Here is a 72,089-nt window from a genome sequence, read left to right as displayed (position 1 = left end):
ATAAATTTAGAAATTGTTATGGCCTCATAGATGCAAACTGTGTTATCAAGGCATATAGGATATGTTGAATACCTTAAAGGGACCATTAGTTTAGGAAAGACATCTTTTGTAGAGGATATATCTTGTGAGAGATCATTGGTTATTAATTATGAATAATCTTGACTATGGTCTTATTTAGTTTAAATGGTCAAGATTAATGAGTTCTTAAAATAAAATTGAAAAAGTCAAATGACTTTGTCTGTTAATTTTGACCATTTATGTGAGACTCAATAATCCTGTTCTCGTATTACGATAATAATGTGACATTACATGGCTTAATAAAACATGATATTTTTCAATAGGTCACTAAATTTTGGCACAATTAACAGATATCTTAGAGTTTTCCAATATTTACTGCGGCTCAAACGAACACAAATGGAGTTAGAGAAATTGTGGGCATCTGTAATGCATCAATATCACCGTGATTTTGCCAAACGCAAAAAGGATCAAGCTAAGAGCCCAACGGCACAACAGAAATCTCAGCGATCTCGATCAATGTGACGCGTTAGAGAACATATGGCATTCTTGATAAAAAAAATCTCCAATTTTATATTCAGGTTGTTCTACATGACTTGATATTTATGCTAAAATTTTTAGATGACTGCGATAATCATTGTTAGAAGTTGTTGTGTGATCTATTACACTAGTTCAGTGCTGTTGTGCTAATTATACACTCGTGCACTTAATAACTTAAAATGCTTTATATGAGCAGAAATGGAACAAATGGTGATCAACAAATCTTGTACAATTTATGTTCTTTTCATCTCTGCATATTTCATTTTTGTGCATATTTTTTCAATATATTTACAAATTTTGATGTCATTTCAAATTTGTATGGTTTTTCTTCTGCTTGGGTTAGCATGAGTGATTTTTAAATGTAAATGTAAATTATTAGTTGTAGACAGATACTTTTGTTGTATTGACGATTTTGTTTTCATTTGTTGTATTGGCAATGCCAGTCTTCTCAATATTTATTGGTACTTTTTTGTCAAGTCCTTTCTATGTAGTCTATTTCTCATCACTAGATATGTATTGTGTCTTTTTTCTTTCAACAAGTGGCTGCTACAAAGGAAGATTTAAAGTATATTGGGTTAGATGGAGAAATTGGTTGCACAGTGAATGGTGCAGGGTTAGCAATGGTCACAATGGATATAATTAAATTGCATGGTGGGGTGCTCCGGCCAATTTTCTGGATGTAGGTGGCAATGCCTCTGAAGGCCATGTAATGTTGAAAAAAGACAAACATAAATTTGCGGCGGTTTCAAAACGGCTGCAAATTTTTTTACCCATTGACCAAAATAGCGGTGGTTCTGAAAACCGCCGGTAAACATGAAGCAAATCGTGTCAGTCTCATTTGGCGGTGGTTTTCTAATTGTGTGCCGCGAAATTTTGATTTTGTGGTGGTTATACCAGCGATGCTGGAAACCGCCGCCAAACCCAATTCCGGCGCCCATATCCATGGCGGTTCAATTTGCCGCCGGCCTTTGATTTTGCGGCGGTTTAAAACCGCCGCTAATCAAGAAGAAAACCGCCGGTATTCTGTGCCTCCCTTGTAGTGTCCCTCTTCCTTTCTCTGTTTCTCTCATTCCTTCAACCACTCTATCTATTTTATATATCATTATCAATATCAATGACTAATTACTAATTTGACAATCAAAATATGCAACATGACATTCTTTAATTACATTAAAATTAAAATTGAAATATTAAAATTGAAATTAAAATATACTTATATTATATATCATATATTACTATCTAATTTAATAATCAAATGTGTCACATGACACTCTCTTATTAAAATTGAGAGAAAATATTTTTTTTTTTAAATTAATAAACTCCCATCCTAAATTCTCTCAACCTCTCTCCATATATTAGTAATTTGAGAAATCAAAGTATGCCATCCGATATTTTTTTACAATTAAAATAAAATTTTTTCTTCAAAAATTAACAAACTCTCACTCTCACTCTCATTTTTCATCTTTATCTTTCTCTCTCTTTTCTTTTATTCTCTATTTTTTCTATCTTTCTCTTTTACGGAAAACAAAATTAACAAAATAATATAATTTAAATAAAAAATATTATTATTATTGTTATTATATACATAGTTTTTTATTTAATTTTAAATTTTTACCACTTATCTTTTTAATCTATATTTTAATTTTTATTCTTTCAAATATTTATTACATATAAATTGGAGAAAATACTAATATTTTAATTAAAAGTTAGAATCAAGATTCAATTGTGTTAAAAAAATTAATTTTGAGTTAATTTTATAACTATCAGTATAATTTTTTATGCTAATATCTAATTATATTTTTATATACACAGGGAGAAAAAATATTATTTTTAAATAGTAAATATAAAAATTAATTATTTCTATTTGTGCAACAGACTTAACAGTTAACACTTAGTTGAATGTAAAAATATACGCGTTAAATTATTTTAAATTTTAGATAACGAATGTTAAAATTAATTATTAATAAAAAATTAGACTTTTTCATATAAAAATAATAACTAAAAATCTTATTATTTGATTTTTTTTCTATAGATACCTTGGTCTTCTTAGCCAGAAACTTTTGTCAACCTACGACTTTTTTTTTGTAAAAATAATTTGATTTTATAAATCGTTTATGCCATGCATAATCTATACTATCAGAACAAAGTGGACCGTAGTTTTAAAAAAATTTATATTCCCGTAATATTATTATAGATAAAAATACTAGTTTATTTTATAAAGGAGATCATACAAATTATATATTGTTCAATAATTCTATTGGATATTGTAATGTATTATTTTTTAATAGGAATACATATTAATGAGCACTGATATATAAAAAATTGTTTATAAAAGCATCCCCTTAAATATTAACAAAACAGAGTTTAGAAAAAAATCCGTTGCCTTGTGTAATTTTAAAAATAACTAATTCTTTATATATGAGATCGAGTATTTTTTTTTTCGGATTCGGGTGCAAGTCAGGTAAACTCGATCCACACTACAACAACAAATAACACTCATCCAAATACACATTCAAAAGAATTCAAATACTAATCTTAACTATCATTTTTCTCTCTCATATCTATCAGTCTTAATTTCAGAGTTAAATTAATCAAGAGGCTTCAATTGGTCATCGTTGCTGCTTCAAATGGCCTTTAAATTTATTTTCAATTTTAATTTTGTAACAATTCTAATTTTTACATTAACACGAACTTTTTTTAAAATAATATTTTAAAGCAATTAATTTTATTTTGACAAAATGACTTCAAACTTCGAAGTAAAAAATAAATAGAAATATAATTTTATTATTATGTTATTTATTTATTTTACTTGCTCTAATTATAATGGAGTCTAGATAATAATAATAATATGAGCTTGAGTCTATGGAAGAGCATATACCAGAGCATGTACCGGAAGAGGATATTCCTATAGAGCAGATCTCAGTATTTTTGTCTGAGCCGTCATCAGAAGCCACACACTACCTCTATTAATGGACCTTCAAGTATTGGCCAGACCAGTAGTACGAGTGATAGGACCCCTCCTGAGCTTATTGAGATTTCCGATGATGAGGACGAGGATCCTGAGGAGTGCTCAGATGTGATTGTGATTTTCTTTGACGAGGACAACTGATGGCTGGGGGCTAAGGATGTGCCTTTAGGTAGTTTTTGGGGATTAGCCTATCTTTTGTGTTTAGTTTCTCACTTTTGATTAGACTCACTGAGAGAGTAGGATGTAGATAGTTGACTAGGCTAGTTTTGGGAGCCAGCTTAGAGGCTTCCTATATAGACCAGGGCCTAGAGTGTTAATTATGTATATAGTAGCAAGATGTGAATGGTATATATATATAATGTTAGCCTTGTGTATGTTTTACTTAATTCCTTATTATGGCTTGTGTATGTTTAATTACTTGCCCTCGCAAATCTTTTTATAAAGAAAACATTTTTCCAAAAATTCGATAGTGCACTAGTACGATTACAGGCTTAATAATAAATAGTTAAAGTTTTAGGTAAGCAAGTTGGTGACACTCGGTTTTCAGTATGATCGTGACATATTGAGAATTGGGTCGTCACAACTTCTGCATAATCTGGATCAAGCTAATTTAAGAGTGCAGAAATTGACTGATGTTGTTGTTAACTGCACCCCTCCCTCTAACTGGAGTGATTCGGGAGTCTCTCCCCTCCCCCCCAAAACAAGGTGAGGCTTGGAAGAGAGGTCATAACCACCTAAAAAATGCACTCTTCTTCAGGAAATGACAGTTTCCTTTTACCCCAAACACGATCGTGATTCCTCCTTCCACGATGGGTATCTCTGCCTACCACATCGGTTTGGAAAAGGTAGGTGTGATACCCATTGCTAGTAGCTAAGTTGAAAGATGTCTACCACTGGTGGCTGGATCTGAAGTTGGTATTAGTTTCTCGTTGTTTTAAATGTTTTCAAGTTGTGAAGGAAGATTGGTGCACCAGCATATAGGAAGTTAGTTTGTACTTTTGAGGGCTACAATTGTATGGACAAAGATATTTTCATTGCACGGGACCTACACAAAGCTACAGAATAAAAGTTCCATTTGAAGGGTTTTGATATCATGAAGGACAGAGTTTATTTCTCAGAGCCTTCCTTTCAATTTGATGGATTTACCCAAGGTAAGACAATCTGAATCGATTAAGGTTCTCCCCATGTCTAGACTTTTGACAAGAATTAATGCTTTTCTCATTATACCCAAGCATCTGCCACCATTCTTGAATTTGCTAGAAAATTGGATACAGTCCCTCCTCTAATTTCGTCGTTCTAGTCTCTCATTAATGCTACATAAGTCATTTTGTTTGTAATATCGGAGTAGCATGCGCCAATGACTTCTTTGGTAGTGGTCTTCATTTAACAGATAATTTGCAAATTGTTCTTTGATTTTGCATCTAGTGATGATTAATTCATTGACTTTGTTAAAACTTTTTTCTTGGACTTTTGCATAATGGATAGTAGCTAGAGGATTTGGTTTAGAGTGATTAAACACTGCATAATTTTTAGCCCTCTAGAGAGCCCAACTTAGGTGACCCACTTTGCTCTATCTTCCTTCCTTATCATGTGCAACTTTGGCTTTAATCTTTTTGCAAAATTTTTAAAGCCAAATTTCAATTAATGAAACTAATTCCTTTGTGGGTGTGTCCCTGTATTTAAAATCTGAACCACATAGGTCTTGTCCATCTGCATAATAGGATAACATGTTCCATCATTTTAGGCACCTACAAACAGAATGGACAAATTGGATTGCTAACGATTTTCTTTTTGAATAAATTTACCCTTACCAGAATGATGTCATAGACTTCTTTTTAAAGGAACATTTTGATCTTCTAAGGTGCTTTCATATCTCATATCGCTTTTCAAAACTCCCTCAAATCTGTGTTCAAAGTTGTTGTCCTATCCTCTCCTCTTCCATCCTATCCTTTAGCAATGTGATAGCCTATCTTGACCATATATATACCATCTTTCTTTTAGAGCTACAATAATGTATCATCTGTCGTGAATTTTCTCATCTAGGTACATTGTAAAATTCGGTTAAGTAACACATAATTAACCCACAAATTAAAATTTATTCTAGAAAATTAGAAAGGTGATTTTTATGGTTTAATATGATAGAGAAAATTAAAACGAGAATTTTGACACTAATTTTATAGAATTTGGCCCGAGATTGGGCCGAACGGGCCAAACCAGTCAAACCGGACCCGTGGGCACCACCCACTCACCTAATTAAATGAACTCAGCCCATTTCTCTCTCCCATTTCATGCAATTCATGCTGCTGGTGCAGCAGGAGGGGAAGAACCCCAATTCCTAAACTCAAACCCTCACCTAATCTTCAATCCTAGATAACTTTTGATCCGTAGCTCTGATTGCCACACCGTTTGTAGTCATGCAACCGTGTTGCCGAGCTCTACAAAGCTCACAACTTTATTCAAGAGGTAAGCCACAAATCCCTTCCAGTTTTTTCAGCTTTTATTTCGAAATTATTGGGTTAAAGTGTTGAGATTTTGGGGCTCTTTGATGTTATAGGATCCAATTAGCTTGAAGAGAAATCTTAATCTTGCCTTTTTGATCCTTGGGTGTGATAAGATTTCTCAACCTTAAGTCTAACGCTTGAGTTGTGACTGGATATTGAGTTTATATGTGTGGGTGCATATTATGTGTATTAGGCAATGTACATGTAAGTGGGTTGAAGCTTGTTGGTGATTTTGGAAGCTTGGAAGTAGATTTCAAGCTAGAAATTCTATTGGTGAGGTGTTGAGTCCCGAAAGCTTGAGGAAAAAGTGAAACTGGAAGTGTTCCGGGTTGAGCGGGGAATCGGCCAAGGTATGGTTTCAGTTTTTTGTATCTAAAATATAATGTAATGTGAAAACTTAGGCTAGAGGTCCTAGGATAGGCATTGAATTTGAGATGTTGTTGATTGATTATAATGGATTATATGGATTACGTGATTATTAGTTTTGGAGGGTGTAAATGATGTTCTTATTGTTGGTGCATGTGAATTGTATGTGATGATGATGATTGGTATGTTAATTTGAAGTTGAGAATTATGCTTGATTTGGTTAATTGATTTGTATGTTGAACAATGTGGAATTGGAAGTCTTAATTTTGAGGTTTGATGAAAATGAAAGATTGGAAATTGATAAGGTGTATTATGAATTGTGAACTTGGATTATTGAGTTAAAGTTGACGAAATAGAGAATTGGTGTGTTGTGGAATGAATAGGAAATTTGGATTGTGGTTGAGGCTGAATTGGTGTGGTTTTGGTTGAGAATTTTGGTAAGTTGAGGATTTAGTGAACTTTTGTAAAAATAGATTTTTGATGAACTTCAACGGATCATATCTTGAGCTACAGTTTGTGAAATGAAACGAATTTTATCTCAAATCAAAGATAATTTAAAGAGCTTTAAAACGGTATCAATTTTGTAGAAATCCAAATTTTGTATAAAAAGATATGATCGTTGCAATTTAGTGTCTGAAATCTGAATTCTATGAATGCTGCAAAATTTGTGATTTCTGGTTTGTGTGCGCACGCACACCCCGTATATTTTTGAAAATGTGCATACGCACACTCTTGTGCGCAAGCACGCAAGGGGATATGGCTTCTGCTGGGAGCACTAGCACGCTCTATGCGCAGACACAACCAACGAAGTTTTGCAAGCTGTGCACACGCACATGCTAGGAAGTACATTCTGTTGGGGGCGTTTGCAGGTTCTGTGCGTGCACTTAACAACGAAAATTTTGCTTTCTGTGTGTACGCAGTGCGCACACACACTTTCTAAAAATCCTTCTGGGCGTGCGCACGCACAACCCTATGCGTACGCACACTGCCCTATTTTCTTATAAAAACCTTGTTTTTAAATGTTCCACCTTCCCGGCAAGCTTGTAATCTTCCGTGACCCTGTTTTCAGCAAATATGACTTTTGTGTTTTTAAAACCGAATTTCAAACTTCTAAGCCTCCATTTTCATCCTCTTAGTACTAAATCCTTATAGTATGATTAATAATGAGAGGAAGCTAGGAAGGGTGGTATCTTGAGGATGAAGTAAGGGGAGAGTTATTTATGAATTGTGATTAATGAAGATTATATGAGTTACCGAGGGTGATGGTGGAAGTGCAGTGTATGCCGTGAGCCAAAGGGCTGTATTTAATAATGACTGTTGGCTGGTTATGGATTATGTTATGAGCCGGATGGCTATGATAAATATTGATTTATGGCTGAAAATGAAAATATGAATTTGAATGATTGTTTTATCTTGAGCTTTCTTTCTCGAAAGTGCAACCCCAGAGAGATGAAGGAAGGTGATGATCCCCTTCCTTGTTCCTCTTGGTATTGTAAAATTGCCTCCAACAAGATGGTGGGAGGCTTGGATCCCCTCCTTAGTTCCTCTTGGACATATAAGAACGTACCTCCTGGGTGGACGCAAGGGTGTGGTTTTGCCCCCACTTGCTCCAAGTTGGTTAGTATAGAGGCTCCCCGGGTGGACGCAAGGGTTGTGGTTTCGCCCCACTTGCCCCGGGTTATGATGAGTGATGTATGAAAAGTGGAATTGTATGATGTATAATTGATGATATAGTCATAAAGAATGATTATGGAATGTGTATGAATGAATGTGAAATAATTATCTGAGATACGAGTTTCCTTGGATTAAAGCAGTGACTAGCCACCACGTGCTCCAGGTTGAGACTCGATACTCTGCTGATCCTATGTCGTAAGTGTGGCCAGACACTGTGAAAGTTCGGGATGAGCTCGCCCTCGTGGATAAACACCAAAGTGGGTGTTGTATGATTATGATTATGATTATGTTTATGAGTGTGAATACCTCGAGTTTGGGATGCGCGACAGAGGGACAGTCCAATGGTTAGCTACCAGGACTTGTCGGGTTGGCTTTATAACCGACAGATGAGACTCATCAGCCACTAGGACAGGCATGCATCATATGCATCTATATGTTTGTTTGGTGTGATTTATTTGGATTGCTTAAGTGACTGCATAAACTATTTGCTACCTGCTTTATTTGCAATATATGCCTTCTATTTGTGATTTTCCTTGCTTGAAATAATTGTGTTTGTGGTACCTTGGTTTTGTTGGTGGTTGGGAGGTTCGGAGGAGTTGGAAAGGGGAGTTTTAGATAGCTCTGAAGACCCTTAGCTAGTTGCCTGTTTTATCTTTATGGGTTAGTTATGTTTTTAAGCTTTAATTATTTGTTGGAAATTCTAGGATCGCCTTCGGCTTTTTGAGGACATTATATGTTAGATATGTGGGTAATGTTACCATGATGAGAACCTCCGGTTCTCACCCATGTGGATTTTGTGGTTTTCAGATGCAGGACGTGAGGCACCTCGCTGAGGCATGCTGGAAGCTTCTGATGTTGCGAAGACCTTTATCTTTTAGGTTTATTTTGGTTATCTGTATTTGCTTAGATACTTATTATCTTCACTATTAAATATATGCTGTATTAATTCCTCTTAGAGGTCATTTTGGAGAAATAGGTTCTGTAACTCTATATTTTGGGTGTATTTCGGGTCCTCTAATATATATATACACATACACACTTATTCGCTCGGGCTGGTTTATCTTCGCGAGCCGAGTTCTTGAGTTTTGTTATATGTATTTTGGAACTCTTGGTATATTAATTCCTTAGCTTGTTCTATCTTGCTTCGTCTGCTTTATCGCTTCGGGAGCATTACGTCTTTCGATTTAACGATTTTGCTTTATCCCTTTCTTCAAAGGCTCCTAGTTATAAACCTTTTTCACTATATTTAATATATAATTTTTCTTTTAGAGGTCGTAGCACCTCTCCACCTCTGTTTTACATCCTAAGTGTAAAGCTCTGTGTGGTAGGGTGTTACATTATGGTATCAGAGCAGTTCGTTCCTGTAGAGCCTGAGGGACGGACTGTCTATGCTTTTGAGCATACTCTGAGTCATGTTTATGTACTATTTAGGATATTTGATTGATATACATAGCATAAAATTCATGAGCATGCATTTGGATCTTTCAACACTTGACTTGCGATATTGAGACTGATCACCTTGATATCACTTGTTTGGTGTGAACAGGAACCAAATGGCATCTCGTAGGCATAATCAAGGTCGAGGACGGAGAGGTAATGAGATAACTATATCGGTAGGTAGTTTGACCAATTTCATGAACATGATGACGAATGCTGCTGCTGCCATCGATGATGTTGCTGCTGCGACCATTCGAGCAATGGATAGGATGGAAAGACAAACTAGAATTGGCAACGACAGTGGTAATGAAAATGAAGGCGGAAATAATGTTTCAAATACAATGGTACCAGTGGAGGTAACGGGTTGCCCGGAGTTAATTAACATAGGTCAAGCAACGGGAGAAAGCTCAAGAGGGACCAAGGTGACAAGGAGTAATCGCCGGGAATCCTTCACAGAGAAAAAGGGAAAGAAAATGAATATTACACCAAGGGGCCAAAGTTTCAAGAGGGGTCATTTCGTCACTTCACGTTCTCAACGCTGGAACAATGACCGAAGGAACGACAACCGTCAAGGGCAGGTTTTTGAAGGGCTGACTAGTACTCAACCGGAAGACTTAAGGTGTCCAAGGTGCAAAAAGTATCATCCAAACAGATCATGCAGGGCCGGACTGGCGTATGTTACCAATACGGGAAGCCAGGGCATATATCTCGGGATTGTTCACACAGGAAAGGCCGGGATATAGCCAAATCTGATTCTCAGACCCGAGGTAATGGTGAACTAGTTGCTAAAATTTTTAACTATCTTGCATACCATTAGTACGTAATATTCATTGTGACGTAAGACAAGCGTCGATAATCGTAAGGGCCAAGTCGATGATTAGTCGAAGACTATTACTCCTTATATATATATATATATATATATATATATATATATATATATATATATATATGTTGAGATGGAACGATATTTAGTTAACTTAGAGGAGTGGCTAAGCTCTTGAAGGTTGAGGATCAAGTGATGTAGCAGGAGCGGTTTGGATTATATCTAAGGGATCAGAAGTGTTGAGAGCTGTGGCGGAGTTATTGTTCGAAATCCAGTGACAGTGAACTGCGAGGAAGAGGACTGGAACGGATTCAACCTTTAGTTGCTAATCGTTTGATGGGCGAGTGGAGATGAGACCAAATCGCTATTGCAAGAGAGTTTCCGAGACAATCCTGAAGGTGTACCAGAACCTCCATCTTGGAGAGAAAGTGAGTTTGTGATAGACTTAGTACCGGAAGCCGAATTAGTTTTGATTGTACCGCAACCAAAGACACCATTATAATCGGTAGAGTTTAGGATCGAGTTGGAGGGAGTATTAGAAGAGAAAACTGTCTGACTAAGTGTTTCCCTGTGAGGGGCGCTAGTTATGCCAGTGAAGAAGGAAGAGAACAGCAAAAGGCTTTATGCAAGGGGGAGTGTGCCAACAAAATCTTCGCGACCCGATCTAATCTTCTTTTGAAACCTACATTGAAACTCTATCTGAAGTTCTTCTTAAATGACTTGAGCATCTTTCTAGTTTTACTCTTTACGCACACGAATCCTTTTTCTTCCAAGATGAGCTTGAGCTTGTCTTGGTATAACCACGTAATCCTTGAATTTTGGGAACTTGATGCGAGTATAGTTGCTTTCATTCGCTAATTGTATACTTCAAAATCAATTGAGACTTCTTTGACTCTATACGCTCTGCTCTTTCTACCAAAGTTTCTCAATTTGAGCTCTTTTCTTGAGATGCACCTTGATTCCTCTTCTTGTGCATTTCATTATATTGGTATAACTCTGTTTGATCGTATACAAAACTTTCTTTTGATTTCTTGTGAATATCCTTCGTGTTGCTTATTCGTCAATTTGAACATAACATCTTTTTGAAAATTAACTCGTACTAAATTTTTTGTCGCGCACAACTCCAAGATGAAACCATTAAAGTGTTAATTCCATAGAGCAAGACTTTGAATACGAAAAATATGCCTATGGCACTACGAAGAATTTTGGAGCCTTAATTCTTGACAACCATATTATCTGCGGTTAAGCTAACACTTTAGGATGCGTGCGAACACAACTTCATGAAGCGGTGATTGACGCCTGAGCAGGAAATCTCTTAGTATTGCTTGTATGACCAAGGAGGATAAGGAGCTATCAAGGATATGGAAGTTTGTTAAACAAGAAAATCAAGGAGAGATCGAGGAAGACAAGAAAGAAACTTGGAGGAATGAAGAAAACGAAATTGAAGGTATAGGAAGAGGTTAGTGTGCCTAATGTCAAAAGTTGACACATGAACTATTGTCGGAAGCACACAAGAACGGATTTTTGATTCACCCTGTAATTACCGAAACATGTCATGAATTCAAGGAAGATATTTTGGGGTGGCTCGATGAAATGATGTGGCGGCACGTGTGATTAAGTAGATGACATGTTAGAGAATAAAAAGTGACCAACAGAAGCCATTCGAAATGATGTAACCATTGAAGGTTCTACCCTGAAAGTGAGGAAGGATAGCCATTGATTTCGGAATAGATTGCTGAGGTCTAGGACAGAAGGTGATGCTGTCAGATAATCGTGGAACAAGTGACCAAGTCCATTCCGTCCATCGGAGCAAACTAATTATCAGAGATATTAACGAGACTATACACCAAGGAGATGGTGGGATTTCACAGTGTGCTAGACGCCTTTGTATTGATCTGAAACTAGAAGTATCAAGCATCGTAGTTCCTGAGTTTGATAGCCGAGACAACGAAAAAGCCGATTTAAGATTTTCACTACGAAGAGCCAACAAAAGAGTTATGCGGACCTAAGGAGAAAACTCCTCAAGTTTGAAGAAGGGAGATACGCATTGGTGAGGATTACTTCAACAAACTAGCATTTTCGAACCTATTCGATGTACTCCACATTTCGTAACTTCTGAAGCACGCTTCTGAAACAAACGCATGTCTTACAACCTAAATTAGTTTAACTGAAGGGAGATTGACGTTTCGAGTATGAGGTCAGCTTCAAGAAGCTCTGAGTAAGAGGAGTCTCATTAGTAAGGGTTGTTTGGAATCGAACTAAAGACAAGGATGTACTCGGGAACTTGAATTAGAAATGGGGACAGACTACCTGCACCTATTTTCAGGTAACTGAATTCGAATTTTGTTGACAAAATTCCTATTTAGGTGGGTAGAATATAAAACCCGATTAATTAACGCATAATTAACCCACAAATTAAAATTTATTCTAAAAAATTAGAAAGGTGATTTTTATAGTTTAATATGATAGAGAAAATTAAAATGAGAATTTTGACACTAATTTTATAGAATTTGGCCCGAGATTGGGCCGAACGGGCCAAACCGGTCGAATCGGATCCAAACCGGGCCCGTGGACCCCACCCACTCACCTAATTAAATGAACTCAGCCCATTTCTCTCTCCCATTTCATGCAATTCACGCTGCTGGTGCAGCAAGAGGGGAAGAACCCCAATTCCTAAACTCAAACCCTCACCTAATCTTTAATCCTTGATAACTTTTGATCTGGAGCTCCGATTGCCGCACCGTTTGCAGCCTGCAACCGCGTCGCTGAGCTCTACAAAACCCACAAATTTAATCAAGAGGTAAGCCACGAATCTCTTCCAGTTTTCTCAGCTTTGATTTCGAAATTATTGGGTTAAAGTGTTGAGATTTTGGGGCTCTTTGATGTTATAGGATCCAATTAGCTTTAAGGGAAAGCTTAATCTTGCCTCTTTGATCCTTGGGTGTAGTAAGATTTCTCATCCATAAGTCTAATTCTTGAGTTGTTGTGATTGGGTATTGAGTTTATGTGTGTGGGTGCATATTATGTGTATTAGGCAATGTATATGTAAGTGGGTTGAAGCTTGTTGGTGATTTTGGAAGCTTGGAAGTGGATTTCAAGCTGAAAATTCTATTGGTGAGGTGTTGAGTCCCGAAAGCTTGAGGAAAAAGTGAAATTAGAAGTGTTCCGGGTTGAGCAGGGAATCGGCCAAGGTATAATTTCGGTTTCCTGTATCTAAAATATAATGTAATGTGAAAACTTAGGCTAGAGGCCCTAGGATAGGCATTGAATTTGAGATGTTGTTGATTGAATATAATGGATTATATGGATTACGTGATTATTAGTTTTGGAGGGTGTAAATGATGTTCTTATTGTTGGTGCATGTGAATTGTATATGATGATGATGATTGGTATGTTGATTTGAAGTTGAGAATTATGCTTGATTTGGTTAATTGGTTTGTATGTTGAACAATGTGGAATTGGAAGTCTTGGTTTTGAGGTTTGATGAAAATGGAAGATTGGAAATTGATAAGGTGTATTGTGAATTGTGAACTTGGATTATTGAGTTAAAGTTGACAAAATAGAGAATTGATGTGTTGTGGAATGAATAGAAAATTTGGATTGTGGTTGAGGCTGAATTGGTGTGGTTTTGGTTGAGAATTTTGGTAAGTTGCGGATTTAGTGAACTTTTGTAAAAATGGATTTTTGATGAACTTCAACGGATCATATCTTGAGTTACAGTTTTTGAAATGAAATGAATTTTATCTCAAATCAAAGATAATTTAAAGAGCATTAAAACGGTATCAATTTTGTAGAAATTCGAATTTTGTATAAAAAGATATGATCGTTGCAATTTGGTGTCTGAAATTTGAATTCTATGAATGCTGTAGAATTTGTGATTTCTGGTTTGTGTGTGCACGCACACCCCGTGTATTTTTGAAAATGTGCGTACGCACGCTCTTGTGCGCACGAACACAAGGAGATATGGCTGCTGCTGGGAGCGCTAGCACGCTATATGCGCATACACAACCAACGAAGCTTTGCAAGCTCTGCGCACGCACACACTGGGAAGTGCGTTCTATTGGGGGCATTCTCACGTTCTGTGCGTGCACTCAACAATGAAAATTTTACTTTTTGTGCGTACGCACAACCTTGTGCACACGCACACTTTCTGAAAATCCTTCTAGGCGTGCGCATGCATAACCCTATGCGTACGCACACTGTTTTGTTTTCTTATAAAAACTTTATTTTTAAATGTTCCACCTTCCCGGCAAGCTTGTAATGTTTTAAGCAAATATGACTTGTGTGTTTTTAACTTGAGGATGAAGTAAGGGGAGAGTTAATTATGAATTGTGATTAATGAAGATCGTATGAGTTGCTGAGGGTGATGGTGGAAGTGCGGTGTATGCCATGAGTCGAAGGGCTGTATTTAATAATGACTATTGGCTGGTTATGGATTATGTTATGAGCTGGATAGTTATGATAAATATTGATTTATGGCTAGAAATGAAAATATGAATTTGAATGATTGTTTTATCTTGAGCTCTCTTTCTCGAAAGTGCAACCCCAGAGAGATGAAGGAAGGTGAGGATCCCCTTTCTTGTTCCTCCTGGTATTGTAAAATCGCCTCCAGCGAGATGGTGGGAGGCTAGGATCCCCTCCTTAGTTCCTCTTGGACATATGAAAACGTACCTCCTGGGTGGACACAAGGGTGTGGTTTCGCCCCACTTGCTCCAGGTTGGTTAGTATAGAGGCTCCTCGGGTGGACGCAAGGGTTGTGATTTCGCCCAATTGCCACGAGTTATGATAAGTGATGTATGAAAGGTGGAATTATATGATGTATAATTGATGATATAGTCATAATGAATGATTATGGAATGTGTATGAATGAATGTGAAATGATTATTTGAGATACGAGTTTTCCTGGATGAAAGCAGTGACTAGTCACCACGTGCTCCAGGTTGAGACTCGATACTTTGCTGACCCTATGTCGTAAGTGTGGCCGGACACTGTGAAAGTTCTGGATGAGCTGGCCCCCGTGGATAAACCCCAAAGTGGGTGTTGTATGATTATGATTATGATTATGTTTTTGAGTGTGAATAACTCGAGTTGGGGACGCGCGATAGAGGGACAGTCCAATTGTTAGCTACCAGGACTTGTCGGGTTGGCTTTATAACCGACAGATGAGACTCATCAGCCACTAAGACAGGCAGGCATTATATGCATCTATATGTTTGTTTGGTGTGATTTATTTAGATTGCCTAAGTGACTGCATAAACTATTTGCTACCTGCTTTATTTGCTGTATATGCCTTCTATTTGTCATTTTCCTTGCTTGAAATAATTGTGTTTGTGGTACCTTGGTTTCGTTGGTGGTTGGGAGGTTCGGAGGAGTTGGAAAGGGGAGTTTTAGATAGATCTAAAGACCCTTAGCTAGTTGCATGTTTTATCTTTATAGGTTAGATATGTTTTTAAGCTTTAATTATCTGTTGGAAGTTCTAGGATCACCTTCGGCTTTCCCAGGACATTATATGTTAGATATGTGGGCACTGTTACCATGCTGAGAACCTCCAATTCTCACTCATGCAGATTTTGTGATTTTTAGATGCAAGACGTGAGGCACCTCGCTGAGGCATGCTAGAAGCTTCTGATGTTGCGAAGACTTTTACCTTTTGGGTTTATTTTGGTTATCTGTATTTGCTTAGATACTTATTATCTCCAACTATTAAATATATGCTGTATTAATTCCTCTTAGAGGTTATTTTGGAGAAATAGGTTCTGTAACTCTATATTTTGGGTGTATTTCGGGTCCTCTAATGTATGTATGTATGTATGTATGTATGTATGTATGTATGTATGTATGTATGTATGTATGTATGTACACTTATTCGCTCGGCCGGTTTATCTTCGCGAGCCGAGTTCTTGAGTTTTGTTATATGTATTTTGGAACTCTTGGTATATTAATTCCTTAGCTTGTTCTATCTTGCTTCGTTTGCTTTATCGTTTTGGGAGCGTTATGCCTTTCAATTTAACGATTTTGCTTTATCCCTTTCTTCAATGGCTCCTAGTTATAAACCTTTTTCACTATATTTAATATGTAATTTTTCTTTTAGAGGTCATAGCGCCTCGCCACCTCTGTTTTACATCCTAGGTGTAAAGCTTTGTGTGGTAGGGTGTTACATGCATACTATTTTTTTGCTAATCACTTAAGAAAATATGAATTTGATTTTTGATGTATTCCACTCTCTATTCGGATTAATAAATTCCTCCACCTTGTTAGCTTCTTAGTTTTCCATTCCCATTAGTGATGATACCCCATGTATTATTTATCCTCTCACAAATCAATGTTGTTTTCTTTACTTACACTCCATATTTTTTTTAAGAATGTTTTTATCTCAAAGATTCTTCTCTAAATCTATGTTGAACCTTTTATTGCTTTTGCATACCAGAAGTTTATTTTAAGAAAATAGATAGCCTTCAAGACCTTGACCCACAAAGTCTCTGAATTTTTGCTTATCCTCCAAGCTTGTTTTGCTAATTGAGATATATTTTTTGTGTGTAAACTCCTTGAATCTTAGTTCTCCATCTTTCTTGCTAACATAAATTTTGTCCTAACTTTTTCAATTTATACTTATATCCTTTTCAGTTGACCTCCACCAGAACGTAGTAATTTTTTGTGCATATTCTTAAAAAGTTTTTTAGGAATCTAAGAACACTCATAACATAGGTTGGAATGGCCTAGATCACTATATGGATAAAGAATTTCTTTTTTAGCTTGATTTAAGATGCTTTTCTTTCTACCTTTCAATTTTCTGAAGGGTCTTTTTCTCTATCCATTCTAAAGATTTATTTGTTGATCTTTTTCAATAGGCTAATATTCTTAGATATTTACCTGAGTTTTTCCAAGTGGGTATACTTAGGATTTCTTCGATATTGCCTCTAGTTTGAATGGGTATACTCTAAATATTTACCTAAGATTGTATATGTTATTGACTTAAGACGGTTGAATATAAGAACCACCCAAATTCAGAAAGAACACTCGGTTAATAAGAACGTAGATGTTTCAAATTTTAAATTTGCATAAAAGTCTAATTACTAACGAAATTTTTTTTTTAAAATTTAAATACTCTAACCACACATGTTAATAGAAATGTATAAATAGGAGCAGACTAACAAAGTGAGAGATCATCCTCTCAATTCTATTCTTCAAACTCTTTCTTTTACAAAAATTTTGTGTGCAAATACAAGAAAGAATCAGCACCATACTATTAGAAATAAATCAAGGGGCTCTAGAAACAGAAATGTTTGGTAACCAAAGAAAATCAGTCAAAAATAGTCATAACTTGTCTTATTTAGCATTCATTAATTGTTGCAACAATTAATGAATGCTAAATAAGGCAAGTTCTGGTTATTTTTTGGGTTATGTTAGGTAACCAATAATTTTCTTGAATAATATAAACAATCATCAATCAAATCAAAACACGCTACACCTCCAAATTACCCACCTAAATCTTAATATTAGAATAACCATCCGCACACCTATTGAAATGAATATCCGATATATCCATTGTTTGTAATGTTTAGTATTTTCATTGTCTACCTATACTTTTTCTATTTTTTTGTCTTCCTAACATTACTGAAACCATATTTATGTAGGGGTCCCATGTGTTTTATTTATATTCGTGCATGACATATTTTATAATTTCTCTTATTATTATTACTACCACTATTATTATCATTAGTGTTATATATATATATATATATATATATATATATATATATATATATATATATATATATATATATAGTATGCTATCTGTGATTAATATCATCTTTATTATTCTTATACATATGAGTCTTTTTTTAAGAAAAATGTGTATACATATGATATTATGTGTTATATAATTTTTGTATTATATTGTTTTAAATGCTCTACATCATTAAAGAACTGAGAGAATAATTATTCGATAAAGGAAGACATGATAATCGACGTAATTTTTCGATAAGGGAAGATAATCGATAAGCTTTTGGGATAAAAATTTTCGATAACTTAAGGATATTCCCATCAATATATATACATGTTTTGAGTTCAATACCTACTATAAAAGTCATAAAAAAAAAGTCTTTATTAATGCAAAAGAAGATATATCTATGTTTGTTTATTTTTTTATCTTTATCTTCATTTAAATTTTTCTTTTTTCATAATTGAATATGCTAATATTATCTTTTTAAAATTTTTCCTTTCTTTTATCTGACCAAGAAATAATACATGTCATGCTCCTTTTTGTAAATCTCATAGAATGGACTGGAGATAGTTATAAAAGTATTACATAATATACCTGCTAAGAATTTGTATTTTCACCTCTTTTCTTTTTTTTTATACTATCTTCATAGAATTATGGAGCATCGGGTGGAGATATGGTGTCCCTTAAAAGTGACATATGAGTATGACCCTACTAAGCATGTTTGGGCAGTTGCAACCATTACTACTATGGTCCATATTGTCTATTTAGGTCGTAGTGTGAAAGATAGTCCACGGTTATTAATAATATTTTTTTAATACGAGCTCTCTAGCACCCAAAAAGCAGTCACCAGATATGATCAATCTTAGCTCAAATTTAAAAATGTAAGAGGACAAGTTCAATGACCTAAGCAAAGAAGTAAGAGAGGAGGATCCAGAGGAGGAGAACCTTTTCTCTTTGAGTCCAAGAATTGACAATGTGTCGTAATTCCAGTTTTGTGATGGGACTTACCATGTCACACCGACAGAATAGAGTATTTATCTTTCAAAAAAATATTGGAGGAGGATTACTAGTGCCAAATTCGTAGAGTAATGAAAGGTTCTAATGAAGGATGGAGTATGAGATGAGAATGGGAGTTGCTTCAACAAAATTTAGTCTAGGACTTACTTTCTATTGTTTTAAGATATTTCTTATCTAGGATACTTTCATAGTAATATGAATAAGACTCATAATAAATTTTTTTATCTATTTAATTTATTTTAAATGTTTGAATGCATTGGTATACCATCCTTCATTTGAACCTTTCATTACTCAACAAATTTGGACAACAGTAATCTTCCTCCAATGCTTTTCAGTGACGATAAAGACTCTGTTTCGTCGCATGAGATGTGTTATGATCTGGTGTGGTGCCAAAACCAAGGAACATGATATATACTCAATTCTCGGGCTTAAAGAAAAAAGGGCCTCTTCCTTTAAATCCTTCTCTATTGGATCCTCCTCCTCTCTTACTTCTTTGCTAAGATAATTGGTTTCATTCTCTTTCGTTTCTGAATCCGAAATAAGGTAGACCATATTCAGTGACTGCTTCTTTGGTATTTGAAGGTTCGTATTCCAAAATAATGACGAATAACTAGCAGGTTCTCTTCTACACTACGACCTAAATAGATATTATAGAGTACAGTAGTAGTAGTCGTAACTACCTACACATGTTTGGTATGGTCATGTCACTCTCAAGGACACTATGTTATTTTCAACCGATGCGCCACAATCATCTGGAGACAGTATAAGAAAAGGAAAAAAAGTGAGAACACAAATTCACAATAAACATGCTATGTAACACCTCAAAATTTATTTTTAGCCCATTCTATGGGATTTAAAACGAGGAGCATGACATGTATTATAATTTTTCTGAGGAAGATAAAAGGAACTAAAAATTTAAAAAAATAACATATCATATTCAATCATGCAAAAGATAAACTCAAACGAAGAAAAAGAAAAAATGAACAACAAACAAAGATATCTTTCCTTTTGCATTAACAATTACTTTTCTTGTGACTTTTATGAAAGACATTGAGTTGAAATAGTATATAAATTGATATGAGTTTTTTTATTGAAGTTTTTAACCACCTATGATGCATGGACACTAACACAGACACGGGATACGAATTTTTTATTACTTTGATATTTTATTGATATTAAAATATAAATTAATTTTTAATTATTTTTAATATCTTATTTTAATTATATAAAATATTTAAAATATTTTTTATTTTAATAAATAATAGGATAATTCACTTAAATAAAATGTTTAGAGATCAATTTTTCTAGAGTACAACTTTCTAAATCACAAGACACAAATACAAATTATTTTAAATCTGTAGAAACCGCTACTGGCAGTAACAGATTAGAAAAATACGTAAACCACTACTGGTAACCGCGGTTTACGTGGAGCAGTGTGCAAGTAAAAACCACTATAGGCAGCAGCGATTTCTACGATTTGGTTTGGTCATAAACCAGTACAGGTATGTGTGGTTATATTCCTATTTTTTCCATTCCATAAGCCTGATATCTTGCTCTATTCCGATCATCATTCTTTATTTGGTATATAATCTGATCAACGTGAAGATTTACAATTGTTGCTAATGCTTGTTTTCATGTAGGCAAAAATTAATAACCTTTCTTCTCAGAAAAAATGTATTATTCACTTGTTGCTATATTATTTCGGTGTCAACTTACCTGTTATGATTTTTTATATCTTGTCTTCATATACATGTAGCATGCGGAGTAGTCTTCCACTCCCATCCTGGTATTTTCAGGTTCTTTAAAACATTATGGTTATTTTGGCCTAATGACTTTTAAAATAGGAATTTATGTGAACATTTAGAATATATCTTTTCTGTAAGCTTACTTAATAAGATCGAATTTTAGTAATAATCTTATATGGTGTTTTATTTTTAATTCTGGTTTGTGAATTGGAGTTTTGGCTTTATTTTGTTTGGTTGTGAAAAATGGCTTCGATTTGGTTTAGTGTGTACTGGAATGTGATTTTGAGAAATCTCTTTTAGATGTTATTATTTTGTCAGATCAACTTATTTTGTTTTGTTGAATTTTTTTAATTTTATTCTACGTTTGTGATTGAATAACTCAATTAAAGATTAAAAAAAAATTATAGATATTTTTGCCAAAAATACTATCCACAATTTTTTTCACAAAACATCCGATGAATTTGCTTTTAATAAAATATCTCACATTAATGAAAATCAGGACATTCTTATTTTATTTACCATTTTTACTTCCTAATGTTAGTTTCTATTGTATTCTTACTTAGATTTTTTTTGTATCCCAAAAAATTAAGTAAAGTACTCTTAGTACTGTGACATTTGAAAATTTTTTTATATATCTTGAATTCCAAGTTCTATATTTTCTTTCTAATGAAGTAAAATATTTTTTTGTCTTTAAAAAAAATATCACAATAAACATGGAATACAAAATTCATTATCAACGTAATTGTTCAATATTCTAACTATATAATATATTTTATTCAACCTCATTAATGCAATTACACAAGTGCTATTAATTTTGTCTCATATGAAAGGTAAAGTATATATACCCTCTCATCTGAATTTGTTCTCATCATAAGATCAACATATAATATAATGATATAAAGGTTATCTTCACCAGTCAATATATTATAAAATTTTTCAAACTCTTCTGAAAAAAATATATCATATTATATAAAAAAATAACATATGAATAAAGATTTTAGATAAGTGATAGATATTTAATAAAAAATTTTGCATAAATCTCACCGAAACTACTTCTGTTCCCTCTTTTAGAAATTGCTGCTACCTATAGCAGTTTTTGCATTATTTTCCTCCTTCATAAATCGTTGCTGCCTATAGCAGTTTTCACATTATCTTCCTTCCTTCAGAAACCAATACTGCCTATAGCGGTTTCTGCTTGCACGCTAAACAACGTAAATGCGACAGTAGCGTATTCTTAATCCACTGCTGCCAATAGCAATTTCTATAGAGTAGTAAAAATTGCAATTGCATCTTCAGTTTTACAAAGTTGTATTCTGGTAAAAAGTGTCTCCAAAAATTTTATTTGAGTAAATTTCCCTAAATAATAATGTATACTATTTCTAAATTTATTTCAAGAATACATGTTAAGAATTTTTTAGATGTGTCTAAGTGTGTCCAGAATTTTTTTTATTTTTTATTAAGACACGGCAGACACGTGTATTGGACGAGTATCGATGAGTATCATGTCCAAAATGTATTCGACATGCGGACATGACAACTTAGCAAAATACCTGTACTTCATAGTTGACCACCTTCTTTTACTAAAGAATTATCTCAATTATCGGATTTTTTATTTAAATAAATAAAATAAAAGTAATAATTACGGAAATAAATATTTTTAAAAATATTTATTGATTTGCGTTCCCTAGTCATATCTCGTTTACACTATAAACGAGATAAAATTGCATGTATCTTGTTTACAGTGTAAACGAGATACATAGAATGTTCATCTCGTTTACAGTGTAAACGAGATACATGGAGTAGAATCCCACCAGATATAAAAGGATGTGTAACCCTTGGTATTCTTCACAAACTTTTTCTATCATTTTTGTGTCTCTTATTTCTCACAAATACAAGGCATTAATGGCAAGTAATAGTCCATACATAGTTGTGCTTGTTTATCTCAACTGTCGTATGAGAAACGGCGAGAACAGGGTGACATTTGAGTGTGAGGATCCGATATTGTTTCGAACTCGGCGGGTGGAGATGTTGTCCGATTTGAGGAGTTTGATATTGAGCAAGCTCGGGGGTACAAAAGCGAGGAAAATCGGAAGGGTGGCGTATAGGTTGCTGGCACCCATAGGTAACGGAGTCTTCCGGTTTCGACTATTCCGACTTCTAGGGGACGAGCATGTGCGAGTGATGTTCGACATCCATGGGAGGATCATGGTTGAGCAAATAATGGAGCTTTCTGTAGAGGTGGGACACGGTGGCGACGGTCCTTCCGTACACTCGACCTATGTGCAGGACGACCGACCCCTTGCACCACTGCCCATTCATGTCGCCGTTCCAGTGGATGAGGCAGAGGAGGGCGAGGAGGAGTCGGACGAGGATTACGTGGGGGACAGTGGTGACAGTGACTTGTCTGATAGTAGGGATGAGGATGAGTGTGTTCCGGAGACACCTGTTCCGACCGTGGCCCACCATGTCTTGCCTCCACCTCTTCCAATACCGGCACTTTCGGCAGTTCTGTCTCACCATCACAGTCTGGATCTAGACGTCATGCATGAGAGGACTCTGTTTCTTGACACGGGTGAAGAGGATTACAACCTAGACGGCGGTGTAGAGTTTCGGGTCGGCCACAAGTTTAAGAGCCGAGAGGCAGTGCTTCAAGGTGTGAAGAACTACAATATTCGGAGGAGTGCGGAGTATCGGGTGATCGAATCAGACCGGTTAAAGTACCATGTGCAGTGCCGTCAAGCTGAGAATGGGTGTTAATGGAGCCTCTGTGTGGCCCTTCGGCAGAACGTCGGATACTGGTAAGCCTAAGTTTACTTGTGCTTTTCATTACTTCTATACGATATACTAAGTAGGTGTACGGCATGGCTGAAGCAATCCTGTTTTGTTATGTTCAGGGAGGTTTGGAGGGTGGGTGGAGTGCACAGTTGTCTAGCACCCACCATGTCTAGCCGGAGCTGATGGGTGATGGTCCTCCGCGATCCTAACCTCCCTACCTGTGCGGAATGCCTCGGCTAACCGATCCATGGTGGCGGGCTGGACGGTGTGTAGGAAGGCATCGTCAATCAGAATTTCGTCTAGCAGCACGTCCTCCTCCTGCTGGGTCCCGGATAGACCTCTCTCATACCAACCTGGTGGTGATGTATCCCAAGCTTGCCGAGACTGCTACCCATCGGAACCGGATGAATGTCACACTCCTTGCCCCGAGGGAGGGGGAGGAGGTGGAGGATTCGGTCTTATAGGTGAAGCGACACTGTGAACTGGTATGTCTCCCTCATCCTCCTGACAGTCGAACTCTGCCTCCTCCTCCGACTCTGCGTTGCCCCTAGCTCGTCAAGGCCTGGCCCTCTCCCTCCTGACGGGCTCACCTGGTCGACACTCTCTCTGGCCCGCTCCCTCCTAGCAGGTCGGCGAGTGTCCTCTCTGACTTCCCTCACACGTCTCCTCCAATCCGGCACGCCCCTCAGAAGAGTCAGATCGTCTCTCGGCTGGCTAGCAGTGGGCTGGACGTCGGGGGGCAACTCTACCAGCCTGGGGTCCTCCAAAACCTCCTGCCCCAATAGATGCCTCACACGTCAAGCCCCACGCCACCAATCGTAGTACTCACTGGTAGGCCTAGTGTCGAACGTATGGTGAACGGTAATCCTGCGACCGGGCTCGAACCTCTACCTCCAACCGTCGTACCACTACTGGAGTCGCTCTGGCCACCAGACATCCTCACCACGACCAGTAGTGGTCAGATACCTATTTTTAAACACATTACGTAAATAAAGTAGTATCACTATCAGAATAACAAACAACTACCAACGTATAACTTTGAAGAAATTAACCATCATTCATACCTGTCAAGGTTCATTGGCATGCCTGGCACTGGCTGCTCCCCGATGAACTGCTGTTTCACCCGATCAACGTGGTGAAACCGGACAATGTTGAAGCACACCAGCAGAACGGCCGACAACCATGTACCCCACTCCTCCTCCTAACGGAACCAGTGCAGGCACAGGGCCTGCAGCGCAGGGTCATCATATACCCTCCATGCAAACTGAATAAAAATTTGTGTAACAAAATAACAAGTATTACAACACAGCAAGTATTTAAAAAAAAAATAAAATATTTAATTTCATGACTAACCTCATCGAATCTTAATCGGTCGATCGATACCCTCCAATATAGGACCTGGCCTGATGCTGATCCCTACTCTGCTGCTGCAATCCAACCAACCTGACAGTAACAGAGATATATACAATTCATTAACTAACAAACCTTGCGAATTAACACGTCTATTAATGCGAAATAAAAAAGTAATATTTGGTTACCTCGCAGCTAGCGGATACTGGTAGACTCCTCTATCTGGTGGACACCACTGAGGAAATCTCTGGTAAATCCAACTTATCAATAGCGGAGTGCAACCGGCGATGTACGTGGCACCCCGCTGTGCCGCCAAACAGAGTGACTGGTAAGTCCAGCCCAGCACAGCAGAGCCCCAAGATAACGCCCTACACTCCCCGAAGTCCCGGAGAAGCGGTAGCCACCGTACGTGAACCAGGTTGTTGGACTTGTCTGTCAACAGATACCCTCTGATCAGTAACATAATATAGCATCGGGCATACTATCGGAGGGTCTCAGGATCGTCGGTCGGGGGCGTCTGGCGGACACGATCACGCAACCAAACCAGCTTCAGCGTGAATGACTCCTTCCTCTGCGCAGCCTGCTGTCCCGCCACCGGAGGCCTGGCACCAAGCAGCTGCTCAACCATGGCCCACGTCTCCATACTATACCACCTATCAAAGTCACGAAGGCACCCCCAATGGGGTTCCCGTGTGTACGTAGGCCTAGGTGGTACGCCACGTCCTGCAGGGTGATAGTCACCTCACCCCACGGGAGATGAAACGTGTGCGTCTCCGGACGCCATCGCTCCATGAGTGCCGAAATCAGGGAATTGTCAAATGTGAAGTCCCTGAGGGGCACCGTGTCGCCGAATCCGACCTCAGCCAGATATGGGACGATTGCGTCCGGTGGAAGAAGGGTATGGCTAACTCGTCGGGGCAGTAGAAGGCGAGGCCTCTGCGGAATGAAAAAAAAAAAGATTTTTAACCTATAAAGAGATAATAATAAATTTTTGTACTCTACTTAAGAACAAAGTACTACTATTACTTAGGAACATACTACCATGTGTCTACTCTACAGATGTCTCTAAATTACTTATGTCGGTAAGCAAATCCTAATTAATTCATACCAATCTTACACAAGCAAATATTGTTCCAAATTCATCATACAGTCCAATCCCTAAAGCATTTTAATCAGTACTAGTCACTACCAAACTACCCCAACAATTTCCACATACTTAGATTAACCGAATATAACACAACTAACCTCGAAGTCGGCTGCCCCGGCGTAATGCGACGTCTCGTTTAGTCTGTTGATGGCCCCATCGTTCCCCGCCTAGTGTGTCATCACCGTATCAGACTCAAATATGGTAAGAAAGGGTAAAAAGAGGGGAGAAAGAGTTTGACTAAGTCAAAATGGGGTCCAAGAACAAGCTGTAAATGACTTATACTTATAGGCGTCGTTCGGTCTTATCTCGTTTACAGTGTAAACGGGATAAGGGGCTATCTCGTTTACAGTATAAACAAGATAGCAATATTGCAGTTGACGTGTCATATCTCTGGTGCACGAAATCGTGATCATTCATTCCTTGGTAACGGCGCTGAAAACTTAATACGCACGTTCATAATCTTAGTTCTTCTTCACAACTTCGCACAACTAACCAGCAAGTGCACTGGGTCGTCCAAGTAATAAACCTTACCTGAGTAAGGGTCGATCCCACGGAGATTGTCGGCTTGAAGCAAGCTATGGTCACCTTGTAAATCTCAGTCAGGCGGATTCAAATGGTTATAGAGTTTTAATAATTAAAATATAAATAAAATGTAAGATAGGATAGAGATACTTATGTAATTCATTGGTGAGAATTTCATATAAGCGTATAGAGATGCTTAGTTCCTTCTGAATCTCTGCTTTCCTACTGCCTTTATCCAATCCTTCATACTCCTTTCCATGGCAAGCTGTATGTTGGGCATCACCGTTGTCAATGGCTACATCCCGTCCTCTCAGTGAAAATGGTCCAAAATCCGCTGTCACCGCACGGCTAATCATCTGTCGGTTCTCGATCATACTGGAATAGGATTTAGTAATCCTTTTACGTCTGTCACTACGCCCAGCACTCGCGAGTTTGAAGTTCGTCACAGCCATCCCTTCCCAGATCCTACTCGGAATACCACAGACAAGGTTTAGACTTTCCAGATCTCAAGAATGGCCACCAATAATTCTAGCCTATACCACGAAGACTTTGATCTCACGATCAGGAGACTAAGAGATACGCATTCAAGCTTGTTTGCATGTAGAACAGAGGTGTTTGTTAGGCACGCGTTCATAAGTGAGAATGATGATGAGCGTCACATAATCATCACATTCATCATGTTCTTGTGTGCGAATGAATATCTTAGAGAAGAAATAGGCTTGAATTGAATAGAAAAATAATAGTACTTTGCATTAATTCATGAGGAACAGCACAGCTCCACACCTTAATCTATGGTGTGTAGAAACTCTACCGTTGAAAATACATAAGAACAAGGTCCAGGCATGGCCGAATGACCAGCCCCCTAAACGTTATCAAGAGATCAAAAGTGATACAAGGATAGTCTCAAAAATGATCAAAAGATATCTAACACAATAGTAAAAAGTTCTATTTATACTAAACTAGTTACTAGGGTTACAGAAATAAGTAAATGATGCAGAAATCCACTTCCGGGCCCACTTGGTGTGTGTTTGGGCTGAGCATTGAAGCTTTCATGTGTAAAGGTCTTCCTTGGAGTTAAACGCCAGTTTGTAACCTGTTTCTGGCATTTAACTCTGCTTTGTAACCTGTTTCTGGCGTTTAACTCCAGAATAGGGCAGAAAGCTGGTGTTGAACGCCAGTTTGCATCGTCTAAACTCGGGCAAAGTATAGACTATTATATATGGTTGAAAAGCCCTAGATGTGTACTTTCCAATGCAATTGAGAGTGCGCTATTTGGACTCCTTTAGCTCCAAAAAATCCACTTTGAGTTCAGCGAGGTCAGAATCCAACAGCATCTGCAGTCCTTCTTCAGCCTCTGAATCTGATTTTTGCTCAAATCCCTCAATTTCAGCCAGAAATTACCTAAAATCACAGAAAAACACACAAACTCATAGTAAAATCCAGAAATGTGATTTTTATTTAAAAACTAATAAAAATATACTAAAAACTAACTAAATCATACTAAAAACTATGTAAAAACAATGCCAAAAAGCGTATAAATTATCCGCTCATCACAACACCAAACTTAAATTGTTGCTTGTCCCCAAGCAACTAAAAATCAAATAGGATAAAAAGAAGAGAATATACTATAAATTTCAAATATCAATGAAACTTAGCTCCAATTAGATGAGCGGGACTAGTAGCTTTTTGCCTCTGAACAGTTTTGGCATCTCACTTTATCCCTTGAAGTTCAGAATGATTGGCATCTATAGGAACTCAGAATTCAGATAGTGTTATTGATTCTCCTAGTTCAGTATATTGATTCTTGAACACAGCTACTTTATGAGTCTTGGCCGTGGCCCTAAGCACTTTGTTTTCCAGTATTACCACCGGATACATAAATGCCACAGACACATAACTGGGTGAACCTTTTCAGATTGTGACTCAGCTTTGCTAGAGTCCCTAATTAGAGGTGTCCAGGGTTCTTAAGCACACTCTGTTTTTGCTTTGGACCTCGACTTTAACCGCTCAGTCTCAAGCTTTTCACTTGACACCTTCACGCCACAAGCACATGGTTAGGGAGAGCTTGGTTTAGCCGCTTAGGCCAGGATTTTATTCCTTAGGGCCCTCCTATCCACTGATGCTCAAAGCCTTGGATCCTTTTTATTACCCTTGCCTTTTGGTTTTAAGGGCTACTGGCTTTTTGCTCTTGCCTTTTGGTTTAAAAAGCTCTTGGCTTTTTCTACTTGCTTTTTCTTTTTCTTTCTTTTATTTTTTTCGCCAATTTTCTTTTCTTTTTTTTTTGCAAGCTTTTGTATTCACTGCTTTTTCTTACTTCAAGAATCAATTTTATGATTTTTCAGATTATCAAATAACATTTCTCCTTTTTCATCATTCTTCAAGAGCCAACAATTTTAACATTCATAAACAACAAATTCAAAAGACATATGCACTGTTCAAGCATTCATTCAGAAAACAAAAAGTATTACCACCACATCAAAATAATCAAACTAATTTCAGGGATGAATTCGAAATTCATGTACTTCTTGTTCTTTTGTAATTAAAACATTTTTCATTTAAGAGAGGTGATGGATTCATAAGACATTCATAGCTTTAAGACATAGACACTTAAACACTAATGATCATATAGTAAAGACACAAACATAAATAAAACATAAAGCATAGTAGACAAAAAACAAAGAAAATAAATAAGCAAGGAGATTAAGGAACGGGTCCACATTGGTGAGGGTGGCGTCTTCCTTTTCTTGAAGAACCAATGGTGCTCTTGAGCTCCTCTATGTCTCTTCCTTGTCTTTGTTGCTCCTCCCTCATAGCTCTTTGATCTTCTCTAATCTCATGGAGAATGATGGAGTGCTCTTGGTGCTCCATCTTTAGTTGTCCCATGTTGGAACTTAATTCTCCTAGGGAGGTGTTGATTTGCTCCTAATAGTTTTTTGGAGGGAAGTGCATCCCTTGAGGCATCTCAGTGATTTCATGGTGAGGAATTTCCTCATGCTCTTGTTGAGGTCCATGAGTGGGCTCTCTTGTTTGCTCCATCCTTTTCTTAGTGATGGACTTTTGAGATGAATCTCTCCATCTCCCATGACTCGGAGTTGGAAGCAACTGCCTTCCATTTCCTCTTTCTAGAGGTTTCTCTAGCCTTAGGTGCCATTAATGGTTATGAAAAAACAAAAAGCAATGCTTTTACTACACCAAACTTAAAAGGTTTGCTTGTCCTCGAGCAAAAGAAGAAAGAAAGGATGAGAAGAAGAAGAGATGGAGAAGATGGAGGTGTGTGAATGGTTCGGCCAGGGGGGTTTAGGTGGTTATGATGTGTGAAAAGGAAAGAGTAATGGTTTGAATTTGAGTGGGTGGGTGTAGGTGGGTTGTATGATGGTTTTGGAGGAGTAATTGAGAGGTATGAAGAGGAGAGAAGAAGAGGTGGGGTAGGTGGGGATCCTGTGGGGTCCACAGATCCTGAGGGGTCAAGGACTTATCATCCCTACTCCATTTAGGCGTGTAAAAGCCCTTAGAATGCATGTCTGGCGTTAAATGCCAGCCTGGTGCTTGTTTCTGGTGTTTAACACCAGCTTGATGCTTCTTTCTGGCGTTAAACGCCAGTTTGATACTTCTTACTGGCGTTTAAACGCCAGTAAGCTCTTCCTCCAGGGTGAGCTATTTTTAATGCTGTTTTTCATTCTGTTTTTGATTTTTCAGTAGTTTTTGTGACTTCACATGATCATCAACCTAAAGAAAACATAAAATAGTAATGGAAAATAAATAGATATAATTAAATAACATTGGGTTGCCTCCCAACAAGCGCTTTTTTAAAGTCAATAGCTTGACAGTGAGCTCTCATGGAGCCTCACAGATGTTCAGAGCATTGTTGAGACCTCCCAATCACCAAACTTAGAGTTTGAATGTGGGGGTTCAACACCAAACTTAGAGTTTGGTTGTGGCCTCCCAACACCAAACTTAGAGTTTGACTGTGGGGCTTTGGTTGACTCTGCAGTGAGAGAATCTTTTCATGCTTCCTCTCCATGGTTATAGAAGGAGATCCTTGAGTTTTAAATATAAGGTTGTCCTCATTCAGTTGAAGGACTAATTCTCCTCTGTCCACATCAATCACAGCTTTGCTGTGGCTAGGAAGGGTCTTCCAAGGATGATGGATTCATCCTCATCCTTCCCAGTGTCTAGGATTATGAAATCAGCAGGGATGTAAAGGCCTTCAACCTTTACTAGCACGTCCTCTACAAGTCCATAAGCCTGTTTTCTTGAGTTGTCTGCCATCTCTAATGAGATTCTGACAGCTTGCACCTCAAAGATCCCAAGTTTCTCCATTACAGAGAGTGGCATAAGGTTAATGCCTGACCCCAGGTCACACAAAGCCTTCTCAAAGGTCATGGTGCCTATGGTACAGGGTATTAAGAATTTACTAGGATCTTGTTTCTTTTGAGGTAATTTCTGCCTATCCAATGCATTCAGTTCATTGGTGAGCAAGGGAGGTTCATCTTCCCAAGTCTCATTACCAAATAATTTGGCATTCAGCTTCATGATTGCACCAAGGTACTTAGCAACTTGCTCTTTAGTAATGTCTTCATCCTCTTCAGAGGAAGAATACTCATCAGAGCTCATGAAGGGCAGAAGCAGGTTGAATGGAACCTTTATGGTCTCTGTATGAGCCTCAGATTCCTTCAGGTCCTCATTGAGGAACCCTCTAGTGTTTAGAGGACGTTCCATGAGGTCTTCCTCATTGGGATTCACGTCCCCCTCCTCCCTTGTAGGTTCGGCCATGATGGTCAAATCAATGGCCTTGCACTCTCTCTTTGAATTTTCTTCTGTATTACTTGGGAGAGTACTAGGAGGAGTTTCAGTGACTCTTTTACTTAGCTGGCCCACTTGTGCCTCCAAATTTCTAATGGAGGACCTTGTTTCATTCATGAAACTTAGAGTGTCCTTAGATAGATCAGAGACTATATTTGCTAAGCTAGATGGATTCTGCTCAGAATTCTCTGCCTGTTGCTGAGTGGATGATGGAAAAGGCTTGCTATTGCTAAACATGTTTCTTCCACCATTATTAAAGCCTTGTTGAGGCTTTTGTTGATCCTTCCATGAGAAATTTGGATGATTTCTCCATGAGGGATTATAGGTGTTTCCATAGGGTTCACCCATGTAATTCACCTCTGCTATTGCAGGGTTCTCAGGATCATAAGCTTCTTCTTCAGAAGATGTTTCTTTAGTATTGTTGGATGCAGCTTGCAGTCCATTCAGACTCTGAGAAATCATATTGACTTGCTGAGTCAATATTTTGTTCTGAGCCAATATGGCATTCAGAGTATCAATTTCAAGAACTCCCTTCCTCTGAGGCATCCCATTACTCACAGGATTCCTTTCAGAAGTGTACATGAACTGGTTATTTGCAACCATGTCAATGAGTTCCTGAGCTTCTGCAGGCATTTTCTTTAGGTGAATGGATCCACCTGCAGAATGGTTCAATGACATCTTTAATAATTCAGACAGACCATCATAGAATATATCCAGGATGGTCCATTTTGAAAGCATGTCAGAAGGACACTTTTTGGTCAGTTGCTTGTATCTCTCCCAAGCTTCATAAAGGGATTCACCTTCTTTCTGTTTGAAGGTTTGAACATCCACTCTAAGCTTGCTAAGCTTTTGAGGAGGAAAGAACTTGGCTAAGAAAGCCGTGACCAGCTTATCCCAAGAGTTCAGGCTATCTTTAGGTTGAGAGTCCAACCATATTCTAGCTCTGTCTCTTACAGCAAACAGGAAAAGCATAAGCCTGTAGACCTCAAAATCAACCCCATTGGTCTTAACAGTATCACAGATCTGCAAGAATTCAGTTAAGAACTGAAAAGGATCTTCTGATGGAAGTCCATGAAACTTGCAATTCAGTTGCATCAGAGAAACTAATTGAGGCTTTAGCTCAAAATTGTTTGCTCCAATGGCAGGGATTGAGATGCTTCTTCCATGCAAGTTGGAATTTGGCGCAGTAAAGTCACCAAGCATCTTCCTTGCATCTCCACCATTATTATTATTTTCGGCCATGTCTACTTCTTTTTCGAAAATTTCTGTCAGATTTTCTCCAGAGAGTTGTGCTTTAGCTTCCCTTAGCTTCCTCTTCAGAATCCTTTCAGGTTCAGGATCAGCTTCAACAAGAATGTTCTTATCCTTGTTCCTGCTCATATGAAAAAGAAGAGAACGGAAAAGAAAATATCGAATCCTCTACGTCACAGTATAGAGATTCCTTATATTAGTATAAGAAGAGAAGGATGGAAGAATTCAAAAATAAAATAAAAGAAAAATATTTTTGTTTTTAATTTAAAGTTAAAATTCGAAAATTTTAAAGAGACAAATGAAATTAAATTAAATTAAATTTTAAAACAATTAGTTAATTAAAAAGGAATTTTGAAAAAGAGGGAAGGGGTTTTCGAAAATTAAAGAGGGAAAATTAGTTAGGTGGTTTTGAAAAAGATATGATTGAAATAGAAAAACTTTTAAAATAAAAAAATAATTCAAGTAGTTAATTGAAAAAGTTTTAAAAATCAATTTTGAAAAGATAAGAAGTTAGAAAAGATTTTGAAATTAAGTTTTGAAAAAGATATGATTGAAAGATATGATTGAAAATTTAATTTGAAAAAGATTTGAAAAGGAAATTAAAAAGATTTAATTTTTGAAATTAAAGTTGATTACTTGACTAACAAGAAACAAAAAGATATGATTTTAAAATTTAAAGATTGAACTTTTCTTACTAGGCAAGTAACAAACTTAAAATTTTGAATCAATCACATTAATTGTTAGCATTAATTTTGGAAATAAAAATAAGAAAAAGATTTTGAAATTAAAATTTTTTTTTAAAAAATTTCGAAAATATGTAAAATTAAATGAAAAAGATTTTATTTTTGAAAAAGATTTGAAAAGATAGAATTTTGAAATTGAAATTTATGAGTAAAACAAGGAAAGATATATTTTTTATTTTTGAATTTTTAATGATGAGAGAGAAAAAAACTAAATTGAAACAAAACATAAAAATTATGAATCAAAACAACTAATGCATGCAAGAACACTTTGAATGTCAAGATGAACACCAAGAACACTTTGAAGATCAAGATGAACATCAAGACTTATTTTTGAAAATTTTTCAGAAAAGAAAAATATGCAAGACACCAAACTTAGAAATTTTCAAACTTTAGACACTAATAATTCAAAAATTCATATGGAAAACAAGAAAAGACACAAAACAAGAAATTTTAAAGATCAAACAAGAAGACTTACCAAGAACAACTTGAAGATCATGAAGAACACCATGCATGAGTTTTCGAAAATTTTTAGGGAAAAGTTAAAACATGCAATTGACACCAAACTTAAAATTTGACACTAGACTCAAACAAGAAACACAAAATTTTTGGTTTTTATGATTTTATTAATTTTTTTTTTGGTTTTTTTTTTCGAAAATTATTTTGGGAAGAACGAAAAAGAAGAAATTTTTTTTTTGTATTTTTTGAAAATAATAAATAAAAAGCTTAAAATTAAAATAAAATTTTCCTAATCTGAGCAACAAGATGAACCACCGTCAGTTGTCCAAACTCGAACAATCCCCGGCAACGGCGCCAAAAACTTGGTGTACGAAATCGTGATCATTCATTCCTTGGTAACGGCGCTGAAAACTTAATACGCACGTTCATAATCTTAGTTCTTCTTCACAACTTCGCACAACTAACCAGCAAGTGCACTGGGTCGTCCAAGTAATAAACCTTACGTGAGTAAGGGTCGATCCCACGAAGATTGTCGACTTGAAGCAAGCTATGGTCACCTTGTAAATCTCAGTCAGGCGGATTCAAATGGTTATAGAGTTTTAATAATTAAAATATAAATAAAACGTAAGATAGGATAGAGATACTTATGTAATTCATTGGTGAGAATTTCAGATAAGCGTATGGAGATGCTTAGTTCCTTCTGAATCTCTGCTTTCCTACTGCTTTCATCCAATCTTTCATACTCCTTTCCATGGCAAGCTGTATGTTGGGCATCACCGTTGTCAATGGCTACATCCGGTCCTCTCAGTGAAAATGGTCCAAAATGCACTGTCACTGCACGGCTAATCATCTGTCGGTTCTCGATCATACTGGAATAGGATTCAGTAATCCTTTTGCGTCTGTCACTACGCCCAGCACTCACGAGTTTGAAGTTCGTCACAGCCATCCCCTCCTAGATCCTACTCGAAATACCACAAATAAGGTTTAAACTTTCCGGATCTCAAGAATGGCCGCCAATAATTCTAGCCTATACCACGAAGACTATGATCTCACGATCAGGAGACTAAGAGATATGCATTCAAGCTTGTTTGCATGTAGAACGGAGGTGTTTGTCAGGCACGCGTTCATAAGTGAGAATGATGATGAGCGTCACATAATCATCACATTCATCATGTTCTTGTGTGCGAATGAATATCTTAGAGAAGAAATAGGCTTGAATTGAATAGAAAAACAATAGTACTTTGCATTAATTCATGAGGAACAGTAGAGCTCCACACCTTAATCTATTGTGTGTAGAAACTCTACCGTTGAAAATACATAAGAACAAGGTCCAGGCATGGCCGAATGGCCAGCCCCCTAAACGTGATCAAGAGATCAAAAGTGATACAAGGATAGTCTCAAAAATGATCAAAAGATATCTAACACAATAGTAAAAAGTTCTATTTATACTAAACTAGTTATTAGGGTTACAGAAATAAGTAAATGATGCAGAAATCCACTTCCGGGCCCACTTGGTGTGTGCTTGGGCTGAGCATTGAAGCTTTCACGTGTAGAGGTCTTCCTTGGAGTTAAACGCCAGTTTGTAACCTGTTTCTGGCGTTTAACTCTGCTTTGCAACCTGTTTCTGGCGTTTAACTCCAGAATAGGGCAGAAAGCTGGCGTTGAACGCTAGTTTGCGTCGTCTAAACTCGGGCAAAGTATGGACTATTATATATTTCTGGAAAGCCCTAGATATCTACTTTCCAACGCAATTGAGAGCGTGCCATTTGGACTCCTGTAGCTCCAGAAAATCCACTTTGAGTGCAGGGAGGTTAGAATCCAACAGCATCTGCAGTTCAGCCTCTGAATCTGATTTTTGCTCAAGTCCCTCAATTTTAGCCAGAAATTACCTGAAATCACAGAAAAATACACAAACTCATAGTAAAGTCTAAAAATGTGATTTTTATTTAAAAACTAATAAAAATATACTAAAAACTAACTAAATCATACTAAAAACTATGTAAAAACAATGGCAAAAAACGTATAAATTATCCACTCATCAATCTCATTTACAGTATAAACAAGATATGACTGGGGAACGCAAATCAATAAATATTTTTAAAAACATTTATTTCGATAATTATTACTTTTATTTTATTTATTTAAATAAAAAATTCCTCGATTATCTTATCTATAAAGGACACATTTTCTTATCGAAAGACTATTTTTTTTTTAATTATTTAATGATGTAGAGCATTTAAAATAATATAATATAAGAAATCATACAACACATAACATCACATGTATACACATCCGTCAAAAAAAGTCACATGGATAATAATCATAATGATGATAATAATAATAATAAATATATACATACTATGTAAAATATGAATAAAATATATAAGATTTTTATGTAGACTTGGTATTTTTTATAGTTTCTTGATCTATTTCTAATATTACGGTGTTGATTTTTTTTTTTGTGTTTGCACATGGAGTTTTTGTGAAAAAAAAAAGAGAGTGAAGAATAAATAAGATGGAAAAGATGAGTTGACTTAAACTCGAATCTTTTAGATGAGAATGAAAAAGTTGTACCATTTGACCTATAACTAGTTGGTAAATTTTTACTTTATTAATTTACCTTTATTTATATACTTGTGTTAATATATGTGGTTAGGATATTTAAATTTTTAAAAAAATTGAGTGATGATTAAAATTTTATTCAAATTTAAAATTTGAGATTTATACTCTCTTATTATCTGAATTTTATTTTTATACTCTCTTATGTTACGCTGAACAAAACATAAGCCTACCCATATGCTAGGCCCAATTCAAAAAGGCCACAATTAAGGAATAAGCCTAATTCGCAACTCTGGAGGTTTACATTTTTCTTTCTGTTCGGACAGTTCCCCACGGATCTAAAGTCCAACACGTGATATTTAAAAACAAAAATATTTGATAACTAAAGAAAATCAACTAAAAAACAGTCGTAACTTGCCTTATTTAGCATTTATTAATTATTGCGATAATTAATTAATGTTAAATAAGATAAATTTTGGCTGTTTTTTTTTTGTCTACCTAGCATTACTCATTTAAAAAATCTAACACGTGATATTTAGAAAAGAATATGAGGTGATCAATATTTTCTTCTGGAATTTAAAGTAATACTAGCCAACTCTTCAATCTTTTCCTCCATTGTTATCCCCTAGTATTTTTTCTAAAAAAAGTGATAAACCATCAATTGTTTTAGAAATATAAAATGCTAGTAAATATATTTCACAGAAGATATTTACAAGTTAAATGTATTTTAGCGTTGATCTTTTATGAATTGTTTCTAATAATTTATTTAGGATTAACAAAGATATTTAAAAAACTAATTTGTTATCAAAGAAGATTTTAGAGATTAATTTCTTGAGTTATTGTCTTCTAAAAATTAATCAGTATATTAATTATTCACATACTATATGAAAATAATTTGCTTAAATCACATCTTTATTGTTTTTGGTCTAACAAAAGAAAAATATGCTAAATAGAGATGAAAAAAAAAGTAAGGCCTTGAGTCCTTGACCAAAAAAGAGGGAAAAAAATGTGAGGGGATAATAAACACAGATGCATTTCGAAAAAAAAAAAAATGCATCATGATTCAAGCATGCCATTGAACGCATGTCTGGTATTTCTCAAAATTTCACCGTGTCTTGATTTTAGAACTTCGAATGTCTTAGCAAAAAGAAAAAGAGTAAATTTTAGTTCTTGTTTTCCATATTATATGAATGCTTCGAAGAAAAAAAAGCAACTTCCAACCTACCACACTTATGTAAAAAATACATGATGCAACCATCAACCTACCACAATTATTTAGAAGAATACATGAATAGAAATATGTATAAGATGCTATTGAAAATTCTGGACCCGTCGTCCTAAATTCGTCCCTGATTTAAATTAAAGAAATGTTGCTTAAGTGAGGGTGATAATAAACATTCAGAGTGCCAGCCAATTCAAACTAGCTCAATTATTGTAGGGGATTAGGTTAGTTTTTCTCCTTTCGCATTACCTGGATTCAAAAACCCCAATGTAATAAAAAAAATGGTAAAAATTATTTTTTATCTTTAATATTTTTGAAATTTTTTAAAAATATTCCTTACGTTTAATTTAATTCAATTCAATTTTGTTCTTAATTTATATATATATATGTTAAATATAAAGTATTTTTTAGATAAATTGTAATAGTATTTTGATATTTTACTGATACTAAAATATAAATAAATTTTTTAATTATTTTTAATATTTGTTTATAATATAAAATATTTAAAATATTTTTTATTTTATTAAAATACAGTTGAACCGACAAAAAACAGACTTGTCAGATAAGTATCGAAAAATATCGTATCTAAAATGTGTGTGAAGACACTACAAATAAAAAAAAAGGTCTATACTTCATGGCGGTCAACCATTAATCAACATTTATTATTCTAGTTTTACCCTTGTTTATTTACTGTTAATTCAAGAGCTTCAATGTCAGATTGAATACTATCAAGCTAAGCTTCAATTTATTCTTCGTCATCTTACTATCTTTAAAGTTCAATAGCAACAACAATCTTTAGATTGCAACCGTGTTAATAATGTTGAAAGGATTCAACATGATCAATTAATATTATGAAGCTACTACCATGGATGGCAATAACACCTGCCGTTGATCTCAATGTATAGATGATGCAAAAGTTGCAAACACATTTATTATTTTCACCTTTTTAATATTAAACTTTGAGAATGAAAATTAGAATAATATAGAGCTGATGATAATAGTGGCTATATTTATGATCCTAAGCCTATGTGCTTGATTTTAAACAAACGAATCCAGATCATCAAACACTAATTGAGGGCATGCATTTAGATTTGTGATCATATAGTATACCCTCTTTGTCAATATGGTACAATATTACACTCAAATATGCAAGGATGAAATAAATTTAAAACTCTCAAGATTAGGAACAGAAAGATTAAAAAGAAGTGCAACAATTTTTTTTATTTTGTCATAAATTATTAGCTAACAGCGTTTAACAGTTTAGATAACATAGATGGTAGAGATTGAAGTTGTCATAACATCATCACTGGTTAAGTATTGCCTTTGTATACTAAATTCAAACCTTATACCAACTTTTTGTTCAGCACATCCTTTTTATATATTTTTACAGGGATGTAGGAATTTTCGGTTCAGTAATTTTATTTGTATATAAAAAATTATGTTGTTGGACATTATATAAACGAAAAATTAGTTTAATCTTATTTATCTATCATTAACCACTCTCACTCTTTCTTTCTTCTTTATTAATTTTAAGAGTGGTCCATTTTTAAGTGCATCAATTAACTACATTATACATATAGTCTAATAATACACAATACAAGAATTGCAATAATAATAATAATAATAATAATAATAATAATAATTATTATTATTATTATTATTATTATTATTATTATTATTATTATTATTATTATTATTATTGTGTTTTAAACTTATTTCACATAGAAAGGACTTTAAAATTTCAAGACTTTATACAGTAGCGGATCCACGGGGACCTAAGGTGGCCATGGTCCCCCCAAAATTTTAAAAAAAAAATAGTAAATAGTAATAATTAATAATATTAAATTTTTTTATATATAATATTAAAAAAAATATAAGTTACAAAATTTTATAAATTAAAATAACTAAAAACTGCACTATGTATTGGATATTTGAATTATTGTTGCTCTTGTTAACAAATAGCTCATTCTAATAATTAATTAAAATGGTTCTATTATACTAGCCCAAGCCTATACTATTAATTAAAGTAACCCTAGTACATTTTTCAAATATTTGTTTCAAACCATCAGAGGCATCAGCGTCACTTTTCTCTCTCTTTTAGTGGTTCCCAAACTTTTGGTCTTCTACTCTTCTCATTCTAATTTTCCTTCCATACTAAACCAAGATATATGAAGAAAAACCATTGAAGAGAAGTGAACAGCAAAATATTAACCATTGAATGCACAACAAAGATTCAAAGTGGTATATTTCAATTTTTTTTAAGTTAATAACAATGTCAAGTATTATTTATATTATTTATTTAAAATAATTAATTTATTTTTTTTATAATAGACAGTGTTCAAAGATTGAAGTGAGGACAAAACTCAATAGAATTATTTTTTGGTGAGACTTGGAACAAAAAAATAATCAGGTAAATCAATAACTTTATTTTTGGTTATTATATATTTGTGTTTCTAAAATTATTTGTTATTGCTCAATAGGTTTAATATTTTTTTTAAGAAAATAATATATATGCAATTATTTTTGTTTTTTTTTGTTAGATAGTTCAAGTTAAGTTAAAAATGTCAAAGATGAAAACAATTCACTCATTTTTCAAGAGAAAAGAGAGAATATATGATGAACAAAATTCAGCTTCAGATTCTTTGAGTAATGTTCAAAATATTATTGAACAACCTTTGACACAACTTGTTGAGCAAGATATTCAACCCCCTGCTTCCAAAATAACAAGGACTGAAATAGATCAAGTTAATATTGATACATTGATGCGTGATCCCGGAAAGCGTCCGCAAATTTAGATACCAGGTGGAGCTCTCACTTCAACTCAATTTGTAGCCTTTTACGTATGTTTGGAGCAACAACTTCAGTTCTGGAAGATTTGGCTACTAATGGATCTACATATTCTCAACGTGGTGATGCTACTTATGCTCTTAAATCTTTATTATCATTTGATTTTGTTTTCATTTTGCATATGATGAAAGAAATCATGGAAATCACTGATAAACTTTGTCAAGCATTGCAACAAAAATCTCAAGACATTTTGAATGCTATGCATCTGGTTTCTAGTACAAAGTCATTGATTCAACAGTTAAGAGATAATAGTTGGAGAGCACTTTTGGAGAAAGTTAGTTCTTTCTGCAATGATCATGCTATTCAGATACCTGATATGAGTGCTTTTTTTAGTGACATAATTCGGTCTCGTCATAAAAAGGATGTTGTCACTGTTGAACACCACTATCGTGTTGACATTTTTACTAGCGTGATAGATTTTCAATTGAAAGAGCTAAATAGTAGATTTAGTGAGCAAGCAACCGAGCTCCTCATATTGAGTACATCTTTAGATCCTAAAGATGCTTTCAAGTTATTCAGTGTTTGCAACATATGCAATCTTGTAAAGAATTTCTATTCTTTAGATTTTTCTGAGCAAGAAAAGATTCAATTGGATTATGAGTTACAACATTATGAACTTGATGTGGTTAAAGCTCTAGATTTTCAGAATTTGTCTACTCTTGCTGAATTGTGTCAAAAATTGACAGAGACAGGAAAATCAAATATATATCCTTTAATTGATAGATTAATTCGTCTTGTTTTGACTCTTCCTGTGACAACAGCAACAACTGAACGGGCCTTTTCAGCTATGAAGATTATTAAAACAAGGCTTCGAAACAAGATGGAAGATGAATTTTTAGCAGATTGTATGATTGTATATATTGAAAAGGAAATTGCTTCAAAATTCACTTCAGAGATGATAATTGATGATTTTAGTTCCATGAAGCATCGTTGAGTAAGTTTAAAAATATCAAAATCTTAAAGTATGTAGTTGAACATTAACTTTTATATAATATAATTACTTTTTTGATATATATGCTACAAATCATATTTTGTTAATTTTTTGTTATATTTATATTTAATTGGCCCCCCTCTTATGAAATTTCTGGTTCCGCCACTGACTTTATATATTAATCCTAGAAGAATATGTCAAAAGAAATCAAATATGTCGAGGGACTCACATATGAATTGGACTTTTGCAATCATTCTACCTAAGAGTAGGACGATAATAAATCCTTAAGAGTAAGTGTCTACTATGATTTGTACTTAAGGTAGTTAAAATATTATTTTTGAAGTCTATTTTTACAAAAATCTTAAAGATTTATTATTACAATTATTTTATTATAAATCATAATATTTTAACTGCTACAAAAATTATTTCTGATGCTTTAAAAATTGATTGTTTTGATGAACTAATTTTAAATGGTAGTAAAATAAGATTATGAAAGTATTGACTTTTTTAGAATCAATTCCGTCTTAGTTGATCCTAAGACCGATAAAGATATCGAAAATTATGATGAAGCTTTGAAAGATTGGAAAATAAAAGATAAATTATTGTTAAATCTATATTTTATGATGAATTTTGAGTTGAAAAGAATGAAATTTATCAACTTATTTTGTATTTTATTCATTGAAAATGCATAGTTTTGTGAATTTCTCCTAATTGTGCTTAATGGTTAAAAATATGCTTTTTTTTTTGAAAATTGCTAAATTTAATTCATTGTTATCATGTTAGATGCCTTGATATATTTGTTTGGGTGATTGAAGGTCTAGAAGGTAAGAATGACTTGAAGAAATGGAGAAAAAACATGCAAAAGTGAAGAATCATGAAGAAATGAAGTTTGGAAAATTTTTCATAGTTGTGCGTACGTGTAACATCCTAACTGTTAGCACGTCATGATCGTACCAAAAGTAAGGAGTTACTAACCTGTTTTCTTTTATTATCTGTTTAATATTGAGCCTTTACCTCGATATCACGTTTCAGTTTTTAAAAAAATTCCAGAATATTGTTTTTGTTTTTAAAATCATAAATAAAAAATTCATCAAGTAATAATAATCACATAATTATTAATAATAATAAATATTATACAAAAGAGTTCAAATGAAACTCAGATACAATTTCTATTCCTATGTATAAAATAAACTCTTAAATAACAAAGGCGAGGGAATTCTATGAAAGCAACTCAACACATAAACTTGACTCAAATAAGACTAATAAGCGCCCGCAACTTCAAACTGAGTCTTCGAACCTGTGGCACTGAAAGGGTGAAAGATTTTGGGGTGAGAACAAACCACACGTTGTCAGTAGGGAATGGGAATGCCATAAAAGTAATGAATAAAATGCAAATAATTAACATACTCAAAGAAACTATAGTTTTACCAAACCTTTTGAAAATACTCTTGGTTTTACTTTAGCTAATTAATTACCTTTTTCAAAATCTCTAAACCCAAAATGAATTTTAAGTCTAAGACTAGTCACATTAACTATTTCTCAATCACATAATTAATTCTCAATCAAAACGTCAATTCCTAATCACATTAATACATTCACAAACTAATAGTACAAGCAGGAGATTCAATTCAATATACAAGCAAGTCACAACAAGACAAACAACACAATCACAAAGAAATAAGACAAGCAAGCGCAATCAAAAGAAAATGTGCAAACAACATGATACATGTCTATCCCTAACGTAGGCCATGAGCTCATGTGTCGATTGCCTACCCGCTCCCGACATTACCCGAACACGAGTCCCAGATATGGCTTTCCAGATGCATACAGTGTGCTTATATAAGTCTTACGACTAGGCCGCATACAGTGTGACTTTCAATGTGTTTACATCTGGAAAACAGTTCTCAGTGTGTGGGCGTCCCCACTATACATTTGGCACTAAGGCCCAAACAAAGTCACTTCTGCTCTCCTGTGGTAGACATTTCTTTACTTAATATATTCATTTAATCTTTGTTCTATACTCTCCTATGGCAGAGATTCCTTTAATTATCTCTCTTTCCTTTACTTTTCGTTCTTCTTCTTTTCTTTCTTATCAAACCGAACTCAAAACATAACTTAAAGCAAAATCCCTTCTCAAAAGATTGAGTTTAAAACATTATGCTTTTTTTAATAAATCGAATTGAAAACAAAACTCTTTTCGTAATAAATCAAAATCAAATAATATTCTTAAATCAGATTTGCTTTTAAATAACACTTTAAATAAAGTCTTAGAATTTTATAAAAATTTAGCAGCATTTCCTCTAAAATTCGGGCTTAACCACCCTTACGGTACGGGTTCCCTCTTTCTCTACAATTCATCCACCTTTTCGCAACAAGTATCAAATAAAAGGTTCTCAATCAATCAGAAAATCCACAATTCGCAATTCACACATAATCCTTCGATCCAATTTCCATCTCATCAATTCATCCCTAATTTCCACAAATCACAAAATCCTTTAACAGTTCTCAAAATCAATTCCGGTTAATCAGAACACCATCAAGCAAACTAGTCACAATCACAACCATAATCCAAACTCAATTCCTCAATGATCAAAACGTTAGATTTTCAATAATTAACTCATCATATTTCAATTTAATAAGTAATATCAAATAAATCACCATTCACAGCCACATTTCAACCAACTCTCATCAATTAGTCACAACTCAACAAATTTTCATTACAACTAGTTAATAATCGAAATTTTTAGCATTTTCAAATAATCAAGAAATCAAACACATATTCATTAAATTCAGTCACAAGTCCAACTCAAACTTATCATTCAGACATTCCAAAAAATCATAAATCATTTGCAATTACCCACTATACTTCCGTGGTATTCATAAATTAAAACAGTTAATTTCAAATTAAAAATCCCCTACCTCAATTAACCGAACTTAGGGATTAAATGCGACAATTTCACTTAGTCTGAGCTCACAGCAGCAACTGCATCTCCCATACAATCTGGAACGGCAACAATGGCATCAACTCCGATTATGCTCGCAGCAGTGACAATTTCCAACAGAACTCAGCGATACTAAAATAGAGATGCTAACTAATGAACTAAAATAAGAATGCAGAGATAAACAAAATGTAGTAGAATTAAGGGTAGAGCATTACAGATTTAAATTATGGAATTAAAATCATACTGAGAGTGGCGCTATTGGTGGCAGCTCACCCCAAAATAGAAATCGCAGCGGCGAGCCCTAATGAGACAGAGGTAAAATTGGAGGAGTATGATGGTGTTGGTGACAGCAAACTCGAACCAAACTAACAATAGCAGCGGCGTCAATGAGGGAGGCTCCGACAGCCACATGCAACTCAGTGGCAGCCTCCAATCCACAACGGAGACCATGCAAACAGCACCCATAGCAGTGGCTGGAAGAGCAGCGGTCATGATAGCAGCAACCACAGCAGAGCTTCGGCAACAGTGGTTCTCCACGGTGGTGACAACACAGAGGCATAGTGTAGTGTAGTTGAGAACCATGTTTTAAGGTAGAATTTTAGAGAGAGAAGCTCCAACTTCTCTCTAGAATTTAGGATTTTCAATTTAACTTTTTCTTAGATTTAGGTTTTAATTCTTGTTTTAGTGTAGTTTCTTTTATATTTTAATGTTCTAGCATTTTAGTTTGTTTAGTTTCACTTGTTATTTTCTTTATTTTGTTAATTTTAGTTTATGAACATTGTTAATTTTCATTTTTCTTTAATGCAATTTGATGTTTTTATGTTTAGTGATGTTTATTTTAGTTGTTATTATTGCTTGCTTGCATTTGGTAGTTGTAGATTTTATTATTCTTGTAATTTACCATGTTTTACTTTTATACATTCCAAGTGTTTGTTAAAATGCTGATGGTGGCGGAAATTGACCAGTTAAGAAATTAATAAACGAAATACGTTGCAAGTACAGTTCTCAACCAGCTAAGATCCGCCTTCTCAATTTAAAAAGGGTTGTCACAAAAATTAGAATTAAAAATACTGGGAGTATGAGTCCCAGGTCGTCTCCCAACGAGTTGCAGGAAAGAGTGCTAATTTATTAATTAGAAATTTTCCAGAAGGTTTGAGTTGGGTAATGAATAATTAAAATAATTGTAAATTAAAGCAATAAAACTAAGAATTATTATTAATATAAAAAGCCTTGACTGGAGAATTGATTAATTGGAAGTTCTATCCTTATTGAAATCTTCTCAAGTGTAATGTAAAGAGGTTGTTGTTTTCACTTAGTTAACCCTTATTAAATAAAGGAAAGTCAAGTGATTGAACTGACTCTTATCCGCAGATCCTAGTCCTTTCCCTTGGAAAGGTCTAGCGTTAGTAGATACAGAATTAGCCAACAATGTTCAATTTAACTAAGCACTTGAGCATTCCAACTTAAGTGTCTCCTCTTAATCAACCCCCATGTCAAGTAGAAAATCTACTCCATTGACATGGAATTAATATTCATAAAAATATAAGAGGACATAATTGAATAAAATAAAATAAAATAGAAATTTAAAATTAATTAAAAGTAAAAGCAATTCTATGTATTAATAAATCCAAAATGCAACATACTTATTTGAATAGGGTCAATGATCAACTGAAAAGAGTAAAGGAATAAGAAAACAAACTAAAGTAATAACTTCGACGGAGGTGATGATTCTTCAACATCCAAAATCCAAAGCAAAAGCATAAACTATCAATGTAAAACGAATCTAGACTCAGATCTAAAACTAAAAGTAATCCTAATATCAATGTATCTCAATGTGTGTGGATGCCTATGGGTGTGTGTCGAAGCGTCTTGAGTCTTTTCACGTTCTCTGGCTTTAATCTGTATTTCTAGGTCGAAAACTAGGTTAAAACGCGGCCCGAAATTGTCCCCAGCGTATTCTGTTATTTTTGCAGATTGCGCAGGTCACGCGTACGCGTCGTCCACGCGTTCGCGTCATTCAGCAATTTTCCTTGTCACGCGTTCGCGTCGTCCATGCGTTCGCGTCATTCGTGTAGACTCCAATCCACGCGTTCGCGTCGCTGTGATTTCTTCATTTCGCGCGCTTGCATGAGCCATGCGCTCCCGTCAGTGTTCGCTGGTCATCTCCTTAGTTTCTTGTGTTCCTTCCATTTTGGCAAGCTTCCTTTCCATTCTCTAAGCCATTCCTGCCCTATGAAGCTTGAAACACTTAACACACGGATCACGGCATCGAATGGTATAAAAGAGAATTAAAATACATAATTAAAAGATTTCTAGGAAGCAAATTTTCAACCATGGAATAATTTTGGGAAGGAATTGTAATATCATGCTAATCATATGAATAAGTGGGTACATAAAATCACTCAATTAAACATAATATAAATCATAAAATAATGGTTTATCAAATGCCTTTCTTAGTTTTAGAGTAGATTTTTGTATTCTTGACTTGGAATTGAGGGCTTAGGTGACCTTGAGTCATCAATGTCTAGTATTGATTAGTAATTTAGAGTTGTTAGTTGGTTTTGTTTCCACTGACGCTAGTCTTTCACTAAGTCTAATTAGTGAGTTAGCTAGGACTTGTGGATTAAGATCAATTATGCCTATTTGACTTTCTCCCGATATTTGGAGATGACGAAGTAGGATTAACTCTTCTTAGTTACCATGTTTGTAGTCGATGACTTTGATAGAAAACCTTAACTCTCAATCCTTACCAAGATGCCTTTTAGTATTTAAATTCCTTGTTTGCTCTTTATTTTCTTGCAATTTAATTTCTTGTCAATTGCTTTTAAAACTCTTTTTTCTCATAGCTAATGACACGCACACCTCACTGTAATTCCTTTGAAAGATGACCCAGGATTTAAAACTCTCAGTTTTTATTGATTTGAATTGTGACAATCTTTTAAGCTCTGACACTGATCATTTGTTGGTTTAGAAATATACTATCGATGAAGCAATTCATTTTGAGAAAATTCTAAACCGACGTTTGGCCCGCAATCAATTATGTAGACATACACTTTTAAGAGCATTAAATAATGACTTATATGGTATTTATTATCATTATATTCATGCGAAAATTATTTGAGATGCATTGGTACAAAAGTATATTTATGAAGAAGAAGGTAGTAAAAGATGTTTAGTTCATAATTTCAATGCATTTTAAATGGTAGAAGATAAGTATTTCTTCTCAACTTAACGAGTTTACTAAGATTGTAGATAAATTTGATAAGGAAGGAGATGTTCTACTTGAAAGGTTCGCATCTTAAATCTTGTTGATAAATTGCCAGATTCATGGAAGGATTATAAATTGAGTTTTATGCAAAAAAGAGAAACCATGAATCTGCAAGAGACCATAATGCATATTAAAATAGAGGATAAAAATAGAACTATGGCTAATGAGCAATATAATAAAGAAGTGTATGCTAAAGCCAATATTGCTAAAATGGTGCACAAAATTTATTCGAACCATGAAAATAAATTTTATAATAAGGTGATTAAGCCTCATTTCAAGAAGCAAGAATTTAATCCCCCCAAAAAGAAAGGTGCTTGTTTTATTTGTGGCAGGTTTGGACACTTCACATTAACTTGTAGAATGAAAAAGAGTGATAATCAAGGAGGCGAAAACAATAGTGGAAACGGAGAAGGAAAGGCATTCGCAACTCGCAAACATAGCAAATCACAAAGATGATGTCATGGTGGCAATGGTTTTTGAATGCTATCTAGTGAAGGACTCCAAGGGTTGAGTTGTGGACTCTGGTGCCACAAAGCACATTTGTGCTAAGAAGAAATTATTTTCCGAGTGCATTCCCATAAATAATGGAAATGAAGTTGTTTACCTAGGAGATTCTAGTAAAGTTTCCGTTTTAGATAAAGGTAAAGTGTCAATGAAAATAACATCTGAAAAATTCTTGTGTTGTCAGATGTACTATATATTCCGGCCATCAAACGTTGTCTTGTATCAGTCCATCTTCTCAATAATGCCAAAGTCAAGGTAACCTTTGATAATAATATTGTCATGTTATCTAAGAATGATACATATGTAGAAAAATGTTACCAAAATGATGGTATGTTTGTTTTAAATGTTATTAATAATAATAATAATAAAGAAAAAAATTCAGCTTATATTTATTTGGTTGATTCTCTCAATGTTTGGTATAATAAACTTGGACATGTTAATATACCGTATATTTTAAAATTAAAAAAAAATGGGTTTAATTAGTAAGTTGGATATTTTTAATTTAGATAAATGTGATGTATGTGTTAAAATAAAAATGACTAAGAAACCTTTTAAATAAGTTACTAGGCAAAATGAATTGTTAGAACTTGTGCATAGTGACTTGGGTGATTTGAAACATACTCCTAGTAGAAGTGAAAAAAGGTTTTGTTATTTTTGTTGATGATTATTGTAGATATATAAAGTTGTATTTGTTAAGAATTAAGGATGAAGCATGCAATTTTTTTATTAATTATAAAGCTGAAGTAGAAAATTAACTTGATAAGAAGATTAAAAAGTTAAGAACTAATAGAGGTGATGAATATGAATCTAATCCTTTTAATGAGTTTCGTGAAAAACATGGTATAGTGCATGAGGTAACTCCACTATATTCTCCTGAATCTAACGGCATAGTTGAAAGAAAAAATAGAACTTTAAAAGAAATGACTACCTGTTAGTTCAGGACTACCTCATTCTATGCGGGAGAAAATCATTCTATCTGCATGCTATATAAAAATAGGATACCGCACAAAAAGCTTAGCAAATCACCCTATGAACTTTGGTTTAATAAAATGCTTAGTTTGAATCACTTGAAAGTTTGAGGTTGTTTAGCTAAGGTTATGTTTTTGGATCCTAAGAAAAGGAAAATAGGTTCAAGAACATGTGATTGTATGTTTATTGAATATGCTCATAGTAGTAGTGCATATAGATTTCTTATTATTGAAAGTGATGTACTTGAATCTAATACCATAATTGAATCTTGTAATGCATCTTTCTTTGAGAATATATTTTTTAGTAAGTCTAAGGATAAAAATGTTTCTAGCATTCGTGCCTTGTCTGATAATATTATTGATGAACAAGATAATGAGATAAGAAGAAGTAAAAGAGCTAGAAAATAAAACAACTTTGGTGATGATTATGTTACTTTTTTTATTTCTAGTGATCCTTTGTCATATAATGATACTACGTCTTTTCCTGATGCTCCTTTTTAGACAGATGATGTAAATGCTAAAATTGAATTTATTATGTCTAATTATACTTGGGAATTAGTTGATTTATCTTTGAATGAAAAACCTATTGGATGCAAATGGGTATTTAAGAAAAAATTAAAATAGGATGGTAGTATCAATAAATATAAAGTTAGATTAGTAGCTAAAGGTTACAAACAACAAAAGGATGTGGATTATTTCGATACATATGTTCTAATTGTTAGAATTGCATTCTATTAAAATTTTATTTACTATTGCATCTATATTTAAACTTGTGCATTAAATGGATGTAAAACTGCATTTCTAAATGGAGATCTTGATGAAGAAATTTACATGGATCAACCCAAAGGTTACGTGGTAAAAGATAAAGAGAATAAGGTATGTAAACTTGTTAAATCTCTTTATGGTTTAAAACAAGCTCCAAAATAATGGCATGAAAAATTTGATGAACTTATACTTTCTAATGAGTATGTGACTAATGGTTTTGATAAATGTATATATAGCAAGTTTAATAATGGTCTTAGTGTTATTGTTTGGAACATGTTTAGAAAAAGTAGATGAAATTTGTTCATTGGTGACTTGGAATAATGGGATATATGACCTGGCTGCACTTGGCTGGTTGCAACGGTTGTTCAGGTTGTTGAGCAAGCAGAGGGTGAGACCTGCAGAGACACTCCGATGCCAAAGTCAAAATGGGTCTAAGAGGTTGAATTTAGGGTTATCTGTTGCATATCTTGGGGGAGTTAGAGACTCCCTATATATGTGTTCCTCATCGGATCTTCTCAAATCGAAAAGATACGATGCGTATCCAAAATTTAACGTGAGATGGGAATGTCGTAGACTCAGAATCAATTCGTGATCCTAGGCCGAGTAGGGCGAGATGGCCCTGAAGACTGGCTCATTATTTGGCCGCCATCTCAGGACCCAAGTCCGTAACAGTGCCCCCAAACGTGGCGTGCCTGAGTTCAGCGGGGTCGTCACATTTCTGTGGATCCTGGATGATATTAATCCTAGCAATTCGGCTGGAAACGAACGATTTCCTTGTGATTACCGATCGTGGAGATCGTGCCCGTGGTTTTCGAGGCGTTACGTCAAATGATGGGAGGGGCATTTTTTGCCGTCGCGCCCATTTACCTTTTTTGCCTCCCATGTGTTTTTGCATTTGGCACTTTTTGAGATACTTTTCATTTTAGAATCCAGCTTCAGTTATATATATATATACACACACACACACACACATACACACATTTGTTTGTGTTTCAAACTTAGTCCCAAAGGGAACTTTGAAATCTTAAGACTTTATATATTAATCCAAAGAAGTATATTTCAAAAGAAATCAAAGATGCTTATGGACTTTCACATATGGAATGGACTTGCTTCTTCTTGGGTTTCTATGTTGCAAATCGGACAAATAAAATTGGACTCCAGCGGTAGCAAAATTAACGTTGAAGAGTAACGTACGCAAAATTATTAGCAAGCTTTTGCTTGAAATAAATAATTTTTTCAAGAATATTGGTGTGGATTATGTTCTTGATGATCAACGTTTGGAGATTTTCATCAAAGCCATTCCACCTAAGGGTAGGACAATAATAAATCCTTAAGGACAGTGCCTACCATGATTCGTGGTAAACTCATTTTAATATTCTTTTAATTTGTTTATCAACAAAATTTTATTTGTATTTACGATAGCCAAAATATTATTTTGAAAATATATTTTTACAATAGCAACAATAGCAACAGCAAGAGCATTAGTAATGGTATTATAGTTTGCTATTAGTAGCACTACAGTTCAGAATTTCTACATGTTTACAACCTTTCTTTATTTTGTGGATACCATCAAGAAAATGGGGTTCCATTTCTCGTGTGGTGAGCTAGAAATGGTCTACTTCGCAGATGTCTGGACAGAGATGCCATTTTGCAGGCGCTCTTAGTGAATTCATATTGAAACCAATTTTATGGGTGGTAGACGCAAACTACAGCTAATAGTTATTTTTCTGTAGTTGTGTTAGTGTAATTCCTTTGCACGTTGTTTAGCACACAGATAGCATAATAGATGATGTACACAAGCTTGTCTTGTCTCTGCCCCAAGACAGCTCCTATAGCATGGTCACTGGCATCACACATAAATTCAAATAGTAAATCCCAGTTAGGAGGAGCTATGATGGGTGCAGAGACAAGCTTAGCTTTCATAGTTTCAAAAGCATGCAAATAATCATCATCAAAGTAAAAAGGAATATCTACAACCAAGATGTTGCTCAGAGGTTTAGCAATTTTAGAAAAATCTTTTATAAACCTTCTATAAAATCCTGCATGTCATAAGAAACTCCAGATTGCCTTTATATTAGTGGGTGGTGGTAATTTTTCAATTACCTCCACCTTAGCTTTATCAACCTCTATTCCTTTGCTTAAGATCTGGTACCCATGAACAATACCTTCAGTTACCATAAAATGACATTTTTCCAATTCAAAACAAGGCTTGTTTCTTGACACCGCTTTAAGACTAAGGAAAGATGTCTCAAGCAAGAATTAAAAGAATTACCAAGTATAGAAACATTATCTATAAATACCTCAATAAATTTTTCAACCATGTCAGAAAATATGGAAAGCATGCACCTTTGAAAAGTTGATGGGGTATTACACAGTCCAAATGGCATCCTCCGATAAGCAAATACACTAAAGGGGCATGTGAAAGCTGTCTTCTCTTGGTCTTGAGGGTCCATTGCAATATGATTATAACCAGAATAACCATCTAGAAAATAATAGAATGCATGTTCAGCTAACCTCTCAAGCATATGATCAATGAAAGACAAGGGGAAGTGGTCCATCCTAGTTGCTGTGTTGAGCCTCCTGTAATCAATGCACATATGCCACCCCGTGACAGTTCTTGTAGAAATAAGCTTATTTTTCTCATTCTTGACCACTATCACGCCTCCCTTCTTGGGAACCACTTGCACAAGACTCAACCATGGACTGTTAGAAATTGGGTATATTATCCCGACTTCCTAGAGCTTTGATAAACCCATATTTCATGAGTTCTTTTGTGCTTAATTAGAGTGATTTATTCAACTCTTCACCTACTTATTCACATTAATTGCATGGTTTTACTTTCCCTTCCTTATTATGTGATGTAAATGAAAAACATGTTTCCTAAGCTTTAAAATTAATTAATTTAATTACCTTTATTTCCATTCGATGCCGTGATTAGTGTGTTGAGTAGTTTCAGATTTTCTAAGGCAGAATGACTAAAAGGATGGAAAAGAAAACATACTAAAATGGAAGGAGAAAGCAAAACGGAGCTTTTAAGGAAACTGGTATTCACGCGATCGCATGGACAACGCGATCGCGTGCCAAGCACGAATCAGCAGCGACGCGGCCGCATGACTGACGCGACCGCGCGCCTTGAGTAGAACACTCACGACGCGGACGCGTGACTGACGCGACCGCGTGGAAAGGAAAAGCTCCAGATGACGCGACCGCGTGACAGAGGCCACGTATCAGAATTTACAGAATATCCCCCTAGCGATTTCTGAAGCCCTTTTTGGCCCAGATCCAAGTACAGAAAGCATAGATTAGAGGTTATAAAGTGGAGGAATGCATCCATTCAAGGGGAGCTCGCCAATTTCTAGTTTTCATGATTTAGATTTAGTTTAGAGAGAGATTCTCTCTCTCTCTCTCTTAGGATTTAGGACTTCTTGTTTTGGGAGTAACTCTGGATCCAGGTTTTAATGTTCCTTTATTTCAATTTTACCTTTATTTATTTGATTCCAATATTTGAATTGATTATTATAATTTAAATTATGAATTATTCCATGTTACAGATTTCTATTTGAATTAATGATATTCAAGGTATTTTCAGTTTATGATTGTTCTCTTTGATTTAAGTTGCCATTGCTTCCCATCTAAGGACACTTTTATTATTCCAGCAATTTACTTTTTCTCCTTTTGGTCTTGGTTAAGAAATCAGTGACTCAACATTATCGAACTCAGCATAATTGATAATCGTTATCTTGCTAATTGATCTGAACTTCAATAATCCCAACTTTTTCCTAGAAAATAAATAGAATTCGAAGGTCAAACTAATTAGTCCCTTGACTTACCTTTGCTTCATAAGTTAACTAAGTGGAATTAAGATACAACTTTCATTATTGTTGAGAGGGATAACTAAGTTGGACTTCTAATTTCCCTTATCTTGCCAAAAGTTGTTTTACAGTTATTATTTATTTATTTTTATTGCCATTTAATTCACTCGTCATTTAAATTACTTGCTTCTCACCTTCTAAACCCCGATTGCAACCTTTATAACCAATAATAAGAACATACTTCCTCGCAGTTTCTTGAGAAGACGACCCAAGTTTTGAATAATCGGTTAACAATTTTTAAGGGGTTTGTTACTTGTGACACCCAAAACGTTTGTACGAAAGGGATTTTTGTCGGTTTAGAGACTATATCTACAACGCGACTGTTTTTATGACATTCTTTACTGGCAGAAATCACGATCGTCAAGCTTCATAACTTCTTTCTAGACCACCTCTTTCATAGTTGGATTAAGTCGCCTTTATGGTTGCACTACCAGTTTAGCATCTTCCTCAAGTAGTATCTTGTGCATATACATAGCCAAACTAATCTCTTTTAAGTCACTAATGATCCACCCAAGAGCTGTTTTGTGGCTTCTAAGCACCTTTATCAAAGCTTCTTCCTCATCATGACTCAGAGAGGAGCTAATAATCACTGGATAGGAATCCTGCTCACCTAGAAAAGTATACTTCAAAGAGGGAGGCAAGGGCTTCAACTCATGTTGGGTGACCCTTCTTCCTTAGTAGGCGTGCTTGGCTCCCCTTTTGGTGGTGGTGAATTATCAGTCTCAAGCAGACCATTCTCAAAAGGGGGTTCTAAGACACCATCAAGCTCTTCCACTTCAAAGACCTCTTGAATCAATGGCTCAAGAATATCAATTCTCGTACATCCCTCAGAATCACTAGGATATTGCAAGGCCTTAAGCACATTAAGAACAATCTCTTCATCATTGACTCTCAAAGTCAACTCACCCTTTTGCACATCAATAAGAACTCTTCTTGTAGCTAGAAAAGGTCTTTCCAAAATAATGGAAGCATTCACATCTTCTTCCATGTCCAGTATCACAAAATTAGCAGGAAAAATAAATGGTCCTACTTTCACTAGCAAATTCTCAAAAACTCCAAGAGAAAATTTCATTGAACGGTCAGAAAGTTAAAGAGAAATTCTAGTAGGTTTTACTTCATAAATTTGGAGATTTCTCATCAAAGAAAGTGGCATGAGATTGATGCTTTCTCCAAGATCACATAAGGCCCTCTGAATAGTAATATCACCAATGGTGCAAGAAATCAAAAAGCTTCACGGAACTTGCATCTTCTCAAGGAGATACTTCTGAATAATAGCACTATATTTCTTGGTGAGCACCACGATTTCACTTTCTTTCCAGTTCCTCTTGTTGGTCAACAATTCCTTCATACATTTAGCATAGAAAGGTATTTGCTCCAAAGCCTCGGCAAAGAAAATGTTGATCTGAAGCTTCCTGAAGACCTCTAAAAATCTTGAAAATTGCTTGTCCTTGGATGCCTTCTGAAGCCTATGAGGATATGGCATTTTAAGCTTGTATTCAGGCACTGGAGACTTCACTTTATGTAGCTCAATATCAATCAGAAAGGGGTTGTCTGAGTGCCTTTGTAAGGCGTGCTCCTCCTTGTCCTGAGGCTTCTCTAGAGCTTCTTTTTCAATTGGCTCCTCACTAATTTGTGCTTCTGAACCTACTACCTTACCACTTCTCAGATTTATGGCCTTGCACTCTTTCTTTGGGGTAGGCACTGTATCACTGGGAAAGGTGTTAGGAGGCCTCTCAGCTACTGGCTTGCTCAATTAACCCATTTGAACTTCTAAGTTTCTAATTGAAGCTCTGGCTTCCTACATGAAACTATTAGTATTCTTGGCAAGTTCTGCAACTAGAGATTCCAAGTCAGAAGATTTCTGAGAAGAGGAGGGCGCATGGTGGGGTTGAGAGAATTAAAACTACCAGTTATTATTGTTGAAAATATTCTAATTAAAATTACCCAGAGCAGAATTGTTGTTGTTGAAGTGTGGTTATCTCTGTGGTTGATTTCTCCATCCAAAATTTGGGTGATTCCTCCACCTCAGATTATAAGTCTTGGAAAAAGGATCATTATTGGGGTCGGGAGGAATTGCCCATGTAATTAACCTATTTAGAAGGAAATTGACCACAATTATAACTCTCACCTTGAGAAATTCCACCACTCATGTCATAAGAAGCATGTTAGGTATTAATGGCTGAGACTTGTAATCCACCCAAATGTTGAGTAATGGCATTTATCCGTTGAGACATGGCTTTATTATGAGAAATAATGGTATATAGAGCATCTAGTTCCATGACTCCTTTCCTCATGGCGGTCCTCTCAAAAGAGTATAGATATTGGTTGTTAGAAACCATCTCAATTCACTTAGAGCCTCTTCAGTGATTTTCTTCATGTGAAGGAATCCTTTTGCAAAATTATTCAAAGTGGTCTTAGCGGCTTCAGTGATCCCATCATAAAAGATCTGCAACTGTATCCAATCCAGAAATTTGTTGGGAGGACACTTTCTGAGCATAACCTTGTACCTTTCCCAAGCTTCATAGAGAGATTCACCCTCTTGTTGCCTGAAGGTCTAAAGATTGATCCTTAGCTTGGTCAGCCTTTGAGGTGGAAAAAACTTAGTCAATAATCTACTAACCACATTATCCCATGAATCCAGGCTCTCCTTGGGTTGTGTATCAAGTCACTTCTTAGCTTGGTCTCGTAAGCAAACGAAAAGAACAACAACTGGTAAACATCAGGATAGACTCCATTGGTCTTCACTGTATCACAAATTTGCAAAAAATTAGAGATGAACAAGTTTGGGTCTTCTTGAGGGAGTCCATGAAACTGACAGTTTTGTTGGACCAAAGTAATGAGATGAGGCTTCAACTCAAAGTTGTTGGCATTCACAGAGGGCACAACAATGCTACTCCCATAAAAAGTGGGATTTGGAGTAGTGTGAGAACCAAGAGTTCTTCTAGGTTTCTCAGGAACATTAGGAGCATTTGGAATAACAACATTGTTGTTATTATTTGGCTCCATAGTGATTTCTTCAGCTTCCTCCTTGGAATTGTCCTTGAGACTTTCAGCAGCTCTATAAACGCTAGTCTATTGTTGGCATCTTTTAACGGTTCTTTCAATATCAAGATCAAAATCAAGAAGAGGTTCTTTATCTCTGTTCCTACTCATAAACAAACAGAAAACAATAAAAAGTGGAAATCTCTATGTCAGAGTGAAGAGAATTTCCGGTGAGGTAAACTAAGTAAAAAAATAAAATAAATAAAAGGAAGCAATATTTTCGAAAATGAAAAAGAAAATTAAAGAGAAAAAAATTTCGAAATTATGAAGGAAAACTAAGAAAATAAACTGAATAAAACAAGGAAGAATTCAAGTAAAGAACTCGAAAATTAAAAAGGAAAAATTAAGCAAATTAATATAAGAAAACGTCTAATCTTGGTAATCAAACAACAGGTAGTTGTCAATCACAGTTAATTCCCAGCAACGGCACCAAAAACTTGGTCGCGGATTTCAAATACCACAAACTTATCGGCAAGTGCATCGGGTCGTACCAAGTAATAACTCAGGTGAGTGAGTGTCGATCTCACGAGGATTAATGGATTGAGCAATAATGGTTGAGTGATTAGGCTAGTCAGACAAACTAAATTGAGTGATTTGGGTTCGAATTGCATAAAACAATAATCAGAGAATTCAAGAAAGCAAGTAATGAACGTTTGGTGAAAATAAGACGAGAAATAGTTAAGGTTTTGGAGATGTTTACTTTTCTGGATTAACAAATCTTACCAACTACTTTAATCATGCAAAGATTCAATTCATGACAAACTTTAATTGATTAAACCCTAATTCCTTAGTAATTTAATCTCTCCTAACCTAATTAACTGCCAATTCCTTGTTCACTTAATTTAAATTAGAGGATTAAGTCCAATTCTAGTTTTTGAGCTACACAAACCCTACGTACCCAAAGATAAGATGATTATATATCACGTATCACGTTAAGTCCGGGTAATTAGAGAGTTATGAGGAATTAATTTCAAGTTATTCAAGTGATTTAACTTTTTCAAGATTCAACAAGAATTCAATTAGAAAAAAAGTTATCTTCTAATATACTCTAATTCCTAGGATGAAGAATGAAAGCAATCTTTGAATTTAAATCAGTGCATTAACTAAGTGTAGAATAATAATAGTATTAATCCATCAAAATGAATAGAGCTCCTAACCTTAATAGTGGAGGTTTAGTTGCTCATGGCTCAAAGAAAAACCTAAAGCAAAAAGTATGAAAGTGCCGAATGAGGGAAAAGAAGAGAAAGGAGGCCACAGGGATAATCTTTTCTCCTTTTATATCTAATTCTAATTGGTTTGAAATTAAAATTATAAACATAATAATATCTTTTTCTAAATTAAAAATTAATTAAAGAAAATCAAATAAGGACTTCCGTGGAGAGTGAAAAATGCGCTACTGGCGCTAAACGCCTGGCTTGGCGTTTAGCGCCGCTGGACAGAAAGCAAATCTAGTGTTACTGGCCTCCTGCCACTAAATGCCAGGTAGCGGCGTTTAGCGCCACTAGCGTACATCCTTGGCATGAGCTACGAAGCTCCTAACGCTAAACGCCATGGCGTTTGGTGCCAGCTTCACGAATGCTTGCACACTTACAAGGCTTGTGGCACTAAACGCCGAGTCATGGCGTTTAGCGCCAGCTTGACAGCATCAAAATTCTTCCTTTTTTCTTTGCACAAACTCTGTCAAACTCACCCGAACTTTACTTGAAATAACCAAAATAATAGTGCACATCAAAGTAGCATCCAAACAAGTCTAAAACACCAAAATCTAATAAAAACTCCATAAATTCACATCTAAATTACTAAAAAATATAGAAAAGATACTCACGCATCAACCTCCGATTCTCATTCCATACATATATTGTTGTTATCAAATGCAGAATGCGAGGTACCGCAATGGCATTCTAGAGACTCTTTGGAATCAAAGGACTCTCGGGACTTAGTGTTGTATTTTGTTTTTGTTTATATATGTGTATAGATTTCCCACCTTGTATATATTATGTTTTGTCTCTCTTAAAGACTAGGTCGGAGAAACAGGAATATTTACTTGGTCTTTTGGGATGTATTATGGGTTATATATATATATAGGCCGACCTTAACTTCGCAGGTCGAGTTTGGAGCTCGTTATTTGTATTTTGGAATTTTGATCCATATATATGTTTTTAACCTTCCTTTCGATCTTGCTTATCTTTCGTGAGTGATGCGAGTTCTGTTTCGTTTTTTATTAACTTCTCTTTCAAGGCTCATAGTTATAATTTTTTTCGATTATATTATATACGTATTTTTATTTTTAGAGGTCGTAGCGCTTCGCCACCTCTGATTTAAGTCCTAAGCGTAAAGCTCTATGTGGTAGGATGTTACAAAAAAAGGTTAGGGACGAAAAATTTTTTGGCCTATACCTTAGGAACCAAAATCGTACCTAACTCTAAAATAAACTTATATATATATATATATATATATATATATATATATATATATATATATATATATATATATATATATATTATCACATAGAATTCTCGTGGAATCTATGTTGATGTAAATCTTTTTAGTATTTTTGAATATTTTAAAAAAGAAGAGAAATAAAATCTCTGAAGTATCTTTTTGGTCAAAGGACATTAGGTAGTGAATTGTAGCACACTCTTCTTTCTTTTTCTCTCTCATTTTTCTTAGTTATTTTTTCTTTTTTTTTTTATTTTGTAAAAAGCACCGTTTCCATCTTCTCTCTCAATTTTTCACTTCTTATTTCATTCTCTTTTTTTTCTTTCTTTTTTCTTGTTTACGTTTTGATCTTTATGTATTGCTAGACATGGATTGAGCCATGAAGCAGGAGATGACAACCCAGTGCTTCTCAATTTTTCCTTCTATCTTCTTGTTTCCCATGCTTCTCTTAATTTCACTCTCATATCTTTGTTTCATTTAGAACCATGCGCTTTTTTTATCAATGGGTGATGCGGTGGAGGAAGAAGAAGAGGAGAAGGAGAAGAGAGAGAAGAAGCGCTTCTTCTGCTGTATGGCAGTAGAACACTACTTTGCTGAAATCGAACAGATCGCCAACCCTTTCCAATGGCCCTGGCTTTGCAAAAGGTGAGGTCATTATCACTCTCCCCACCACCCTGCTGTCCTCCTCGACACTGCTGCCGCCACACCAACCGTGCAAGACTAGACTATGCTGCCAATTCAGGACGATTTCTGCAGCAGCAACAGTAACAACAATAATAACAACAACAAGATCTTATTGATTCTCGCAATGGATTTTCTCCCAGAATCAACTTCCACCAATGTCTTTACTACCATAGGTGTTGTTCTTTTTCTTTTAATTTTTATTTAAAATAATTGTTTATTTATTTAATTTTGATTTTATTCTCCTACAAATTCCTCAAGTGGGTTATGGCTTTTTTTTTGTTTTTTTTTTCCTACCTGAGCTCTTCTCATTTGTAGCAAAGCAACCCATCATGCATTTCTTTTTTGGGATTTAGGATAACCATTGGTGCCAATTTATGTTTTTGTGAAATTCCATTCTTGTAATTTTTCATTCACAGTTAGGGTTTCTTAAACATGAATCTACTTTAGTTTTCTTGTTTTCAATTTAAGTTGAAAAATCAAATTATCTTTTCTATATGTTAAATTTGAATAAGAGAAAAAAAAAAAGAAAATAAAAAATATTAGTGGCTAAAACCCCAAAGTTAAAAGTACTTAGTTATAGTAATAAGTAACACTCAAATTAGGTCTACTTGATTGTGAAAGTAACAATTTATGTTAGATGAAGTAAAAGACAGCTTTTTTTTATGATGGTTGGTGAATGTGTTAGAAGCTTGACAAACATGTGACTTTTTCCATTGTTATGTTGTAAAGTAGCGATTTAACTGCTCATTAAAATGAGGGTGACTTTTAGCATTAGCCTCTCCCAAACGAGGCTTACTGTTAGCTCATTCTTTCTGACACTAGTTAATGGTGATATTGTAGGTCTTTTGACAATGCAATTTTGAGCACCTGAAAATTGTTATTTGTTGCAGACCTATGTTAAAAAGTTGAAATTATAAAAGAAGACGTAGCTATTCTTTTTGAAAAATGGGTCAGCTTTTCAAATGGTTCAAGATGGGCCGATGAATATTGTATGTAAAGGTATGTGAGGGTTTTAAAAAAAGAAAGCATTTGCTTTCTAAAGATTTGGAAGAAAAAAGATGTTTGAGAGAAGCAACCCCTTTTCTGTATGAGTATATCTCATCGTGGCACACTCGAGAGAGTCCATCGTACCCCTTTCCACTGCGACGCCCCCTCCTCTTATTAGTGACGCCATTGTCGTCTGGTCAGTCACGTCGCCGACTTCTCTTCTCAACGACGCAGTCGCTCCCTCCTCTCATCATCTGAGTTCATAGCCTTCGAGGTATTCCCCTATTTTTTGCAGGGTTTACATGCAACAAACAGTTCTTAGTTAAATTCATTTTTCACAAAATTATTTAGGAACGAAATAAAGAATTGTTGTTACTATAAGCATGTAGATTTTATTGTTGTTACTATAATCTGCTTCAGCTTCAGTTTTGATCCATAATTCATCATCTAGAATTTATATTTACAGTATATCTTTTTTTAAAATGCAATATTTTCTTCGTAGGTTATATGCTAGAATGGAAGAGGAAGATGTAGTCTCCTATTTTCATGGTGCAGCAGCTATGGCCGACGAAAATTTGTGTGTCGGCAACGAAGAAGAACTAGTTTTCGATGACCTAGATGCTTGTCTAGGTAATGAATCTTCATCCGAGGCGGGTGAGGATGCAAATATGGAGGGATATTTTGACGATAATGTTGGTGATGATTTTTACGAAAACTGGGAAGACAGAGGCATTGACGAGATTGCTGACTTTGGCCAAATTAACTTTAAAGAAATAACTTTTGATCATATGAGATTGTTACATTTTCCTGATCAACATGTAGCCTTTGCTTTCTACAATTTATATGCAAAAATGAATGGGTTTTTGATAAGGAAGACCAGGCTAAGGTGAAATGCCAAGAAACAGGTGACACAACAGCAGTTTGTTTGCTTTAAGCAAGGGTTCAGAGATTTTGCTGTTGATAAAGAGGCCCACGAACATAAGCGAGAGCCTAAGCCTGAGACTAGATGTGGCTGTCTAGCACAGATGCGTGTTCATCTACATTTGGAGAGTGGTAGATGCATTATTTCATACTTTGATGATGTTCACAATCATGAGATGCTTGATGAAACACTTACATTTATGCTCCCTAGGAATAGAAAGATGAATGCTACCGCAATTGAACAAATGAACATGATGTTAAAAGTTGGGATTAAAACACCACAGATATAATCATCATTTATGCACACTGCGGGGGGTTTCCAAAATGTACCATTTTTGAAGAGATACATGTACAACCAGATTGATAAACAGAGAAAGCCAATAGGGGGCGATATAATGTCTTGTCTTCGGTGGTTGGAATCATTTGCAGAGGAGAATCCTGGAACGTTTGTGCATTACTTAGTGGATAAAGAGGGTCGTTTAGTGCACCTTTTTTGGTCTGATAACTATAGTAAATTAGATTACCATGTGTTGAAAGATGTTGTAGCATTTGATGCAATTTATCAGAAGAATAAGTACATGTGTCCATTGGTTGTATTTTCTGGCGTAAATCACCATAACCAAACCATTGTTTTTGCTGCTGCCCTTGTTGCAAATGAGAGTGGGGAGACATATTCCTGGCTACTTGAAAGATTTTTGGAAGCTATGAAGGGGAAAGATCCTGAGTGTGTTATCACAGATGGGCATGGAATAATGAAAAAGGCTATTGAAAAAGTATTTCCTATGGCTTATCATCGTTTTGTGCATGGCATCTCCTTTGGAATGCAACATCGAATTTGGCAAATCCAACATTCACATCTGAGTTTAAGAAATGTATGCTTTTTTATTATGAGGTTTCAAAGTTTGAAGTTAGGTGGGAAAGATTAGTCATTGAGCTTCAGCTTCAGGATAATCAGTGGGTCTGTGACCTTTATAATCGGAGAAAAATTTGGGCAACGGCTCACATTCGTGGCCATTTTTTTGGTGGATTTCGGACGACATCAAGATGCAAGGGTTTGCATTCGATGCTTGCTAAGTTTGTCCACTCCGCCATAATTTGAGGGACTTTGTTGAACAATTTTTTTGCTATATATCAGAGATGAGGTCTCGGGAAACACAATCCGATATGCATAGTGTGGTTGGACACTTTGTGTTGCAAATTCCCTTTCATGATTTGGAGAGGTCTACTGCAAAGTTACTAATAAGGGAGATATTTCTCTTGTTTCGGCCCATTCTGTCCCATGCATGTACATTAAAGGTCCGGTCTTGTACGTTGACTCCGACATCGAACATATACATCATTTCACGGTTGGGCAATTCACAGAACTACTGGCATATTTTGCACTATCCCGAGGATTCAATTTTTAAGTGCTCTTGTTTAAGGATGGAATCCCTTGGAATACCATGCGATCACATTGTGGCCCTTCTTGTACATCTTGATTTCATGAAAATTCCAATGAGTCTTGTTTTAGAGAGGTGGTCTAAGAATGATCGGTCGAAGGTGAGACAATATGTTGACAAGGGACCATTTTGTTGGGATGGTATGGTAACTTGCCACAATTGGATGCTAAACGACCTATGTAGGGAGATGTTTGTGCTTGCATCAGTGAGAAAAGATCAATCTGCAACGGTCATTGAGAAGGTACGCAGCGAGATCACTCGATTAAAGCACGATATGGAAGTTGGGCCTTCTCCACCCGCGGTTGTTGTCCAATCGTCCACACTCGAGGGGTGTGTTCAAGATCCACTTGTTGTGCGTCACAAGAAAGAGGCCAAAGAACGAGTCAATTAACTGTACTTTGGTTAGGGGCGTGAGATGGTGCAACGTTTGTCGTCGGGTTGGGTACGATTAACTTTTTTGCCAGTTAAATCACCGGTAGGGGCAACGGCCTAGCCACGAAGATAACATCGATGAAGATAACTACTACACTCCTAACTTTAGGGAGGAAGTTGATGATGTTTGTTTTTTAGGATTTTTTTTAATTCTTTTGTTATAGATTGTCTCTTTGACGATATTAAGTTAATTACATATTATCCGATACAAGAGTATGCTCGTTACCACTCTCAACCCGTGGGGCAAGAGGAAAACTTTTCTCCGGATGAAGAGGACTTCCAAGTGCAATTGATGGATTCTTATTATAGTTGGCATTAGTAGAATGAATGTAACTGTGGTTCAATTATTATGAATTATTGTTAGGGAACTACTATATTATATATGCTAACCATGTGTGAAGGTACCTTGCTAATGTAGTTTTGTCTATTTGGTTTGGTATTATGTCATTATTGTGACCTTGACATGAGGATTTGGCTAATTTAAATTTGGTGTATGAATGGCTTTGATATGGCATATTCACTTTGTATTTCATCCAAATATAAATTATTTGAAGTGCTTTGTAGTATTCCTGCCATGTTTAGATCTTTGCGACAGGTCCCGACTTGAGGTAGTGTTGTTATGTTAAGGCTAGTCTTTCCTATTTTCTAACCAACTGCAAGGCCAACTAATTATTATAACCTTCTAACTAATTTGAAGGCCTACTAATTATTATAAGCTGACACCTGAATAAAATGTGTTTAGCCAATTAGACCCATTTGTATTGCACCAAGCATCATTGCCTTCATACCCCTCACACGCAATAATTTTTTAAAAGTTTGAAATGACATACATTATAACAATGAAATTTATAGAAATACACAACATAAAGGTCTTTGCTTGCACACAACATAATAAGAATAAGTTTGAACACAAAATTATTGGTATCAAGACACAATAAGTTCATAAAGAAAAGGCAAATACTACTAATTGGCAAGTAGTAGTGCTCGGCCACATGTTACTACTCCAAAAGGTGGTCAAATTGATACATAGGAAGTGCATACTCCTAATATAGCAAGTTTGGAAAATGCCATTTGTTACTCTGCAATCTACGAGATCTAGTTCAGCTTTGGTATCCAATGCGTTGCCCCCTTGAATGAAGCTATTAGTAATGCAAGTGCCATGTGCACCCTAACCATGTATTAATCAATCTGCAACATAACAACAAAAGATTTTTGGAGAGTACTGAAGCACAAGATGCGGGTTCCTCTTCATAAACAAAAATTAGTGTTCGTAATAGTTTTTGACCTACTTTGTAATGAAGATTATGTTGAAATATATCACCCAGAGCCATCCAGTTTAGAACCAAAATAGCTAATGTGTCACTGTCATGGTGAACTTTTTAATTACTCAAGTTGCAGTGCCAAAAAATCACAAGCCATGTTCAAAAAATAAAATAGATAAAATACAACATAATTTTTTTCAGAAACATTACTCGTGACCACATGTTTCAAAAGAAAGCTGGATATTATTCAACAAGTTTTATTACTGCTCTTTTACCGTTGTTGGCAAGAAGGAACTCTCTCTACTGGTGAGACTCTGAAGTTCATAACGCCACCAGCTATCCTGGAAAGCTGAATCGGGTATGAGCATTGCCAATCATGCGAGACACTGTATCTCCCTGCGCAGAAATGGAGTTCGAAGATTATAAACAATACCAATTAGATTGTGCCGATCCAACAAGATAATTAAGGAGGAAAGCCATTTTTACCAAATTTTAGACGAAAGTCTTCCTGTTTATGCTCTCTTCCTCACCAGTGCATGAGTCCAAAAGATATATGACGGTCTCTCTAAATCCGATCATTGCAAGATACCAGTGGCTTGAAAGTTCCTTAATCGGGAAGTAGTCCTGAATTAAAATAGGTAGTTTGAATTGTATTAGTAGAGTTGTCAATATTTAACAAGGGAGGAAGAAACATACTCACATAATACAGGGTCTTGGACGGCTTCATCCAAATTTTCTTGTAGCTGTTAATCAATTCCATTACCAATTTGCCTTTGCACACATCCCTCTATAAATTTTAAATGTCAACAATATAAATTTCTCCCATCGAGTCCATCATTAGAAAGTGTCATTCTCATTGCAAATGCATGGAAAAAAATATCATTTGGAATTTGACCCAGATGCAAGGTCGCAAAATGGTGCCTCCTAAGGATGCAATCCTGAGTTTGAAGATGTATGCCTCCCACGAGTGATGGCAGTTGAGTAAGCTTGTTCTCACTCGGCCTCACCAAGTTTTGAAGAGAGGTCTGCTCGATACATTGCCCACCACCCATGTTCATGAGGCTCCTAAATAGCTTTACTGAGGTAGTCAAGGCGCCCTCAGAGAGACCGACATTCATCGCAAGGCTTCTAGTGATTGGTACACCATGAATAATTAGGAAAGGGGTGATGACGGCTGCATAAATAGTCCTAACATGGATCCCATTCGGGGCAAGATCAGTTGCACGCACCCTATTGTATTCCCAACGTTCGTCGCCAACCGGCCAATCACAGGGGGTCGAGGATTAAAAGGGACTCCTTCTGTGACATCAACACTTCCTCTACCCAACAAGGAAGACATCGACTGTGACGGGAAGTTGTCACCCTTCCTTGAGATTGATTTTTGCTCATCAAATCATTTGACACGTGACGGGCGTGCATTTTACCCTGAGACACATCATTCTTTCCCTGGAGAAGATTATAGGGCGGGCCATGAAATTAGGTATCTACGGGTGGAATATTTTTTTAGATAATAATTTCTGTACCCAACAAATCCAGAAAAAGATTGATGAAAACCAATATTAGCCCAAGCGACGTTTCGTATCCTTGAGTTCCTTTTTTTTTCATCAACTCAATTATTTTGGCCCAAATTTTTTTTGTTACATCATTCCATAAAGGAAACAACTTTTTTTAGATGAAGTTTTTTGCCTTCAAAAGAAAAAGTAGAACAAAAAAAGTATGAATCTAACCGAAAACTAAAACCTATTTTATTCACAAAAGTATTTTCATTGAAAGAAAAAGGTAAAATAAAAATAATTGGTCAATCTAGCCCAAAGAAAAAATATTTACAACAAATATTAATTTGAGTATTAGGTTAAATAATTACACGAATGAAGTTTCTACATTTAAAAAGGAAATGCAAAATATAAATAATTCCTCAATCTGGCCCAGAAAGAATAAAATTGTTACAATATACTCTTTTCTATTTTGGGTTATATTTTTTTTTTTGGTTTCGGGATACAATTTTTTGTTGAAAGAAAAAAGTATTTTCCAATGAGCAAATCAGAAATTTCCATGGACAAAGTAGTCTTTTGGCCATCATACATGTACCTTGGCCGCCGACTTTACTTGGCTAGTAGTCTTTTGGCCCTTCCAAGGTGGAGCATAGTACCTGGCGACGTTTGGGTGGTCTGGTGCGGTGTCGTCATCGTCAGGAATACATATAAACACATTAGTATTTTGGTCTCTAGAGACATTTTTCTCTGTTCTTGCCTTCTTAGATGCTCCGACAACCTTAGCATTATGCATGTCCTTTTTAATTAAGTATTCCAACATTGTTTGCTCACTTTGGCGACTAAGGGAGCAGAGGAGTTTGACAACACGATCACGTTCCTGCTGCCGCCCTTCACAAGTTTCAACCTTAGATGTCAAAACCTCAACCACTGTAGTAAGGGCTTTCAAAGTAGCCATCAAGTCCACATTATTGAGAGGAGGAGGAGGATGTTCTATTCCACATACAACTCGAACACTCAGTATCTTAATGCAAGTACATTATAACGCATGTAATGACATAAGAGATTAACCTACTCAGACTTCTGCATTAGCGTTACAAGGACTGTTATATCTGGGGAGTGTTCGAGCAGTTTCAAGTTGTTCTCCCTTAGTAGGGATCCCTCAATGACCATGGCCACTGCTATCGGTGGAGGATCATGTTGTGGGTGTGTTTGAGGAGCTGTTGCACGGAACCATTTGCTCCTTCGAAGACATAGGCAAATGGAAGCGAAGATAATCGTTGCATTCTAACTTAATCGTTCCTTCTTTTATAGGAATACCTCCTGAGTAGACTGAAGCATGTCACACCTGCCTGGCCATGAGACAATACTAAAGCATTTCCATTAGCAGGAAAGGATGCCGTGAGAAGTGGATAAAGATGAATACAAGGTTTTGCTCATAATATGCTATTGGCCACAGTGGACCTTTGCATACAGGTGATGTGTAACATCAATCGAGGAGCACAATTTCCAAAAATCTGGCTATCACATTTTTGCACCCTGCCTTTGTTTCAGTACTTTATTTGATGACATTGAATAATACAATTTAAGATTCAATTTGTCGCTACTAATTAATTAATAATAGTGTTATCCCTCTTTGGACAGATTCACCTTTTAGATGCGACGTTTCTTGACTGAATGAAGATAAAAAAAATAACATTAGAAAAATAATTCAACCCATTTAACATTTAATTAACTGATCAAACATTCATTTTTTTTAATTTTTAATAAAAGTACTTTAGATTAAAAATATGTCCATCAAGTCTTTCATAAAATTATAATTTTTACAAATTTATAAAATAAAACTTTTGTCCAAATAAAACTTTATAATTATTTAAAATATATCTATCACTCTCATCAAATTATATTTTACAAAAAAAAATTAGAGTTTGTATTTTTTAAAACATATCTTTAAGTCCTTTGAAATGTTTATTAAAGTCACAGTTGAGTATGAATTTTATATTATTGAAAAGGTAGGTGGACCAGCGACCAAGTTCTTTCATATCTATATTTTGTCTTATTGAAGTCATCACCATCTATAACCCTATGCAGATATAAATTAAAGAAATCATTTTCCTTCCAGAGTCAACTTCACCAACTAACTCACTTCTAAAGATAAAGTTACTCACATTGAAAATAATAAATAGAAGGGTACATGTTCTAAAACTCTAACTAGTAAGACAAAATGTATTAAATGCTTACAACAGATAAAGTGGCTTTGAAAACATATTTCAGCTGACTACAACAGACAAGGTGGCTCTTGGAGCATACTTCATCCCACACTACCTTATTCCACTCATGAGCGTACAAGCTATCATGAGTTTGAATGAGGAATGTAACAAATTTTAACATTATTTTGAATACCTACACTACATTGATGTCCCTTCCTTGAAATTTATGGCTGTGTGCTCAAGTAGAACCACCCCTCTGCCAGCGTTGTGTCTATAGCCTAATCAGTCCTCCGATAGTATTGAATAGTCCACCGGCAACGGACACAGCAGTCCTGCCTTTCAGGGTCGAGTTGTCAAGCTGTGTAAGAAGTCAAAACTAAATGAAATTTTTTCGTGAAAAAAAAATCAATAATTTGTGTCACATAGTACTAACCACTCCACTATTTCAAGGAATTAAAGCAACATTTAGGGTTCAACCTTGATATAACCTACGCGCCAAAACTAAAAACTGGGAACATGCATTCGTTAACTAGTAGTGAGTAAATTAATCTTTTGCTTAAATAGTGAATAAATAGCCTTTTAAGGATAAAAGTTGGATTGGTATAACCTTGTGTTGCGATTTGGAATTCCTTATCCTCTGGGGATCGGCCAATCCCGAAGATTATTAGGTGTGTTTATTTTAAGAGGACCATACACAGGCGATGTCATCAAATCATGGATTGTTCCAAGCTGAAACATCCAACATGCAATTCACAATCTAAGGAACAAGTCATATTTAATTTACAGCTTAAAAATAAATATTTAATGATAGACATCTTTATCCCTGAAATCAACCACCATACAATACCAATGCCCCAAAATGTCCTCAATTGGAACAAATATCTGATTCAATATGTTAAATGTAAAGTTCAACACCTTCAATATGGGAAGATCTGGCATATATAATGGAATGTAGAAACTCACGCGGTTAAGAAAGCAACTAGATTTCACCCAAAATGGAATGTATGTCTCTATGAGTTCCTCTAGTGCCAATCCCTTGGCGACATCTTCATGAAATGGAATCCAAGGTCATTATTAGATCCTCACATCATAAACCATTGATTAATGATAGAAGTCGATGATGCTCTACATACGGCAAAGCAGGTGGGAGGCACCAAAAGAATGGATGCCTAACATGTTGGATTGAACATGTGTTTCGCATTGCTACCATTTCAACAACCTTACCATCTATAGGTCGTCCAGGTATCAACATTTGAATATGTCGCCGAGTAAGTCGATATTGGAGCATTCTGACAAGGGTTTCCCTAAATTGAAGCAAACGATAAAGAGAGTCATACATAACAAATGAACTAAATAATTATCATCACATATTCATCTGAATGTCCATCCGAGAATAAATAGTTGAATAACAGGGTATCCTCACAATTGAAATCCGTGTCATGAGTGGCTTTGAACTTTGGCCTAGCCTTACCAACCTTCTGATTAGAAACAACAAGACTTGCACATTAGGTTTTGTTTGATTTAACTACTTCAATGTAAACCACTGCTGCATATAAATGTTCTAAAACAAGAAATGTTACATGTGTTGTGCTGCAAGCAATAGCAGCTCTTGAACGCTATGTTGGCGCTGATCTAGTGCATTGCCCAACGGGTGAATGGAAGAGCCTCCTTCCTTTCAGGACCAGGGCTGTGAGTGGTTGCGGCGGGTTATTCTCCTCTGAGTCAAATGCAACAACGGTCAGGATTTCTAGAGGAAGAAGGGTTGGAGCTTCGCTTGGAATCACCGAACCCTGTAAGATGGTGGCATCTCTGTAGTTCGTCGATTCAGAAACATCATCAGCGATAGCTTGCACATTTCCAGCATGTACATGCAAAACAAAGGCAGCAGCAGCATCATCTTGTTTCCTACAAAAGTGTTAACATAGTATAGAAGAACATTACCATGACTGAAATAAAGGACCATGCACATAAAATGCACTTCAAAATAGCATTAACCCACCTGAGATTTCGCTGTTGGAAAGTGACTGTCCATGGTTTGGATATGGAAACATGTCTTCGTACCTAGTAGACCACTTGAATATAGATGGAAGAAAAAAATATAATTAGTATTGGGCACATAAACCTCCAAACTAAGTGTAGAATATATAGTGATAGCCCTAGAACTCTCCCACCATATGAGAGTATTGGATAATACCCATCGTATAATGTTGTACTATATTAGATCAGTGGATACTATCATTATTTTAGTTTTCATGTAAAATTAAGATTTACACCAATGGCCAAGTGTCCAATTGTGTAATAACATATATTTCATAGTAATTCATAGAAAATTTAAAATCACATGCATTTAACTTAATATGAGTTCATGGTATAGCAATATCAGCTTCCTTCCAAATGAATACATTAATATACTTAGTCAACGTGCACCACTCAAAAACATTTTTTTTAAGTTATTTATTTGGTCACAGTTAAAAAAGTACTCTAACAAATGTAAATCAATAGTAAAAGTATAAATTATAAATAGAATTAAAGATCTAAGAGAATAAGTATTTATATTCATGATTCTTATTTAAATTATAACATAACTTTTTCTAGAATCTCAATTTAAAAATATATTTTATTCAAAGAATTCAAAAATAAATAAGGATAATTAGACTATAAATAAAACAACTAGCAATAACAAAATATGAAGAGAGGAACATGATGGAATAATGTTATTATATGTTGAAAACAAGGACTGGTATACATTCCGGAAACAAAAAAATTTCACAACAGTTGGAAGAGCCAAAATTTTACTTTACTTAATTCTCATTTATTAGGACACAAGGGAACCGTTGGAACATATATCTAAAATTCAATAAATGAATTCATTATGCCAACTAACAGATGCCTAACTACTTCATTTAAAAACCATGACTCAATCGCTATAACACCATTATTCTATAACATCCCTTATTCTTATTTTGCATTGAAAATAATTGTCATGCCCAAAAAGAAATTCAATGTTGTTTTCCAGAAAAAAAAAAAACCTGAGATCTACAACAATTGGCCAAAGTGTTTCATTCAGGTGAATGGTTTCAGTGATAACCTCCACAAGTCTTACGAGGACTATAACTAAGCTAGGATTGCATGGGAGGACTTCCTGGGAAATGAACAAGCACAATGCCAGGGAATTTTCATTCAAGAAGCAGCACATCAGGGCCATCTTCTTGAAACCGATTATGTGACAACGCTGTATTAACACCAGGCCACACCATCACCACAACCCCGCCTTATTTCAAAAGACTCTTATTCAACCAATGATGACTTTTATAGCCAAAACTTAATCCATCTTCGTGAATAGGGAGCTCTCAACGAAGGACCCCCTTGATGCATCGGTTCCCCCTTTGTTTGTTTGTTATAATAATCATTAGTGTTGTTGTCCTATCATATGCTCTATTATGGAACTA

At 35.4% G+C, this 72,089-nt stretch overlaps 1 protein-coding gene and 1 non-coding gene across 2 annotated transcripts; both read left to right on the top strand.

Annotated features, from left to right (window-relative positions):
- Positions 1 to 32,138: 32,138 nt before the first annotated feature.
- On the top strand, positions 32,139 to 32,246 carry LOC112787142 (small nucleolar RNA R71). Its single transcript, XR_003194572.1, has one exon. It is a non-coding gene; the product is annotated as a small nucleolar RNA R71 (small nucleolar RNA).
- An 8,233-nt stretch (positions 32,247 to 40,479) lies between these two features.
- LOC112785711 (uncharacterized) lies at positions 40,480 to 42,283 on the top strand. The gene is made up of 2 exons (XM_025829153.1): positions 40,480 to 40,994; positions 42,199 to 42,283. The coding sequence occupies exons 1-2, from the start codon at positions 40,480 to 40,482 to the stop codon at positions 42,281 to 42,283; spliced, it is 600 nt and encodes a 199-aa protein (XP_025684938.1).
- Positions 42,284 to 72,089: the final 29,806 nt, after the last annotated feature.

Source organism: Arachis hypogaea, chromosome 20, assembly GCF_003086295.3.
Source record: "Arachis hypogaea cultivar Tifrunner chromosome 20, arahy.Tifrunner.gnm2.J5K5, whole genome shotgun sequence".
NCBI classification, from domain to species: Eukaryota; Viridiplantae; Streptophyta; class Magnoliopsida; order Fabales; family Fabaceae; genus Arachis; species Arachis hypogaea.
Note: the sequence above shows the minus strand (reverse complement) of the source record. Positions and strands in the feature narration are given on the sequence as shown.

Excerpts from the sequence above, each read along its gene's own strand:
- LOC112785711 (XM_025829153.1), top strand. The coding sequence starts at position 40,480 with ATGTTTGGAGCAACAACTTCAGTTCTGGAAGATTTGGCTACTAATGGA. Across the intron at positions 40,995-42,198 it reads GATCCTAAAGATGCTTTCAA|ATGCCTTGATATATTTGTTT; the intron begins GTTATTCAGTGT and ends TTATCATGTTAG.